The 72,089-nt window shown below is 36.1% G+C and overlaps 4 protein-coding genes and 1 long non-coding RNA gene across 6 annotated transcripts; all 5 read right to left on the bottom strand.

The window, feature by feature from the left end:
* Positions 1-19,218: 19,218 nt before the first annotated feature.
* On the bottom strand, positions 19,219-47,510 carry LOC101248262 (nuclear pore complex protein NUP88). 2 transcript variants are annotated; one of them, XM_069291677.1, is made up of 11 exons: positions 46,995-47,510; positions 45,736-46,017; positions 45,113-45,264; positions 39,680-39,808; positions 32,837-32,981; positions 31,614-31,675; positions 30,955-31,171; positions 22,667-22,849; positions 21,941-22,363; positions 20,896-21,145; positions 19,219-19,656 (listed from the first exon to the last, which is right to left on the bottom strand). In XM_069291677.1, the coding sequence occupies exons 2-11, from the start codon at positions 46,000-46,002 to the stop codon at positions 19,391-19,393; spliced, it is 2,094 nt and encodes a 697-aa protein (XP_069147778.1). In that variant the 5' UTR covers positions 46,003-46,017; positions 46,995-47,510; the 3' UTR covers positions 19,219-19,390. The 2 variants fall into 2 exon arrangements, with proteins under 2 accessions (XP_069147778.1, XP_069147777.1); XM_069291676.1 differs by having other exon boundaries at positions 21,941-22,849.
* An 11,275-nt stretch (positions 47,511-58,785) lies between these two features.
* LOC138339214 (uncharacterized) lies at positions 58,786-61,284 on the bottom strand. Its single transcript, XM_069290796.1, has 2 exons — positions 59,740-61,284; positions 58,786-58,839 (listed from the first exon to the last, which is right to left on the bottom strand). Exons 1-2 carry the CDS (start codon positions 61,282-61,284, stop codon positions 58,786-58,788), a joined length of 1,599 nt encoding a protein of 532 aa, XP_069146897.1.
* A 117-nt stretch (positions 61,285-61,401) lies between these two features.
* LOC138339213 (uncharacterized) lies at positions 61,402-63,195 on the bottom strand. The gene is made up of 4 exons (XM_069290795.1): positions 63,023-63,195; positions 62,717-62,913; positions 62,274-62,588; positions 61,402-62,150 (listed from the first exon to the last, which is right to left on the bottom strand). The coding sequence occupies exons 1-4, from the start codon at positions 63,193-63,195 to the stop codon at positions 61,402-61,404; spliced, it is 1,434 nt and encodes a 477-aa protein (XP_069146896.1).
* Positions 63,196-67,085: 3,890 nt separating this feature from the next.
* On the bottom strand, positions 67,086-69,003 carry LOC101245841 (ABC transporter G family member 31-like). Its single transcript, XM_069291340.1, has 5 exons — positions 68,966-69,003; positions 68,413-68,546; positions 68,080-68,307; positions 67,480-67,651; positions 67,086-67,309 (listed from the first exon to the last, which is right to left on the bottom strand). Exons 1-5 carry the CDS (start codon positions 68,981-68,983, stop codon positions 67,202-67,204), a joined length of 660 nt encoding a protein of 219 aa, XP_069147441.1. The 5' UTR covers positions 68,984-69,003; the 3' UTR covers positions 67,086-67,201.
* Positions 69,004-70,542: 1,539 nt separating this feature from the next.
* LOC138339548 (uncharacterized) lies at positions 70,543-71,588 on the bottom strand. The gene is made up of 3 exons (XR_011212381.1): positions 71,484-71,588; positions 71,009-71,272; positions 70,543-70,663 (listed from the first exon to the last, which is right to left on the bottom strand). It is a non-coding gene; the product is annotated as an uncharacterized lncRNA (long non-coding RNA).
* Between the last annotated feature and the right edge of the window lie 501 nt (positions 71,589-72,089).

Genomic DNA, 72,089 nt, shown 5'->3' with positions numbered 1-72,089 from the left:
ATAAGACCTCTGAGAGGTCAAGTACGCCATGTTAGGGGGTGCTCCCCGGTTGTGACAAACGTGGTACTAGAGTATAAGGTTATAAAAGTGGTTTTAGGGTCCAAAGTCTCATATTACCATGTCTAGTAGAATCTCATTAATCGGTGGGTGAGTCGTGACACATCTATGAGCGAGAGGCTATAGGACGATAAAGTTTCCCTTCTTCACTATTCTCATGTCGTGCCATAGAACTTAACTCTATAAGATCTTTCTCTTTTGTTTTCTTGTCAGGTGGTCTTTTAGATGTCACTGCTTGGATAAAATGATATCTCTATGCTTGAGGGAGAAACGGTGAGTTTTGATGCTTGTCTTGGTTTTATGGTTTAATGAGTATGTGCGAAGGTGAATTTTGACATGCTTTGTTGTGATGTCATTTATGGATATAGTCACATCCCGAGAATACACCCAAGAAGATATGTCACTTTCGGAGTGTAACATGGCGTACTTGACCTCTCGGAAGTCTTGTAAAAGCCCTTGACACCATTCATTGCATACATGTATGAAAAGTAGTGCGGAATCAAAACTTTTCACTTGAAATATCTTAACACATCTTTCATATTAAAATCATAGAAAACACTATGTCTCAACATATCCCAATCTTAGACTCAAGAATATTTGGGACACGACCCATACAATATGAAATATAGAAACTTAGTCTATTACAATACTTGAATAAAAGAAATCTAAAGATGATTATGCCCTCGAATCAAGGACATACTTCAACTTTGCTTGAACATCCAAGCTTGCTCCAAGATACCTCACACCTGTTTATCACACCTTTAGAGATAGACAAAAGTATGGAATTAGTACCAACACATGTACTAAGTATGGCTTAATGCATAAAATCATGAAAACCGGACATTTATGAGAAAGGTTCTCTTTTTGATTAAAACATCATATAAAAAGGTATAAGAACCACATTTAAACACCAAACAACACAATTAGAAGACATTACAAATTATACTCAATTTATATGCACATTACAGTATGGTCACAATGAGCTTACAGTGACTTCATTGTAACTTCACCAATAATTCACATTTCACAATGTAGCATCAAGGACACACCAACACCACATAAACATGAGATCCTCCTACCAAAGGTAATTCTAAGGCTCACTTGAGTGAGTTATGAAACGACCGCTCATACAATCCGTTCACACACACCTAAGATATCCTTTAGAGTACCTAGGATAAGATCATTCTCATTGCACAACATAACACGCACACACACACACACACACATATATATATATGTGTGTGTGTGTGTGTGTGTGTGACATTCTCTTCCCAAAGGTTATCAAAAGACTTATTTAAGTAATTCTAGAAGAGAACCCCCATACACCCTCTCCAAGATTACCTAAATAAGCATTAAGACTACCTAAGTTTAGATGATGTCTACTTTATCAATATATTTCCCTATCTAGAGTCATTCTTAATACTTCCCTAGGTAAGACATGAAGAGACCATCCTTTATGCCCCTTCACACCTTAACTAGGAAACCCTTAAACTACTCTAGGTAAGTATTGTAATACTCTGAAAGTCTAAGACATGTTCTAGAGCCTAACATGAGTGTATAAAAGTTGGGTCACTGTTTTTAGGTCCAAAATAGTGTATATAAGTCATTTAGGAAGTTTGAAAAATCAAAACATCAAAGAACATCCATGATGTCCGGAAACTAGTTCAATGAGATAGTATGCCTTAGCCTATTTGACTAAGTTTTAAGAGTCGGAAGATGATGAAATTTGGTGGAAAGGTGTATAACACATATTAGAGTTAGTTTATAGCCAAAACTTCCGGGTACGACTCCCCAAGGACCAACCAAGGGCCCTTGAGGAGGACCCTTGCAAATGTGGCCAAAAGATGTCAAGAGACAGTGTCACCAACGTGGGCCATCGACAAGGCGTGGTCCAATTGATGGGGCGTCGATGGACACCGTCCATGGATAAGTATCCAAATTCTATAAGGGCTTGTTTTGGACAGTCTCTAACCAAGATGACAGACCAACAGGATGGTTGGTCCCTTGGCCGTCGTTTGACAAATAGGGCGTCAATCGTGGTCTCGTTTATGAAGACTGTCTTTTGTTGCTTGTTTTTAAGTTAGACAAATTAATTGATTATGTGGTTAGTTAATTATTTAGGGGTTAAGTGAGGTCTAATTAAGTTGGTTAATGACCTATATAAACACCCTAACCAAATTAAACTAACCTAAGCCCTCATAATTTCCTAAACCCAAATTACTCCTCCTTCTCTCTTCTTTCTCTCTCCCAAGTAGAAGAACACCATCGAGTCAAGAGGATTATAGGGATGCTAAAGGTCAAGTTTCTCCATTTAACTTCATAAATCCACAAGGAATGGGATCTCTTTCCCCAAAAGGTCTTACCAAATTGAATTTAAAAAGATGAAATTCAAGTGGGTTTTCTTCCGATACGAAATTGATCTTGTGAATTGATTTTTTATTATGATTTATTTTGAATATTATGAGTATATTAACATGTATTATAACTCAATTATGTTATGTGTTGATGTATTGGTCTATATTGTAGAAAATGACCTATTCCCCTTAACCCTAGGTTATGATCTTGAATTGAATTGAGTAGTATTGATAAAATTGAGTTGGTTAATGTGTGAATTACTATCCTATGTTGGTATTATGTAAATCTATGAATAAATTTATATGAATTGTTATCCAATTATTTTATTTCTTAAGTAATTGACCTAGGTTGTAAAGTAGATTATAAACTTGACCTAAGTCTCTTATCTTAAGCTATGAACTAGTGATGGATTGTGATGTAGTGATTCGATTGACTTCATTATCATGTTGATTACTATTATGTGATGGTATTATACCCATTGTTGGATTGAGTTGAAAATGTTTGACGGTAAGACCTTAATGATGGTTATGTGAAGAAGATTGTGGTAAGTCCTATGATCTCAACTCTCTACTTCAATTATGGTTACTTGTGATTAAGTGATGATGTTGTATTAAAGTATACCTTATATTAAAATTTATAGGGTTGGTATGATGTTGATTTGAATTATCTTGACTATGAGTTGTGAGGTGTTGACTAAGATGCAAATTTGTAAGGATGGTGATAACTTACCAATGTGCGTTATCGTGAATGATTATGTAAATGTGATAACCTCACATGTATGAAATATTGCCTTATCATGAATGATTATATCAATGTGCTAACCTCACATGTATGAATTATAGTGAATGAAAAATACTCATGCAATTCTTATTGAGCTATGATGATGATGATTATATAAGGGATAGACCCTATGACCTATATTAAGCTATGATTATTAATAAAGGCATTAAAGACATTTCAAAAGGGACTAGCTTAGCACCGAGTGAACTAGAGTGAGGAGTGTCCCTTCCCACACAGGGGAGGTAGGATCACTAACGTACTCTTGAGATTGGAGACTATAATGCATATAGCATAAAGAGGGTCCCAACTATATCTCCTAGTTCTTGAACTATGTTGCCCCCATAGGAATACTAGCTAGTGGATCCAAAATAGAAGTTATGTTCATGTTTTGGTACTACCTTGGCAAGTACTCCGCCTTCTTTCAGTGTAGGGTTCTATGACACTAGATTCCATATTAGCTCATGTGGTCTATGTCTGTTAAGGCAAGATGTTCCTAAAAGGTAAAATGAATTGATGAATGAACTCTAACTAGGATGACCTAAGGGGTTTAGCTTAGTCTAGGTAGGGTTATGGGACTCTACCTATAAATTGCACTAGTTAGCGTTGGAGGAAATTTTAGGAGGATGTTCTTATGTACGTATATGCTTATAAATGTAAATGAGATGTATATTATGATCTTACATGTTGATGGTACGTTATGATGTTGAATTCACTCATGAACATATGTGAATTCGGACATTGGTTATGGTTCTTGTTGGGTTTACTTGATTGAGTAAGGTTATGCTTAGTTATTGTACTAGTGGACTTAATGAGGGTTCATGAGTAATGATCTTGTTTTGGTTATGTTGTAAGGAACTCTTATTCATGCTTGTTGAGGTTATACTTGATGATAGAGTTGTCTTGATTATATGTTCAAGTATGTTGGTATGCATGATTTACTTGGCTAGACTAGTATGGTTGGTTTTGAGATGAACATGGTCTTGACTTGATAAATATGCATTAACGACTTGTATTGGATCTTTAATGTGCATAATGTTTTTCAAATGTAAAATAGAATGTTTTAATGAAATGTTCCTTTCTAGCATGATTTTATGATGTGTGCATATGGTCTCATACTTAGTGCAAGTGGTGTACTAACCCCATTTTCTTGCTTTTCCCCAACATTTTAGGTTTCGATTGTTGAAGGGCTTCTGAGACGACTTTGAAGGAAGACTTGGAATTCTTACTCATCCAAGTTGGGTAGGTCCTCACTTTCAGAGGGCAATGCCACTATCAAGCTTTTGAATGTTGTTCTAGTTATAAGACTTCTAGTTTTTTCCTTTTCATTTGAGTACTTAAGATTGTGTAGCTAATATATGGCTTTAATAAAATGTATGGGATATACGCCCAATTGATATACTCTTGTTTGGATGATTATGAGATTAGACACTCTTTTACGACTATGTTAAGCATCTTATATATCTATGTGCAATAAATGTAGAAGACTTTGTAATCTTCATATATGAAGGGTCTATGTATGCTCGATATTAATATATTACGTGAATGCGAGAGGTCTATGTAAACCTCAAGATAGATATAGAAAAGTTTTATATTTTCCGCATTTTTAACCTATAAATGCAATGATGTAAGCCAAGAAGATAGTCTTAGTCCTCTCCGAGGATGACGACGCTGGTTACATCGAGGGGGTGCTCCTCGAATGTGACAAGTACTTATTCATTAACATGCTTTCTAACTTAAGTCATTATCTTCATTAGTTCACTTAAGATTCAATCAACATATAAGGACATTCAAGTAATGGTCTAGGAGAAGACTTAGGGACTCACTCACTAACATCTTCAAAGACTAATTGTGCAATGTCTAGATTGCGTCCCATACCACCACCTAAACTTCATAGAACTTCTCCAACACTAGTAGGTATTCCATATGATGAGAATAGGAAATAATCAACATAGACCATACTAGCTATGCATGGAATCCGGAGTCACGAACCTACTCTGATGGAGGTTTGTTATATGGGCCAATGTTAGAACTAGGACACATCCCAATGTAGGCATATGGTTAAGGAACATGAAGGCATTTTTGTGTTCTCTAGTGTCATCTTATTTAGAGCAACTCCCCTAGCCATACTCACTTGGTACTAGCCTTTGTTTTCATAGAGTAATTTACATAAAGGAGTACATGAAGAGGTTTCATATCTAGTTCACAACCTAATCACATTACACCTTACCAAAGAGGGTCCACTAGGGCTACATACAACTGTCAAGAGTATAGTTCAATGATTTTCCTAAGGATGATTTCATGCGTTTCCAACTGACCAACCTTAAGTCAACCATTCACACAAGAAGGAAACCATTACGACTTTCAACTTTAAGAATATCATAACCTTACATCTAGGATGAAGGTTTCACATAAAGGACCTTCTTAGCAATGTTCAAGGTCACATGTCAATCACACATACAAGACTAAGAGGCTTTCTCATACTAAGTCAAGAAGTCATATTCACATTATACATGTATCAAGTAAGGGACACAAGTCTACCTAAATAAGACATACACATACTTCACCATACCATACACATAGCGTACTGTTCTAGAGAACCTAGGGACAACCAAGTCAAATATTAGTCACCCTATACATTATTATAGAACCATCAATATAACCATCAAAAGACTTATATAACAAACTATAAAGAATTATGCATCAACCCTAAGACTACACACATAAGGACATAGTCATAATCTAACATGATCACCTAATGTCAATAGAGAAAAACATACGTTCACCTTACTCACATGTTGAAAGATATGATCATACTTCACATAAATTAACTACATAACCTATCACAATATATCAAGTAATGCCAACAAGGCCATGTTCATCATAATGCATAAAGTAACGCCTACAAGGACACATAATTCACAAGTAAAGCATATAGCACCGCCACCATAATTGGACCATTCCAATCATAAACATAATTCAAGACCTAAATTACAAAAAATAAATAGATTTAGGGCATCATACCACCAATACACTCTCACCACTTCAATCCATAGCTAAATCAACCAATACCCAAGGCCCTTACCCGTGGCCATGATCACCAACTCAATTCAATAATTACAATAGATCATGAATAAAAGATCATACAACATGGATTTATGTATTTAGGTCAGCATACTAACAATTCTAACATGATTTTATCATAATTCAATAGCCCTAATCAAACTACATAAGAATTTGATAGCATAAAGACATAATCAAGTCACCCACAAAGTAGTCAAAAACTAGGGTTCATGAATTGCATGGGTTCATACAGTAATTAGGTTAAAATCATCTAACTAAAATCAATTCAATCAATACATACTGATTCAAAAAATTTTATGCAAGAACCCATTGATAGATATCAAAATTGGACAAGTTCATCTTTGAAAGACTTTTGAAATCACTTTGAAGTTTGGATCCTTCAAGAAAAGATATTCAAGGATGAAGAACCATACCTCAATTGATGATAGACCACTAATTTGATGAAGAATAACCAACCAATCTTCAATCCAAGCTCTATCTTGAGTTTTGACTTTAATGGAGTTCTAGAGAGTTTCTTAGATATTTTGGGTTTTGAATTGGAATAATGAATTCATCTAGGTGTTTATGACTTATAAACCCACTTGAAATACCCAAAACACCCCTAGGAAACCGCCTAAACATTTATTTTGATGTGGGGTGAATTTACCAATTCACCCCTTCACTTTACAGTGACTAGCAAACAGTTGCAGGCCACCATCAACAGTTGCACATCGATGGGGCGTAGGTCCCTTGACGGGCCATCCTGTCTGACCGTCGATGGGATCAGAGACTTGCCTTTGGGATATTATGATCCCTAGACTAAGTCCTGACCCACACCTCCTACCTACGGGGCATCACTCCACCTATGAGGCGTAGGTTGTCCCTCGTAGGTGAGACTGCTTTTTGGCAGTTTTGGCTCAAATGATAGGTCCTTCCTCAAAGACCCTTGGTTGGTCCTTGGGGATGTTTGGCCAAACGTTTCCAACCCGAATATGTTTGTATACAAGTTTAGGACCTCTCACATCAATTTCATCAAAAACTAACACGTAAAACTCAATGAAATACATTAAAGACATACAAGGTCATTTCAAGGTAAACCTTTCGAACGTCATGGACGTTCTTGAATGTTTGACTTCCAAACTTCATGAAACTTTAATCACTGTCTCCTAACCTCATTATAACCCGTTTTAGGACCTTAAAACATTAATACACAGTTGTTAGGCTTTAGTTATACCTAAGTCAACATTCGTCCTCGAATGACACTTGCTTCCTTTTAGTCACTTTCAAGAGACAAAAAACTCAATACTAGCAATATATAACCATACCACGTCATAAACAATACACAATTATGAAGAACACCAATTTCACATACTGATAGAGACTCAAAACACAACAAGAGGATAGAAACAACTCTACGACTCATTATGCAATAAGACTCACATTCTTCATTTCAAATAGCAAGAAATCCTTCGACATTCATTATCATGCTTATATACATCAATTATAAACACCATACATCCATTTTCAACAAAAGAACAATTTAATCAAAATTTGAAAATCTTCACAGTAAGCTGCCAGGAAACACAGTGAACTAGACCAAAATTTCCAAAAATGCAACTTTTAGGCAATTGATGATAAAAGCATGACAATATGAAAGATAAAACAATATGAACTCAATTTACAACATAACTATAACTTCATGACATGCACAATGCAAGATATCAATAAAATCCACTTTTAACAAGACTCCTAAACACAATGCAACATGCTACTATGACATTCTAACTCTCAATCTTGAGTTGAATAAAAGAGATGAGACAATCAATCAAAACTCTACTACTAACCATACTCCCCCACTTAGAAGGAACTCATAACAAATAAAATAGAGAAGTTATAACTTACCAACATCATCATCCTCATCATCTGGCTTTGATCCCCTAGACCGGAGTGCATAGAACTGATTCCTCTTTGGAGCATCATCACCCGGAACACTTGGAGGAACTTGCTTACCTTCCTTTCCTCTAGCCGCAATAGTAGGACAATCCCTCACTTTGTGTTCATCCTTACCACAACCAAAGCAATTTTCGGTACCCATTAGGCATTGCCCATAGTGCTTCTTCCCACAAGTAGCACAAGTAGGCTTTCCACCTTGAGAACCACTACCCTTCTCAAGTTTGACCTTAGGACCCCTAGGTTCATCTTGAATTGGAGCCTTCTTTTTTGAACCTAGGTTGGTTTTGTTCACTTGGCCCACTCCTCTTTAAGTTTCTAGAAATCCTACTAAGCTTAGACTCCTTAATGGATTGAGCATACACCATTAGTCTAGAAAAATTCATATCACCATGGAGCATGGTCGTACGACACTCTTCTTTCACAAGGTTGGCGACACCAGTCACAAATCTACTCATCTGATCCCTAGGGTTAGACACTAAGGATGGAGAATACCTAGAAAACGTAGTGAACTTCAATTAATACTCCTCAACACTCATATTTCCTTGATTGATATTGATAAACTCCTCAACATTCACCTCCCTCTTCTCACAGGGAAAGTGTTTTCCTAAGAAATCCTCCTTAAACTCGTCCCACTCTATAAGACCGGACTCGACCGTCTTATTATCTTTCCATTGAGTTTACCACACTTGAGCAACCTCCATCAATTGGTACGAAGCTAAATCCTTCTTCTCCCTAGAAGTCACCCCCATGGCACTCAACATCTTATACACACCATCTAGAAACTCTTGGGAATCCTCTCCCACCTAAGAGCCAATAAATATAGGAGGATTCATCCTCACAAAGTCTCTCAATATAGAGGTCATAGTGCTCTCCATAGCATTCACCCTAGGCTCAACACCCCTATTCACATGAGTAGTCATGGCTCGGGCTAAAGCAAGTAAAGCCTCTATAATCTCCCCATTAGTCATTTCCGGGGGAACCACCGGAACCTCATTAGCTTCATCTCCCATAGGGACTTGAGCACCTTGAGCACCTTAAGGAACTTTCTCAACTTTCTGAACTTGAGGAGGAATCTCCTCATCCACCCTTCCCTCTTTCAACCTTCTAGAGGCCATCCTTATTGTAGTCATCTTCCTAAAAACACAAAGAAAATCATTAAGAAAGATACTCATAACTTTTTACTCTACGGCACGACACAAGAGTAGAGAAAGAATGGAAACTATATCTTCTTATAGTCTCTCGCCCACAGATGTGTCGCGACTCACAAGGATGATTGAGACTCTACTAATAGAGACTTTGTGAGACTTTTTGATTACTAAGACCACTTTCATAACCTATACTCTAATACCAACTTTGCATAATGAGCTATTAATGAAATGAGGTGTAAAGACCATGCTATGATTAGGAAAAGGATTTTTGTCCTATGAACATGACAAGATCCTATGTGTTTGATGCATTAAGAAGTGAGTGAATGAAGTTTTGTTTTCTTGTGTTCGAGTGCAATCCATATGAAAGTTAGTGTTCCTTGTAAGTTTGTTCATTGACTTCTATGTGATAATATGTTGATTGTTGTGAGCTTCAATATGGGTCATTCAAGTCCTTAAAGTGTTTGAAATGTTCCAACTGTAATTCGAGGATGAATGTTCCCAAGTGGGGGATATTGTAAAGACCCTCAAAATTAATTAAGGTGCCTAGAGAATCACATGTGCCTAAAAATGTTTTAAATAAGTTAAATAAGTGTTTTACAGTATATATACTTGATTCGAAATCATTTGGAGGTCAAACGTCGAAAAACATAAGAGACGTTCAAAAGTTGGCCTTGGGGCGTGCATCAGTGTCTTGGTGTGCCTTGGCATGTTTTATATGTTGTTTGGTGCTAAAATTGATAGTATAGGACCTTAACATATAAGAGTGTATTTATGGCCAAAACTTCCGGGCACGACTCCCCAAAGACCGCCTAGGGGTCCTTGAGGAGGACCCAACCTTGGGCCAATAAGCTGCCCAAGGCAGCAACGTTTTGTTCATGAACGGAATGGGTCCGCATCGCGTACTAGGGTGTCCTTGGTCCAAAATTTTGGTCCGCGTTGCGTACACAATGTGGACTCTACTGTTCTACGAATTAATTCCAAAAATCATGTGGGAACATCTCCACATCGCGAACTAGCTCCCCGATGAAGATTTCGAATATGAAAGTAAGTTTGACATGTCTAAAAGTCCATATAAGTGTGGGGGTGTTTTGGTAATATTTGGAGACGGTTATAAGAAGTTTTTAAGACTTAATTAACCCCTTTCCCAAGTCAAAACCCCAACACCCAGTAAGAAAATTAAAAATCTTAAAACTGTCTTCTCCTCCAAATTCTCTAAACCTCCATTGGAGGGAAAACTGAAGTTGAAGCTAGGAGCTAGACTTTGATGTTTTCTTCTCAAATTTCTCATGGGTCGTCAATCAATAAGGTATGGTGATCCTTCATCTTTAGTTATCCATTCATCTAAGGAGTTGAATCAAGGATTTTCAGAAGTGATTCAAAGACCGAAAATTCCCAATTTTCAATCTAGCCATAGGTCCATTGTCAAATTGATTTCAAAAGAATTATAATGATGAATTTATGATTAATAAATGATTTTGAGATGAATTTCAATCCAATTCCATGAAGAACCCATGATCTCTCTAATTTCTCAAATTATGATATAATGTGGTTCTTTTGATATTGATTAGATGATGATTGAATTATGTTTAGAATGTAATCAGTTGCTTAGTTATATATTCCTTAATGTTAGTTGATGATGAATCATTGGTAATTGATCAATGATGATCAAAGCTTGGAGTATTGGTAAGATTTCCCTATTTTCCTCTACTTTATATAGAATTGGTAGTTGAATTGGCCTTGTATGGCATTGTGTGGTATGGTCCACTTATGGTGGCGTTGTTTACTTTCTTGTCATTATATATATGATGTGATCATGGCCTTGAAGGCAATTGTATCTTGAAAGTTTGGTTGTGATACTCACACAATGTGAAGTATTATGCCTAGTCTTCAATGCTATTTCATGATCTAGGTTATATTGATGATGCTTTCTATATGTGAATGAAGATTTTAAGGTTAGGGGTCTATACATTTGACATGGTCGAGGTCTATTGATGATTGGTTACTCTTGTGTAGCATGAACCCTACCTATGAACCTCTACATCAATGTGTGGTCTTAAGCATGATTAGAAGTCTTAGATTCAAGTAATGAAGATGTCTTGTATCCTACATTAGGATGTTGTTGTGTGTGGTCTATAGTTCCTATTACTCAATATGTGAATTGTCTATCATTTAGGGGACTTGAATGTGTATTGTGACCTTTGTAAGGTGGCTTCCTCAATGTTAGGATTGTTTCCATTATGTGATCATGTTGTCCAATGTACACACACACCTCATGCATGCTTACAAATAGTATAGGTTCATGGTGTCTAATGAAAGGGTATTATGATATGCACTTGTGTCTACTACTATGCATGTAGAGTATATATCCATGAAGTATGTTATGTATCCCTTAACTAGGATGACTTGATAGGTGTACTAGTATGACAAGGGTAATGGGACCTTGTCTATGTATTGCACATGTGTGCCTTGATAGGACAGTTCCTAGGTTTGTTATCTATGTACATGAATATGAATGCATGAGTATGTTATGAATATGTATAGTGTCTAAATGTGTTTATATGAAAGGATTGCTCATATAGTTACACATATACAACACTTATGAATGAATTAAATGAAGTATGAACATGTGTGGTCTAAGGGTGTTTATGTGAAAGTTTTGCTCACATATATGTATACACATACGTAAAAACATGTTCATTAGGCATGTATGATGATCTAGTCAATAGAGGGGCTCTTGAAAGGTATTCTCAAGGGTATCCTAAACTAGATGGTGCTTGAATATGTTATGTCCATGTGAAAGGTTTTCTCATATGATTTAGGTTGATAAATTGTCATATATGACCTATGAGCTAAGCATATGAGGGGTTAACTCTCCTAAAGCCTGTTTTATAAAGTAATGGTAATAAAGGCTTTTCAATAAAGGAACTTAGCTTAGCACCGAGTGAACTTGAAGTTGAGGGGTGTCCCTTCCCAATGTGGGAAGGTAAGTACACCATAATTCTCACGAGGTGGATAAATGCAATGCCCTATTTGGCATAAAGAGGGTTTCCATATACGCCTCCAAGTTTCATAAACTATGATTGCCCCATAGGATCTAGCAAGTGATATCACCTAATATTCTAGCATTATGTTAGTGTTCTACTTTGGCAAGGTAGAGCACCTTCCTTTGGTGTAAGGTTATATAACTCCAAATTCCATTGTTTAGCACCCATGGTCTTCGTGTCCGTTAAGGACATAGTTTCCCTAAAGTAAAATGGACAATGAAAGTAAAGTAAGGACCCTAGATAGGATAACCTAAGGGAAGTTTCTTAATGTAGGTGAGGTATGGGACTTTATCTATGCATTGTACAAGTAGCTCCTGAAGGGAGTTCTAGGAAGATTTTCTAATGCATATGACTATGTTTATATTCCTTATGCATGACATTATAGTGTTCTCTTCTTTTTGTGATGATATGCATGGTATGAGTCCTAATGAGTCTATATGATGTGGTCTTACCTTATATGCATAATATTAGACTTATTGATTATATGATGAAGGTCTCTCTTGTTATGCATGTAGTTGACTAAAGTTGTCATGTTGATGTATGAAGTAAATGATGATGCTTGTGGTTTCTTTGTAGGTTTACTTAGTATGTGTTAGGTTATGGGCTTCACATGTACATTGCACTAGTAGGCATAGATTGGGATTTTGGATAGAGTTCTTATGATGTCTTTATGAAGTGAAGTCCAAGTGTGCTATTATTGACTACTACCTCCTAGGATGTCATTGGTAGTGTTGACATGTATGTTATCTTTGAATGAGTCTTCTATGTGGTCCATAAAGTATGTTTAGTCAAATGTGAAATATGAGTCTTATGATATGTTATGTTTCCATGAATGTGTATGTTGTAAGTAATGAAAGTTGTGTGAATGTTCACCTTGGTGGCCTTAAGGTGATGCTTGAGTGTGGATGGTGGATGGGACATTATTCCTGCATTGCACCAAGTATCACTAGACAGTTACTTGGTAGTTAAGGTAAAAGCAAGGTAATGTTATGAAATGGTAAATGTGCACTAATTGTAATATGTATCTTTATATGATGTTGTGACTATTGTACATGTCTATATGATATTTATGAGCTATGTTATACTTATTGTACTAATGTTTCAAGAAGTTTTACTAAAAGGCACGATGCATGGTTTCTAAAAAAATGTCATCTTTAAATTCATGTTTTTGCATGGTTGTAATACTTAGTGCATTCTTGTACTAACACCATTCTTCTTCACCTTTTTACAAAAAAGTGTAGGTTATGGATGCTTAAAGGATGTCTCTGTAATATCCTAAAACGAACTAAGGTGAACTAGAGCTTCGTAAATGTGTCATGAGTTAATTTTGTGTTAAAATGGTTTAAAATGATGTTCTTAGGCAGTGTGTGAATTTTGGTGACGTTTCGAGGTCAAACGTCCAAGAATGTTCATGACGTTCAGAAGATGTGCCTTAGAAAGTGTTTGTGTGTCTTCATGTGTTTTAGTGAGTTTTACGTGTTTGTTTTAATCAACATTGATGTGGGATATTCCTAAGACCTAGAAGAATATGTATAGGGGTTCAACATCTAGGTACGACTTCACCTAGGACCCACAAGGGGTCCTAGAAGAGGATCCAAGACTTGGCAACCAAGCTGCCAAAACTAGGCAGTCGACGCCCTAACAGTTTACTGGCCGTAGTCTAGACGATGCCCCATCGTCTAGGGGCGTAGGTCAAGACTTAAACTAGGATATAAACCCTCCCCTTTCCATCTACAGACTCAAACGACGCCCATGCAGCACGGGCCATCGTTCAGTCGTTGCCCCGTTGCTTGGGTCTGTCGATGGATCCCTACAAAAGTTGTCACGTTTCACTACTTTGGCTTGGGGTGTTTTGTAAATTCACCCCAAGTCTTTTATGAACCTAGGAGGATATTTTTAGGGTTTTTTAGGTATATTAAATTAGTTTTAAGTCCTAGACCTAGACAAGACCCCTCACTTCAAATATTTAAACTCTCTCTCTAAAGAAAGACTCTCCCAAAACCCATAGAAGCTTGGACTCAAGGAAAGGCTTGGAGGGCTGTTGGTGGACGTGTTCTTCATCAAAAATAGTGGGTTTCCTTCTATTTGAGGTATGGTAGCCATCCTTGAGCTCTCTTCCATTCAATGAGTCATTTCTAAAAGATCTCAAAAAAGGGTTTCCAAACTCTATCTTCTTCTATCTTTGACTCTAAGCATGGGTCTTCATATAAAAATGTTTTAATGATTAAAATGTGTTGTTATTAGTGTTAGTTGGTTATTTTAACCTCAAAACCCTAATAAACCCATGCTTATGCATATTTCCAACTTCTAGCTTGAGAAACGGGTTATATGAATATGATTGTGTAGTATTTGAAATATGGTTTCTTCATGTTGATATTGTGGTTTAGCTACTACCCTAAGAGCTATTTTATGATTAATTTTTTAGTGAATTATGAATAGTTGTTGAAAGCTTGGATGAATGGTAAGTTGGTCTTATTGTCTAACTCTTATTATGAAATGCTCTTGAGTGGTATGGTCCACATTTGGTGGCGGTGTTTACTTGAATATATGAATATGAATCTACTTGTGTATTGTGAATAAGGACATTAGGTCATATTATGTGAAGTATGATATTAATGATGTGGTTCTTGTTTATGTGCTTTATGAAGCTTGTTATGTGAAGTATGCTAGAGATAATGTCTAAAGGAACTATATGATTATGTGAAGTATGTTTAAGTGTGAAATATGATGAATGAAGGTTTAAGCATGCTTAGAATTCAATGTTAATGAAATGGTGATTAGATGAAAGGTGTGCTCACATTTACACTCATATACTCACACTTTAATGAATGAATGAAATTAGTAAATGTGATTAAGGGGAGTTTTGGGGTGAACACTCTTCGTGAGTTGAGATGAAGTGTTTAGTAGCAACCTCACTACCTTCCAAGAGGTTTTGAAGATAGGTAGGAGCATGGATGCCCTTCGTGAGTTCAGATGTGGTGTCCACTAGTAATCCTTAACCTATGGTATAAAATGTTGAGAATATGTGGGGAGTTAGACCTAGCACCAAGAGGATATGAAGAAGGGCGGTTACACTTCGTGAGTTGAGATGTTGTATTTCCAATGTACCTCTTGAGATGAGTACTCCTCGTTAGTAGAGAATGAGTTGCTTAGTAGCAATCTCCTTATCCCTTAACTATGTGCCCGCATAGGTGTAGCTATTGGAAAAGCCATATAAAAGCTAAGATAATGACCCTACCCTAGGCAAGTGGGGATCCCTCATCCGTTAGGGGTAGTATCAAAATTCTACGTCTAGCTCTCATGGTCTATGTCGGTTAAGCTAGCCCCCACAAAAGAATGAATGAACTAAGTCTCCTAAAAGAACTTACTACTTAGGGTAGGTGGTGGTATGGGACGCTATCTATCCATTGAACTAAGTAGACCTTCCGAATGGGGAGTCTTGGTGTGTTTTATATGAAGTTTACGAACTAAGTCTACTAAAAGAATGACTACTTAAGGTAGGTGGTGGTACGGGAAGCTATCTATCCATTGCACTAAGTAGACCTTTCGAAAGGGGAGTCTTGGTGTGTTTTATATGAAGTATATGAATGAGTTATCATGTGTTGTAACTGAAGTTAGATGACTTAAGGTCTAATGTTAAAGAAGCAAGTTAAAGTTAAGTTTTATGTAATGAAGTTATGAATGACTAATGTAGAGTGCTTAATCCAAGGGAATCCTCAAGGATCACTAAGTGGAGTAATAGTATGGGATGCTACTCTCACATTGCACTTAGTGTAACTTATAATTCCTATTGGAGAAGGTTACTTACATGAAGTCCTTAATGTATGATTGTCCTTCAAATGTCTTGCCAAGAGTGTGGACTTGTTTTCCCGTGCGAGGTAAGCCTATGGTTTGTAGTCTTAAAGATCACTTTGGTGTGTATTGAAGAGGGTGTATGGGTGGTCCCTTCATGTCTTACCTTAGTGAGTCTTAGGATAACTTGGTTAGGAAAACCTCAAAGGAAATAAGTTCACTATGCTTGGGATGAATTGTTCACTGTAATGTTTCATTGTAAAGTTGTTTGAGTTTACTGTAAAGTGATCTTTTGGTTCTAAAAGTATGAGAGTTCTATTTTATGTGATTAATGATGATTCTTATATTATTTCAACTCTAAAATAACGAAGGTTATACTTATTTGTCATGAAAGCTTATTTTACTAAAATGTTCCTTTTTGCATGTTTTTTCATATGCCATACTTAGTACATTGTCTTCTACTAACCCCATACTTTTCTATACTTAGTAAGTATAAGTTGGAGGCAAGTTGAAGACTAGAAGGCAAAGCTTGAGAAATATACTCTCTCAAGACTCAGTATGTCCTCATATATTCGAGGGCATAGTTCTATTTCTTAGTTCCTATCATTAAGACTTATTGTGTATTTTCATTTAATGTAAAGGACCGTGTCCCTAAGATATTTATGTCGTGTCTTTAAGTTGGCTTGTGAAGACGAGATCACTCCTTAGCTTTTATGAAAGATGTTTTCTTTTTATTAATTTATTCGTGAAAAGTTTTAATTTCGCACTACTTTTCATGTCTTATGTAATGAATGAGAGCTAAGGCTAGTACAAGATCTCCAAAAGGTCAAGTACGCAATTGTTCCGACCTAAAGGTGCTCCCTTCTTCTAGGGGGGGGGGGGGTTGGTTCATTACAGTCTCTAAGGTGAAGAGCTTGATATGTGTTTCTCAAGCTCAAGGAAAGGGACCTTAAGTTCAAGGATTTCCTATGTTATGTTTATTCAATGTCATGCAACAGTTTAGTTATTATTTTATGTTGTAAAGGTCGTGTTCCTAATATACTCTAATGATGTTGAGTCTAAGATGGCAAAGAGACTTAGAGTTTAACTATGTATTATGTCTTATGTTTTATATACATAATGGAAGTGATGTTCTAGCATATGATGTGCTATGAAAGTTTTAAATTTTCCGCTAAATTTACCATGACAATGCAATAAATGATTACTATGGGCTTGTATAAGACCTCCGAGAGGTCAAGTACGTCATGTTACTTCTATGGTTCTCCCCGGTCGTGACAGTTATGATGAAGCAAGGTTACTTCAAAAGGTATCATAGGTATGTCTTGAGATGGTATTCACTTGTATTGGTCATGGTTTACAATTGACGTTATTTAGCTCTTATGCTTATGTTGATGTTAATGCAAGCTATCATATTTAGTACATGTTTGTACTAAAGCATACTCTTACCTATATTTCTTATTCAAATGTAGGGCCTGATGATCGCGACTCTCATCCCCGTGGTTAGGATCTTAGTAGAGACAAGACTTGAAGATTGGTGAGTCCTCATAGCATCCGAGGCTATAGCCGCCATTTCCTTTTGATCTTTCATATTATATTTTAAACATTGTTGTATGGGTTGTGTCCCGAGATATTCATGTTTTAGATGGTTTTAAGAACAAATATAATAGACTTGTGCTTTTGTTATGAAATTTTGATGTTTTAAAAATGTTTTAAATTTCCGCTCATTTCTATTATTTATGATATGAAATCTAAGTGGCTTATGTGAGGTCTCTTGGGATCTCTTATGTCATGTTACATCCAGGGCGTATTCATGGGTCGTGACAGATTTGGTACAATTGTTGATATTATGTTATTTTAAATAGTGATATGTATTAAGGAATATACGTTGATGGCTGATCTGGTACAACAACTGGTGATTTTTTTGTTTTTAAGTATGATATATTTTAAGAAAAAAGGTTCGAAATATATCCGAATTTTTTATTTTTTATTTTTTGGTAAAATTTATTGTTATGTTGGTGAAAAGTCAAACTATTATTATATAGAAGTAATTTATGTACTTACATTGTATACTTAACTTCCTTCATTTTTTCTTGATTATGTGATATATTAAAAGGAACTAAATAGCACTCATTTAACCCTCTTAATTATATTCAATATGCAATTTTAAGAATTAAAAAGTCATTTCTTCAAATTTCATGTATAATTTAATGATTTTTATTTTTATTATTTCCACAACTTTTTATCATCCTAACCCCCTAAAGTAATTAATAGTTATGTTCATGTTCATATTGTAGTCCTATAAAAACAGTAGACATGAATGAGTATATCACCTTTTAAGTTATTATGTATTCGGTGCTTATTATATTCATATTTTGGTTGACTTGAAGAAGAAGATAAAGGCTATTAAATTGTAATTATTTTATGGAAGTGGAGTCAACAAGAGCTTGAAAGATTGTTCATTGATTTCATATATTTTTTCTTTTGTTTTTAATGATTATGATCCAAAAATGATGTCGCATTATTATCTTTCTTCCTATGTTCTTTCTATATTTCTTCTTTATTTTATATTTTATATTTTATATGAGGTTCTGATTGTCATAAATCTATTCTTTGTGTTAGGTTCTAAGATATCAACTGATAATTTTGCTAAAAGTTCTCATAGAGAGATAGAGATGGGGAGAAAGAGATGGTAATACCTAAGTTAAAAATTGTTATGTTATTATCTTTTTGACAAATTCACTAGTTTGTGCCTAATGACGAAGGCACGTATATCAAAAAAAAGTGTAAGAAAAAGAAAAATATAATTATTTTCTAAGAATACAAGGACAAATATTACCCTTTTCAATTATTTTTTGTACAAAACTTGGTTTTACTGTGGTTGATGATTTAAGACTAGTTCATTGAGGTTTTTGTAGTTAAAATTTTCCAAAACTGTATAAAATGTATGAGTCGCGTGAATAAATCAACCTAAAACGCTGTGCTTAGCATTCGGATGAAAAACGAATGGCCAGTATAATCTGTGGAGGAAATTAATAAAAAGCCTAAAGCTACTTCCAATGCTCATATCACTTTAAAGTATCCCATCTTATACCTAACACACTTACTAGTCACAAAGGCAATCAAGCTGGGTATCAACACACTAACCAACAACTTTAGACTTGTGCATCACAAACAAAAATCAACATACAATCCTGCATATCATCAAGTGCCTATTTCACGGCCTTTCAGCGCCGATTCAACTACTTTAACCTTCTTTGCATTTTCACTGTTCATGACTGACAGCTTTTCAAGTGATGCTTTCAGCAGTGACATTTCATTTTCCTGGACACGCACTTTTCTCCTCACTGATACTTGTCGCTCTTCATTTGACTGGCTGGGCTGTAGAGAATTTGTGCATCTTTTCAACCTGGCATTTACTGCTTCAATAGAAGAGCGTAGAGCATCCAACTCCACTCCCCTAAATCTGTCTGCATGACGTAAAAACATAATGTTCAGTTCCATACTCAAAAGGTTAAAGCCAGAACAAAAATACATACTTTTCCACCCAAGCTTACACCTATTTCTTGTTTACACCGTAAAAAAACTAAGATCCCTTTAACTAGCCTAAAAAACAAAATTATTCTCAGGATGGGTATTACACGCCACTTATACAGGGAGAAACTATTTGACCATCATTACGGACCGCCCGCTCCATTTGTTTCAACATAGGATCACTCGCTTCCTTTCAGACCTCACCCACAAGAAAAGAAAAACACCGGTCCCAATTTCTGTACACCCTCAATTCTAGCAAAACATCCCATTCAGCCATCCAAAAAATCTATACAGCTGCTCACACGACCACTGATTTTCAACTTTAACCACCCCCCCCCTCCCCACCCCCCTTAATCCACCCCCATCTCCCACAAACTCAATGTTCTCTTCTCTCACTCAACTCACATTTTCTCTCAACGCACCAATCTGGCATCAGCTCGACCCAAAAGAAAAAAGACATGACCACCATAAATGCTGCCAAACATCTCTGACCCCAGCAACTCCACTAGACTGGTTTGAGGTGGGATTGCTGAGGTCTTGAAAGCAGTGCAGTGGTGGAGAACAAAGGATGTTGCCAGTGGCGGTGGTGGTTTTGATGGAGGTGGAGAAGGAGGAGGTGCTGGGAAAGAAAAAACTCAATAAAGGAGAATGAAAAAAATCATAGAATAAGAATGATAGACTGTTGGATCATTTGAATTGATCTGGACAGTTGATTCTGCCTCACTTTATTTTTAAAATTTGAGGCTCTAAAAACAATCAAAGAGTTGGAAACTCAAGCCGACATGCTCGCTTCCGCTTCGTCCATACGTCTCCCATGTTTCCAAATCATTGGGTATTAGCCAGGGAATTTTCAAATTAAGGTGGGTAAAGGGAACCCCCACCCTGAAGCCCCTCGTAAGGTGTGTAAACAAGAAATTTGGTGGAACTATCAGAGACATTATGAATTAAGCCCGACAAATAACTCATTGGCCATTGTTAGGGCTTACAGGCCAGTATCCATTAGGGGTTGGCTTCTAGAGCATCCAGAGAGGTGGTAGAAATAGTCTGTCGGCCAAATGCAAAAGACTAGACATATATACGTGCATTATATCAGTTTCTACACCATGATGAGCTAGCGTTCACAACAAACCAAAAATAAAATTACATTAAGCATTGGCATTCGATGAGCATATTACCAAGTTCAGACTTAAACTCTCGTTCAGCTTTAGATAGAGATGTCTTATGTGCTGCCGGCAGGTGTCTAAGGCTTTGCAAGCGCTCTTCTAGCTCACCGTGAAACCGAACTGCATGCTCAACACGATCCTCGATCTTTTCCTGTTTCCTTTCAACTTCCAAAATCTTTTGCTGTGCTTTGCATAATCGAGAATACTGATCATCAATGATCTTTTTTACATGAGGTGCATGATGTTGAAGCTCAAAGTACACCTGATAACAGAACAAAATTACCGTTAGTCATAACATGAAGAGACCCTCTACTGTCAAAAGAACTGATAAAAGACAGAAAAATAAAGATTTTCTTTTAATTCTGACCCAAGTGAGAAATGAGAAGGAAGAGTGCACAGAACCAAAGGATTAAATTCCTCTTCCGTGCAAAGCAATGCACAGTTGAAATTTGAAATACATCCTCAGATAGTAGGGGAACTAACAACACCATCATTACAAGAAAACTGCTAACAGTTTATATAAAAATGTCTTCCACTCAATCTTTTCTAACAAGTAAATTGCTTATTATGGAATGGAGGGGTAGGAGCTCCATTTACAAAGTATATAGAAATATTTCAGCAATATATGCTCCACAGAAACAAAGTAGCATCCAACAGATGCATCTGATCATCTAAGTAAAGAACCCCATCCTGGCCACATTTCTATATTAAGTAACAATTCAACTTTAAAATGTATATTTTACCCTAAATGAAATGATTTATAGCCATAAATTTCTATCATTCATTTTAGACCACAAGTTTTAAAAGTCTTCCTTTTTTTTCTTAAACTCTGTGCCAAGTCAAACTACCTTATATTAAATGGGACACAGGGAGTAAAAGAATATTGCCACCAAAACTTTCACTAGCAGATAAAATAAGGCACACCCCTTGTCCCCTCCGAGGGGTAAATATGAAGACTTACAGATGATAAGACGATATCCAACAAAAAAAAGAGAGCTCAACAGGAAAAAGTCACATCTCAAATCAGAACTATAGCGTACGAACAGCAAAATGTTACCTTGTGGGCATATTCCACATAGTTTTCATGAAAAAGCTTGAAATATTGATGAAGGGTTGATCGGCCTTCAATTGAATCCGCAGAAACTGAGCGCAAATGAGGTGATGAAGGAGGCAAAAGAACTACCCTGGGCCCAGTTAGGAGCTCTTTGCTTATGATAGTAGAATCTGTATCTTTTGGCACTTCTGCACCTATGAGTTTGTCAACCTTATCAATAATTGGGGGAAGAAGTGTATTCCAAGTCTCCATCTCAACCACTATACACTCATTAGAAGGGGTAAGACCCACAATCCATGAATCTCCAAAAGAATCTGATAGAGCCAAGAAACCAGAAAGTGGGCTGGCTGAGGATGCTTCTCCTTGGGAAGTGCTAAGAACAGGATGCACAGAGGGACTTCTCATCATGTCTTCTTTGCCACGAGTCTGATTAGTGAAAGGCAAAAAGTGCAACACTACTGAATCAATTCCTCCTTCATGAAGGCAATATATTCTTTCTGAAATAATGGGATCAACAAACATTGATAAAACAGAACTGCTTCTTCTGGGCAGAGCTAAATCCACAATAGCCAACCTCAGAAGAGGAGGTGGATGCCCCAACCATAAAGTATGATCTGGTGGCACATCAAGCTTCAAAATGGAGGTGTCACTTGACAATGACTCGCAAATCATTGCAAGCCCAACTATACTATCAGTTGAATCCAGACATACCCGAGGTGGACTACTAACCTTCCAGACAGGCTGCACTTCATCAGCTAAAGCATCTATCTGCAACTGCCCCCTACTCCAAGCAGTTACTAGGATAGAATCTTTGCTAACTAAATCATAAAGAAAACTGACAGCACGCCCTTCATAAACTGGAGGATGAACTGAGTCATCTTCAACACCATGACTTACTTTACTTAAAGGTCCCTGCAAGTGAAGCCAGTGTTACAACATAAGGTGTTACATAGTTGGAAAGAGAATCAAGCAAGCCATCTCTTCCAGAAAACAGTTCCATTATATAACCAAAATATAAGCCAGCACACAAAAGTGTTTTGCACTGACTGAAAATAACCTCTTTTCCTTCATAAAGAGAAACAAGAATAGCTGTGCAGCTTAACTTAGATGTCACCGTGTAAAATTGCAATTTCACGTACACTTTCTCCACTTCAAGAAACAGAAAAAAGGAGAATGCAGTGCTCATCTAATCAAAGCTTGTAGTGGTATTTGTTTCAGCATAAAAAGGATAAGAAAGAAAACTGGAATGAGGCCCCTCTGCACACAGAAATGGAAGTTCAGCGGATTTCTATCTGAGGAGATGCATGGAAGAGAAAATAGAGTTATTTATGTTGAAATAAGTCTCAATTGGTTTCACCATGTTTTCCACCACAACTTATAGTCTAAAATTTGTTCAAGTCTGGACTCCTTCACCAATACACAAGTTTTTTTTTTGAGAAGGCAACAGTCTTGTATTATATTCCACGAAATCAAACCTGCCACAACCTGTTACAAGTAACCAAGACAGAATAAGAGTTTCTCATCCAACAAGACAAGAAGTTGGGCAAAAAATTCAATGCACTAGGTAATAAGGACAGACGGGAAAGACTTTCTACTGTATCTTTCTTCTTCCTAGTGCGATCCAGTCGAAAATCAAATGTCAATATATTTGTCATCCGTGTACGTTCAATTGAAGGGTAGATAACTATTTTGTTATCTTCTCTTACATGCATCAATACAATAGATCTTCTGATTTTTAAAAATATTACAACTTGCAACATTTTATACTACCATGTTACTATCATTGTTTATCCCAAATTTAGAAAGGGGGCAGGCACATAGAAGACTTCTTCCTTCATATTTTGAAACTCAAATTAATGTTGGTTTCTGAAGAAGTTCAAGGTAAATGGTGCCGATGAAGCCCATCTAGTGACTGCTATATCTATCTAACATGCATGGTAAACACAACAATAATATTGAAAAAAAAATTAGGTTTGATTGTGTTAATTAATTAGCACAACTTTAGGAAACTTTATTTTTCCTTTTCCTGGCGTAAGTATAGGAATAGAATATTTTCTTTTATTGAATTTGACTTCTTTCCTTAATTAGTTAGGATTCATTTACGTAAAACCCTTCTCATACAACAATATGATATACTGAAATACAAAGAAGCCTTTTCTTCTTACTCAAATTCAACATGGTATCAAAGTCCTTGCTGCCTTTTGAGGTGTGTTTCTCCCTCCCAGCAAAAAACAAAAAACAAAAAAAGGGAGGGGGTGTCACCAATGACTACTCCCTAATGTTTTAGAGATTACTTGCTTCTTGTTAATTTCATGCTTACCACCAAGTTTCAGATTTTTCTGATAACCAGAGTTAGATTCCATCAAAGCAGAGCTGGTTTTCCGACGAGACTGATCTATGCAATGGTTTTCTTTGGTTTTTCTTCTTCTGTGGGGGACACAAAGCAATAGATAATAATTCTCTTACAAAAACCAATACTATGAAATTATATGAGGCGTATCGTGATTAGTCAAGGTCTTGTTTGTTCTATATTAAATTTAGAAAATTGCTTTGGTTATATTAATGGCGAGCAGAACCAACCTACTGCATTTGATAATGGTTTATGGGATTCCAATAATTCACTTGTTAGGACAGAACTTTCAAATACTATACACCTACAAATCTCTAAGCAACATTCATTGGGACAGGGAGTAATAGATTTTTAGGAAATTACGGTATATAAAGAATGGGTGGTAATGTAATATCAGCCTATTAGGTGTACAGACAATCGAATACGTTCCAAAGGCAGTGGTTAGAAAGCCATTAGCTATTCCGACATAAATCCCTTTGTGACTAGAAGAGTAGTTTTGTAAGACTTTAGAAGAGCCTGTCATGTGTCAATAAGCACCAAACTCAACGATTGAAGAACCGAGGTGAGCAGTACAAGGAACTAGTTACATATATTAGATGTGGCACACTTTGAATACTATGCACCCCCAAATCGCTAAGCAATTTATGCCGTACACTTTTGATACTTGCTTTCAGTCATTTCATAAGATGATGATTAGTACTTAATTTGAGGCTAAGAAAAAAATCTTGCAAACTAGCAATGGCATAGATACATGGAAAAAGATTTGGTGCTTATTTAGAGTTTAATGGGATAATCCGTCAAATTTAGTCCCTATTCTAGTGCACAAAATATGACTGAAGAAAATTAGGCATGTATTAGAAGTGACAAGATCTCTTATGTTTACCATGACTTTACCAAAAAACCTACTAGGGGATGTCTTTCTAGTTGTCAACAGAATGCAACTTAATACCCTTAGGGGTCGTTCGGTAGGGAGTAGTAAGAGAAGCAATCTACGTATTATGTATGGTATTATTTAGTACTATGTTTGGTAGGCACTGTGGGCCCATGTATAACTAATGCATGCACCCTACATGGTATTATATGATATATTACTAATACCTTCCATTTGGTGGTATGAGTAATACATATGATTTAATACCATGGGATTACCATAGTAAAGACAAAAGTATCCTCAAATCATTTTAATCATTTTGTTTATTTTCTTGATTTTATATTTTATATTTGTACTACTAAATTTATTTAAATAAATTATCTTGCAAATTTCATTAATTAAAGAGTTGTTTGTTGCTAAATAAATCCAAAATGAATCAATATAATATTTGAAATGTGAGTTGTTTATCATTTACTAATAATAAAGTAAAATATATCACCACATGACGTTTGTGACTTGAATGTATTTTTGTTGATATATATATATGTGGTTTTCTAATTATTTGTATTTTGAACAATTTATAAAATTGCATACTTATTAAAACTACAACTTGCATTATTTTATCTGTAAATGTAGATGATTTATTCGATTTCACTATTGTTTACCGTCTTTTTGATTTTAAAAGTAGATGGTCTATCTTTTATATATTGAAAATTAACGCTGATTGATAAATTTGTTAAGATGACAATCATTTACCCTCAAATAATTTAACTAAGAAAATAGCAAACACTGCAATACAATTGTTCTTCTCCTAGCTAGTTAGAAGGCCATAAAAAATAATATTGGCAAACAATTATCTATCTTGCCCCAATTACATGAAATAAAAATCCCATAATAATTCTAAGGATATAATTGAAAAGAAAACTTTTTGTCAAATTTTAATCCTGAACACAAGATGGGGTGGGAAGCAATACCAAACATTTGGTAAAAAATAACCCCTACACTACTTAGGGGTCGTTTGGTAGAGTGTATAAGAATAATGCTTAATATAGTGTATTAGTAATGCTTGTATTAGCAATGCATGTTTTAGTTATGCTTGCATTAATTATATAGATTATTTATATGCATTGTTTGGTTTGATGTATTAAATAAATCATGCATTGCATAAAAAAATTAATTTACAAAGATGTCCTCCACTATTATGATGGAAAAGATATAAAAAGAGATTTAAGGGGCAAATGGGTCTTCAAGGGGTCGTTTGGTAGAGTGTAATGCATGCATTAGGTGTGTAGTAGTAGTACCTTGCTTGGCGCACATTTTCTTGCCATGTATAACTAATGCTTACATTAGTTATACACTCTATTGTGTATTACTAATACCAAGTAATTCTAGGTATTAGTAATACATAGCATTTCACACTTGCATTAGAATAAATAATTACAAAATTACCCTCAAAGCTTTTCAAAACATTTCCTAACAGTTTCTCAGCTTTTCATTTTCTTTCTTGTCATATGTTTTTGTTTTTATTTTATTTGGTTTTCAATGTTTTAATTTGTTGGTGTTTTAATAGACTTTATGGCCTCTTAAGTATCTTTGTTTTAAAAAAATTATTCAGTAGGAAGTGCATGTAGAACAACATACCCATGAAAGGAATCTGGAAGAGTGGCTCCAACCAACGTGAAAAGATTCACTTGGCTGGTAGCTAAAAGAGCCTGTCTGACTCATGAGGCACTGTATAGGAGGGGCACCAACATAGCCTCAAGGTGTTTTCTGTGCAAAGAGGCTCTGGAGACCAACAAGCACCTGTTTCTCCACTGCACTATAGACGAGGTGTTCTCCGTGCAAAGAGGATCTGAAGACCAACAAACACCTGTTTCTCCACTGCAAGAGAACAGCACAGGTCTAAACTTTATTTACCGGCATAGCCAGTGTAAACTGGACTGCTGAACTATGCCCAGACACTCGGGAGATTTATTAAGCCGTTGGATTAGAAAAGGGAGGTAGCAAGAGTCAGAAGAGGTGGGGAGAATAGTTTCAGCATGCATCTGGTGGAATATGGTGGAATATTTGGAAAGAAAGAAATCAAAAAAATTTGAGGAAGTTGAGAAATGCCTCCCTAACCTATTATCGGATTCTCAACATCACACTTATACTTTGTAGGGGATCCTATTACCCCACTGGATTCTTTAAATACTAATATTTACCACCCTAAAACTAGACAATCACATTCTCAACGTCTAGTGATGCACACTCGCTGCCAGCTGTCATTTTTTGTTATTAATATTTATTTTTATCTCTTTATCCCCATTTTGATTAATTACAAAAAGATCATTGTTCTTTTTATTCCTTCTTCTTCTTCTCTTTTGTTTTTCATTCCCTTCTTCCAAATCTGTCACCCACGATTAAAAAAAAACTATTTTATTATCATTTTTCCATCACCTTATACCATCCTTCAGCACCTTGACGAGCTTGATTATTCATCACTTTTGAATTTTTTTATTGTGTTATTTCTTTGTCTCCATGACACCAAATTTGTAATCAATTTTATTACGAGCTGTCGATGGTCAAATTCTTGAGTCTTCACCAAACAACAATAGAGCTTGAAGATAAGATCTGATAATTGATGCATGTTACTGACCCAAAACCAGTGAGAAGGTAGATTAATAGTGTTGATATTTTGAACTAATTTGAGATTATAAGACCACGAAAGATATAATTCAATTATTACTATTATGTGGCTTGGGTAGTAGAGGCGGATTAGAAACAAGATTGTAATTAGAGAAGTCGGCCACTGGAGGTGATGTAGGCAAGGACAAGGTCGACGATGAAGGACAAGACTCACTAGGAGGGATGATGGGTACATTTGTTTGGTGGGGACCGTGACTAGGTACTATAATGTGGTGACGAAGAATGAGGAGTGTCACGAGGTGCGGGTGTGAAATAAACTAGGAGGTGTGGGCGGTTGTGGAGGACTAGAATTTGGAGCAATAGCAACAAGGAGAGAAATCAAAGGGTGTGACGAAGTTGGTTGGGATGGGGGAGGGCCAAGGACAGAAGGTTCGGCAAATAGGAATTTGCTCTCATCAAATTTGATGTGTCGGGCAATATAAACTCGTCAAGTGGAGCGATCAAGGCATCTATAACCCAAGTGGCTGGGACTATATACCCAGATCAAACACCAAAAACTCATGTTTAGATTTACTTTATGAAATTCATGATCGAAGAAAATTATTTTACAATCATAAATGTTTTAATTGAATGGATTTCTCCGTTTATCAAAAAAGAAATTTAGTAATAAAATGGACACTTCAATGATGGAAGGTGTTAAATAATTCTATTTTCTTTTCTCTTTTTTGTCTTGATTCCAATCTTTCTTCTTCTGTTTTTTTTTTTTTGAGAATGATAATTTTTTTTCCTATTTATCCACGGGTATACTACGTCAAAGTAGCCCCCCTCCAAAAGTATTACAAACTAGATTGACTCCATCTGTGCTTTTTGTCACAAATAGTCTATAACATCAAAAAGTTCTTCTACTTGTACTAAAACTTTCTGTTTACACCAAAAATAATAAAGAGCTATACAATTCATCTTAAAATTCTGCAAATTGTTCTTCTTGCCCTCAAAACATCTTTGATTCCTTTCTTTCCACACTGTCCACCATATACAAGCTGGGACAATCCTCCATCTCTCCTCCTTAATTGTAGTATTGCCTATATTGATCCAACAATTTAGGAGTTGTGCTATGTTTCTTGGTTTCACCCAAATGATATTCTTAAGGTTGCTGAATATTCTCCATAATCGATCTGTCCATTTGCAATGCAGGAAGAGATCGTTGACCGTCTCTACCTGTCCCTCACACAAAAAGCATCTTGCGCATAGTTGGAACTTCCCCTTCTTTATATTCTCTTGTGTCAGCACTGCTTCCTTTGCTAGTAACCATGTGAAACAAATTACCTTGTATGGGATTTTAGGTTTCCATATCAACTGCCATGGCCAGAGCTCCTTCCTGTCATTTGAATTTGAATGATTGAGATCTTTGTAAGCTGACTTGACACTGAAAACCCCTTTGCTGCCAATCTTCCACACAACCTTGTCTTCTTCCCTAGTCATATTACTAAATTGTGCCATTGTATCATGGAAGGCCACTATGTTCCCCAACTCCCAATCATTTAGATTCCTCCTAAGATGTAAGTTCCACCCCTGTCCTATCCAGATTTCAGCCACAGTTGCATTTTGTTGATAGCTCAGTGTATATAAGTCCGGAAATAATTGTTTTAGGGTTCTTTGGGCTATCCATCTGTCCTCCCAAAATGACACCTTCATTCCATTACCCACCTGGAATCTGATTCTAGAACGAAACAGAGACCAAAGATTACTTACTGATCTCCAGATACCACATCCATATAGTGTAGTCACCATCTTTGTCATTCACCGATTCTCCATTTCATATTATGCCCTGATCATCTCTCTCCAAAGCATATTCTCTCCTGTGATAAACTTCCAACGCCATTTCAGCATTAGGCTTTTGTATTGTTTCTTCATGTTCCTAATCCCCAGTCCCCCGTCTTTCTTGTTTTTTATGACCTCTTCCCACTTGACTAGATGAAACTTCTTTTTGTCTTCATTTCCCCGCCAAAAGAAATTTCTTCTCAAAGCATCTATCCTCTGTATGACCTTATCTGGTGCTGGGAACACAGACATCATATAAGCAGGTATTGCATCTACCACACTATTAACCATGGTTAATTATATTGGTCTTTACTCCGTGAAGCAAATTGTAAAGAAAATATTAGAAGATGGATAAAAAGATGTCGTTAGTATAGTGATGGTGGTTCAAGGTGGAGGAAATGGTGGTGAGGTTAATGTTGAGTAACGAGAAAGAGAGGGGAAAAAAGAAAAAGAAAAAAAAAGTTAAAGAGAAAAGTGAAAATATATATTTAATAAAAAGGCAAATTAAAATGTTACTAAAATATTTTTTATTAATTCTTTTGACTTACACATGCCTCCACGAGAGTGAGGACACTCTTTGTGCTAAGTCAGCATCTAAGGGTGTAATTATTCCGTTTTAAAATAGTCTAAGGATTAATAATACTCCCGTAAAGCATAAGTGTGTAGCTGAATAACAGGTTGAGGGGGCATTTGACTATTTTCTCAAGATTTTTTTAAGGGAAAGAATGTGTTATACAATTAAGTGAAAAGCAATCACTTCTTTATTGCTGTAAAGAACAGGAGATCCAGCTAGTGAATTTTATAGGATCTTTATAAGTATTTGTGTTCTCTTTTCTCTTGTAACAACTTTTTCGAGGTGGGCAGCATAGACATTAATACGTAAGTTTCTAAGTTCAAACGTGTGACATCTTTGCTCCATCATAGGAGGTGTTGATTGTGTTAATGAATTAACATGATTTTAGGAGACTTAATTTTTCCTTTTCCCAGTGTAATTAAAAGAACAATGTTTTTCTTTTGTAGTAATTGATTGTCTTTTCTTAATTAAGTCAGAATCACTTGTATAAATACCCCTTCTCATGGAACATAAAAATATATTGAAAGACATAAAAGTCTTCACTTCTTTCTCAAAATCTACAAATAAAATTCAATCCGTGAACATAAAGTGAAAATCAAATAGTTTGTTTCCCCTGTAAGAAAGGACATTGTGCTGCACAGTATTTCAATTTTCAACAATCTGACAGTTCACATTCATGAATATTCAAATGCAACATCGACTAACAAGAGAATGAAGAAAAGAATTAATGAAAACAAAATCAAGAAAAGAAGCACCGTAAGTTAAAAGTGTACCTGTAATGAGATTGATGCATCAAATAAAGCATAAGGTTGAGCTCTAAGAACAGCAACATTTTCTGCATGAACTTCTTCCCGAGTTAGTTCAGGAAATGTTGCTCCCAACCAAGAGATTGCCAAATTTGAGTTTTTCACAGCTTTTGAATTCGCTGATTTCAGACCAAACATGTGAGCATCACTATATAACTCCAGTACAGATTCCCATTTGTACACACTGTTCCAATAGAAAGCAGCTACTTTGGTGAGATTAAGTGAAGTATTACGACCTGCTACTTGCACGGGCCAAAAATAGCAACACGGGGCATAAGGAGAAACATATGCAAATTAGAAGTCTTGATGAGAACATGAAAATGAGACACATGGGAGGAGGAATAATTGCTCTAAGGGAAAGGTAATAGTCTATTAGACCTCTTATACAGACACACGAGTATCAAAATATTAGGAAATTAACCTATAAGTTGATCAAGTTTACAAGTGAGCAAATATAAGAAAATGACAGAAGCATTATGGAAAAAGATATTTTGTCTTTTGTCAACTAATAGAAGGACCTCACAAAAATTAATATCACTTCACGACCATCATATTTAAATTTCTGTTCATAAGCATCTCCTAACAAAACCTCAAGATTAGCAGCATTATGATCTCTGGCAAATTACCTTCCAAATGGAACAACAGGACATAAGATGTAAACTGAGCCATCACTAAACAAGATGAAAACCTGCATAAAATAATATAATTACTCAACTTTCACATACAAAGCTAATGATGGTAAAACCACTTGATCATAACCACCACTGCCAGAAGATGGATTTTATAAAATAGACAGTAAATCTGCTACTATATAGTGATACACTAGTTCCATATATTGTTATCACCAAACATATCAATGCAGCTACGATTCATAAACTATTACCATGCCATTTCTTTTAATTTTTATCATCCCACATATTCACATAGTGAAAAGATCATGATTCACTGATGAAGTATATTCTTTTAAGTCCCCAAAGTTTGTCAACAGGGCATCACCACAGTATACCTGAGCTTATAACTCTTATAAGCACTATGTCTATAATATAACGGGAAGGTGGTAAAAAATTAAACTAAGAATGGCTCAATTTTGCACAGTTGAAGTAGTTAGTGGGCTTCAGATAGGAGGAGATGTGTCATGGCGGCTGTGCAGTAACAATGGTTCCTTCCAAGTTAGTGCAGCTTACAGAATGATGAACCTTTTTTTTTAACTTGGAAACGTTCCATAATGATGAATCATTCCTATCAACTACTGGCTTTGGAAGCTCTTGGAAAACTAAAATAAGACATAAAGTAGCTTGTTTTGTGAGGTTTAGGCGAAGGAAACCGTCCTTAGACAGGACAATTTGATGGAAGAGGGAACCATTTTCCAGATGTTTCTTCTGTGGGGAAAAGGCAGAGACAGTAAATCCTCTATTTCTACAATGCAAGGTTACAGGACAGATTTGGAGAATATTTTTGCATATCTTAGACTATGCCTGGTAAGGTTTCAGAGGCACTGTTGGCAGGAAGTAGGTGCAAGCAAAAGACAAAAGTTGATGGAGAATTGTCCCTGCTTGCATCTGGTGGACATTTAATCTGGAAGGAGAGACTCTAGATGTTTGAGAATGTGGAGAATAATATGCAGAAAATCAAGCTGATTCTGTATTCATCCAATGTTTTTGGTGTAATTAGATATCCTAAAATGGAACTGCTTCAATGATTGATGTTTTAGATTCAATTTAATCATAGCACAGTAGAATTTGTAAGCTCTCTTGATTATATGATTTTAGTACAACCCATGTACTGTTTTGATCATGATTTATATATACATATACACTGTTACCAGTTGCAAAATAAGAATAGAACTTACACTGAACCTGTCCCACATATGATCGCCCCCAAAAGAAAAATCGACAGGGCAGATTGCTGTAGCATTGTGCGAACTGCCAGGCTCCACGGGCTGTAGATAATACTCCTGCTCTGGCTGGCCAAGGGCCGAAGACAAATCGAAAACCCTGAACACAAAGTAATACATAAGTAAATATAGCACAATGTAATTTGTCAATAAGTAGAAATAACACAATTCTCCAATCAGCAAGTGATTTAACATGCAACTGATATATTAAGAAAGTCGTAGAGAACAAATGGAAAAAACTGTCTCACTTGTGGAAAACAAACAAAATGCTACACAGCTATTCAACAAGCTTTGAGCCTCTGACAACTACAAGCCCCAAAAATATTGCCCCAAAAATATTGATCACTTGTACATGAACACTCTGAGAAAATGGGAGGGGAAAAGAAGCTACAGTGTAGATAAACCTCAGTGAGAAGTCAAGAGTTTGAGAGTGAACTCAGCTTGATTATTCCCACAGGCTATTGTTGTTTAAATAGCTAACTATACATGTCCTAAAAAGGAAATCAATATCAAATCAAGCTAGAGCGAATCTAGGAGTAAATCAAGCTACCCACTATATTTAAACATAGGCTATAGAATATTCCTAGGATTCTAACATTCCTCAAGCTGGTGCATACAAATTAAATGTATCAAGCTTGTTATATACATAACTTGTTCTGGGACCAGCTAGGGACTTGGTGAATATGCACGCAAATTGATAAATTGACCGCACGAACCTTGTGTCAATATCTCCGGAAAGTACCTTTTCTCTAACAAAATGACAATCAATATTTGTGTTTGGTCCTTTCGTGAAATATTGGACTCGATGCGATGTGAAATGCAGCTTGATTATCGCACACAGGTTCCATTCCTTTGGTATCTCCAAATTTCAATTCCTTCGGTAGTTGCTTGATCCATATGAGTTCACAGGTTGCCACCTGCAATAGCCTATAGCCTGATATTCTACTTCTTCACTAGATCTAGCAACCATATTTTGTATCTTACTTTTTACAAGACACCAAATTTTGCCCAACTAGAACACAATATCCATAAGTGGATCGTCCGTCAAAGGATGACCCTACCCAGTCTGCATCTGAATATCCAACAATTTTCTCATGTCATCGATCTTCATTAAGAAGTCCTTTCCCTGAAGCAGATTTTATGTATCGAATAATGTGAATAACTGCATCCAATGACTCACAAGGAGAATTCAAGAACGGACTGACGACACCAACCGGGAAGGTAACATCAGGGGTTGAGTCACTATGAGATATTCAACTTTCCTACCATATCTTCCTCGATCGCTAAGAGGCCCCCCCTACCTGGTAGAAGTTTAACATTTGAATCCATTGGAGAATCAATAGGCCTACAATCCGTCATCCCTATCTCTTCAAGAATATCAAGTGCGTACTTCCCTGGTGAAATGGCAATTCCTGATTTGGATTGAGCAACTTCAATGCCCAAGAAGTACTTCTATCGACCAAGATCCTTAATCTGAAAGAGCTGGAAAAGATGATGATTCAATTTGGTAATTCACTCATCATTACTTGTGATAACTATGTCATCAACATACACTACCAAATACATGCACAAACCTGGACTAGAATGACAATAAAACACAGTATGATGTGTCACTTCATACCATGTCAAACTCTTGAATAATCATGCTAAACTTCCTAAACCATGCTCGAGGACACTGCTTCAGGCCATAAAGTGCTCATCGTAGACTTCACACATGCTGCTAGACTCCCCCGAGCAACAAAACCAAGTGGTTGCTCGACATATACCTCATCTTCGAGATCTCCATGAAGAAACCGCAACCATGGATAAAAAGAGAAAACTGAAGCAATCTTGGCCAAGGGAAAGAAAATATCACCGTAGTCAAGACCAAAAATGAGCTTTTAGGCAATCAATCTATCCATCGGGGCAAACCTCCACAGTATATACCCACCGTATATACCCACCGATAACCAACTGTAGATTTATCTAGAGGTAGAGAAACAAGCTCCCAAGTACCAGTGGAGTGTAAGGCAGACATCTCTTCCATCATGGCTTAGATGAGAAAGAACTACACATGTAGTCTTACAAATGGACACATATGATAGTGATGATACAAAGGGAGAATGAGTTGGTGACAAAAAATGATAGCTTAAAAAGTATAGATAGGATTAGGGTTACGAGTTGAGCGATTACCTTTTCGCGTGGCGATGGAAGGACTATGTAAACAAGTGGTGATTACCTTTGGGGTGGCCCAGTGGTTTGAGCTTGGGACTTCCATGTTGGAGGTCTCAAGTTCGAAACCCCTAGCCAGCGAAAGCAAGGGGTTTGGCTTCAAGGTCGAGCTCGTCGCACCAGGCTTGCCTGGTGCGAGTTAACTCTCCTATGTGATTTGCAAGCTACTGCATAGGAGCGAGGGTTTTACCCTGTGCACACCCAAAGGGTTGAAGCTGCAGGTTTTCCCTTGTCATCAAAAAAAAAGTCCTCAGCAGACAATGATTATGGCAGAGGGCGTGAATCATCTGGGCGCGAACAACGATGATAGGTTAATAGTGGAAGGACAAACTATGGTGGATCACCAAAAGATGGAACTGGTAGAATGTCAGAAATGTCTAATTGTTGAGTAGAAGAGGATGCAAAGTAGGTTTGACCTTCAAAAAAAAAAAGTAACATCAGCTAACATAAGGAAGGTATCGCTGGAGTTCAGATGAGAAGCATCGATATCCCTTATGTACCATTTAATTGAGAAAGACATTTAAGAGCACGGGGAGCGAATTTTTCTTTTTATGGAGTGCCTATATGGACAAAGCACGTGCTCCCAAAGACATGTGGTGGAAGAGTGAATAAGGTTGACTTGGAAACAAAATAGAGTGTGGTACCTTATTATGAATAGCATAGTAAGGCATACAGTTAATCAGATAACAAGAGGTGAGCATTATGTCCCCACAAAATCGCAATGGAACATTTGCTTGTATGAGAAGAGTGTCTGCAGTCTCAACAATATGCCTATTTTTTCTCCCTGCAATCCAATTTGTTGTGCAGTGTATGGACAGTCTGATGAAAATATCCATGGAAATACATAAATAGTTTAAATTGAGATGATAAATATTCGCGTGCATTATCACTACAAAAAATGCAAATAGAAACACCAAACTAGTTTTTATTTCAGCACACAAAGTTTGAAATATGGAAAATAGTTCAAAATGCTCTTTCATTAAGTACATCCAAGTGAACCTTGAGCAATCATCAATGGAAGTAACAAAACCTTCAAAATCCAATGTAGAATTGAGTCTAATAGGACCCCAAATATCACAATAACTAAATGAAAAGAGACTACGCACGATTATTAGGACTATGTGGAAAAGTAGCTTGGGTGTGCTTCCCCAATAGACATGACTCACAATCTAACTTAGACAATTTGGACAAGCTAAGTACCATCTTTTGAAGTTTGGATAAACTAGGGTGTGCCAATCATCTATGGGTTAAATCAAGAGAGTCTGAGATTGACAAACTATAGTGGATTTGTGAGAATTGAGATAATAAAGTTCATCTTACTCATGCCCTTCGCCAATCATTCTTCCCGTACTAAGGTCTTGTATGACAAAGAAGTCACCAAAAAAGAGGCAAAACAATATAAAGCCTAAGCCAAACAACTTATTGGAAGAGGCTAAACGACAACCAAGGACAAAACGAGCATTATTTAGAGCCAAGAACGGTAAAGATTGGCTTGACCGACTCCGACTGCCATGGTCTGAGAAGTGTGGTGGATTGTGAGATACAAGCAACATGATTAATAAGATTGCCAACTTGGGCAACAAAAGTTATTGATGCAGATGTCTGCTTACTCGCCTGATACGGAAGAAAGTCATTGTATTCTACCTCGGGCAGAGAGAACAATTGATTGGTGGGATTACCAATGTATTAAGTTTGAGCAACATGAGCATTCTTTGGTTTACCATGTAGAGAGTAGCACACATCACGGGTATAACCCAATTTGTTATAATAACCACATCTTGGTCGTTTCCCATGCCAGCCTCCATTTCGATTTATGGTCAGTAATGCAGTTTGAGATGCTAGGACAAAGGAATGTGCAGGTGGTACTAGATGACTAGATGACATAGGTGGTGCTACTAGTCGTAACAATAGAGCAAGTAGGTCAATCCACAATGGGAACAATAAAGTTGGCGAAAATTTGATCTCGCAATAAATCAAGATCAAATGGAAGTCCAACAAGTGTAACAGCTAGAAACATCTTCTGACACTGCTCTAATTGCTTCTCAATATTTGGAGTAGCGAGCATTAACTCATTAATTCTCAATAACCACTTAACCTGTCCAAGATAAATTGACATATCCGAGTCCTGCTTTTTAAGGTTAGTCAACAGAGAAATCACATTATAAAAGCTGGATATGTCATTTGTATATTGCCCACGAGCCTTTTCCCAAACTAAGAAGCAAGTTCGGAATGGTCGAAACAAAGGCATCAACTTTGAATCAATAGATTCCCATAACAGACTACACAATTGAGCATCAATTTTCTCCCATTCGCCCCTACATTTTCCAGTAATATTCTTGGCCTGTTTAACCAAATGATCTTGAGCACCTTGTCCCTTGCACCATAAGTGAACAGAGGAGGACAAAGATAAATAGTTTGCAGTACTTTATAAAGGTTTTGTGGTGATACCATGGTTTGGGTTGGTGGAACTCACAGATTTAGTGCTAAGCAATCAGATCCGAGAGACATGAAAAATTGATCTTTAAGTGTTCAAAAATAAAGTAAATTCTGGGGGAAAACCTGAAAAACAGATCTGGAAAACTAGAGAACTGCTTGCTGTCTTGCCGGAAAAAGTTGCTGGACAAAAAACCTGCCAGAAAAGTGGCTGAAAAACACCACAAACTGTGAGAATTCCGATCGTAATAGTGGTACTGGTATATGCACAATACCCCTGGAGAGTGTCGGAGTTGCAAAACAGTGGAGGTTTTGTTTGGAAAAAAAAATTCTCAGCAATTTAGTTCTCTTATATTCTTGTTTTCTCACTAAAGAAAGCTCTGATACCATGTGAGAAGACAAGAATTTGAGAGAGAACTCAGCTTGATTATTCCCACAAGCTATTGGGGTTTAAATAGCCAAGTATACATGTCCTAAAAGGAAAGGAAATCAATACAAATCAATGTCAAATCAAGCAAGAGTAAATCTGCAGTAAACCAAGCTACCTACTATATTTACACATATTTTATGGAAAATTTGTATGATTTTAACAGTGTCGTTCTATGCAATGGAATGGTTCTACTAAACCCAACATTTGGACTCCACATTTAAATGGATCCAAGTTGTCCGAGTTCTAACCTCTATCAACATGCATTACTGCAAATGAAAAGAGCTTCGTCAATTTGTCCAAATGAGCAACAAGACAGGCCAAATTACTGACAGCTCACTTCCAGATATAAGGTTCTGTCCTCTTTGCTATTTGTTGATACTCCTAATATTTTTCGGCTCATCAAGTCTGAAAGGATTAGCTTCTTGAAAGAAATATATTGAAGTATTGCATCTCACTTAGAAATTTTAGAGAGCTTTCAGATGGCCACAAATAGACTCATGTAACAGACCAAAAGCAGCATGCTGTTCCCATAAGTCTTTTGTTTTAGAAAACCTACCTGTACAACTTAGGGAACTATTTATTTAGAGATATATCATTGTCATTTGAGGGTTTGAGCTAACAGAAAGAGGTTTCAGTTCGTTCTATCGTTTCCATTTGGGTTCACGTTAAAATGTTTGCCAAAAGAAGCAGATCATGGACAATTAATCTAGTTTAATAAGCCAAATTGAATGACATGTTTGCCGTGAAGAGTTCCACGCCACAATTATTTTCCCATGTGGAAGTGGCATATATATTGAGAGCTCAACAACCATAAAGCACTATGCACCAAACAAAACCTTCCACTAGAACACCATGTCCCGGTGATATAAAACACCATATCTCTTTTCTGTTATTGCTTATAAATTCCTTTTCATGTGTACTGCAAGATGCACTTTCTTTTGTACTAATTGCCTCTGGAAAAAGATTAAAGAAATGCACATAGTATTTTCTGAAAGAGAAAGGCATGGGTTTTTTTTCTTGTTTAGTATCCAACAATTTAAACAAGCAAATCTTCATTTAGTTTAGAATTCCATCTACTCCTATAAATTTCAAGTTTGTGAAATCCTTCTATTCTCTAATAACAAAATTATATCTACCGCAACATGCTTTCTCACATGGTCAACTTTATGTTGAACTTCCAAGAGGGATTTCAATGTCGATAACAAGAGTTTTGTTATGAACAGAGCAACCGAAACAAGTGAAACGAACATACACCTGGAATATCATCTAGAAGAAAGCATTAGGTGAGATACGGTTAATTACATGAGTGTACCCCATAAAAGCTAAATAAGTAAAAGCAACTACATGTTCTAATTGAACTTTGATTTGTATCTTTATAGGTTCACACTATATGTAATTATCTTGACATCGACAAACAAGACAGCATTCAACGATCAACACTGATCATTCCAGAAACTGCATACTTCATTCGTTTGTGTATAATTTCCAACTTAATAATATTGATATAATTTAACAAAAACTCTATACTCCAATGTCAGGCAATATACTATCAACTTGACTACATGACTCCGAAACCAAGTGCAACACACATGTCGAGAGACTAGTCTTATTAAAATGTCTAAAAAACACAGATTGAGCAACTCTTTTCAGGTTTTCAACATACACCACTTGAGAACTGTATCATCAAAAATCCTTAATTAAATTTTCAACGAAGAAATAAGTACCTGAAAACCGAATCAGAAGAGAGAATTCCAAGATGGGTGTCACTGTAAGGGTGCCAACAAACCTTCAACGTGCGTATTGCATTGTTTCTGTCAAAGTAGATCTCTGAACCAACTAGAACTGTCCTGTAACTGGCAACAGGAAATGAACACATTTAATGTGACTTCAAATGCACCACAACTGATTATCAGAAAACAACATAATTACCCTCAAATATTGGTACTGAAGAAGTAGCTATCATGTCTATTTTGTTTTAATCTCCTAATACATTTGAGAGGATAATCTGACTGGTTTACTCAAGGATGACAGTAATAAATATTCTTGAACCATAGAAAGAGACTCTTGACATAACCTGATACTGCCCTTTACAGAACAGAATGTAAGTTAGGAGGTGCAAATGAAACCTGCAGTTAATGACTATAAAAGTCCTCTATTTGATATTAAAATACAATCTAATTAAACCAAACCAGAGATACTTTGAAAAATATATATTTAACATTTTTTTAATAAGGTACATAATATCATCAACGTGAGTTAACTCCTATATATAAGCAGTGTATCAAAAGGAGAAGAACCTACACGAGTATAATTCTCTAAAAATGACAGTTTTATACAAAAGGAACCTCCTAGGTGCACGAGAGACCAACTAAAAACAATTGGCAAATTCTTAAATACCAAAATTATTTCATACCCCCTCAACAGTTCATATTTCTCTCTTTCCACTACTCCCACGTGATGACCAAGGCGGCAACATTCTATAATCTCCGACTTTTCTTCTTTCTAATAAAAACCCAAATATGTAATATGTCCTTTACGGAACCAAGCATCGCCGGTTGCACTCCAAGCCAATTTGATATAAACCATTTCAAACATGCGGACACCAGGGCAAGCTAGCCTACTGCACAAAGAAACCAACAAGGGGTGTGATGAACAGCACAACTTTAATGCAAGTATTAGTTGATCTACATCGTCGCCTATGTAACCATCAATAATCACCGGCTAACACATGTAATAATTTTCTTCCTTATGTAACACGTGTTCTCAATTGACAGAATTACTCCATTGATGCTAACAAGGCTACCTTTCTAGGCATCATAAGAATACTAAATCATCCTTTAACAAAAGCTTGTGGTGGCATAACTTTACAAAGAACGCACCATCACTTCTTAGCTCTTACCCTCCCTCTCCGCGGTAGCTCATGAACGAATTCTCTATTTTTAGGGTATGTACTCCAATGTTTGAAATCCATCAACCTCTTATTCTAATAAATTCCTCTTAAACCTCAAGTTTCAGTGAACCATCCTATCTTGTGTCATTCAAATCCGTTGCGCTATCATCTCATTTTGGCTCAAGAAACTGTGAGTTGGGGAGGCTTCTTGACATGTTCAGTCCAACCACAACCCTAGTGACCTTAAAGCTAACTTTGCTACCACCCTTACCCTATATGTAACGACGCCACTGAAGTCTTCTCATTCCTTTATGTTGTTCCACCAAGGATAGCATCCATACGACAATTTCATGTTTCCAGTCCTCCATCCCCTTCCACAATAACATATTTCCTTCTGATTACCTCCTTCTATAATATCTGGTCCTCAAAAATAACCCTATACTTTTATGAGACTGTCTTGTTGGAAACTGAAGTCAGTCACTGCAAGGATGTCCTTACTCTCTTAAAGATGTTATGGTCTCCCAACAAACTAGATAACACGATGAGTACCTTCTATTGAGTCCCATTGGAAATTCTTTTGAAGCCATTACAACTTCCCTATACTAAATGGAGCCTGGAAAAAAAATATGCAATGTGTGGGTATTCTTGATATTGTGCTCTTGACTAGTGCTTCCTTCACCCTTTTGATGAATGTCTCTTTTGTCACCCTGCTAGTCACCTTTCAAATCTTTTAGTTACTGAATCTCACACAACTAGCCCTAATTTGAAACACCCAATGGCAATCCTATGTAAATGGTAAGGAGAGTTTTATACGTACAATTGCACTTGTGGTAGGTGTTCAACATTGTCCACCTCATCCATGAACTCACTTTTTAAGTGTTGATCTTGAGCTTTAACACTACTTGGAATTCTAAGAAGGTCTATTTCAAGGAACTCAACTAGAAAATATCTTAACATATATCCCCATTAGATATACACTGGTATGTCGTCAGCAAATAATAGGTATGTGATCATCACGCAACTATGTTCACTAATCAAGGCTGAGAAACTCTAACCTCCCGTTACAACTTCATCTATCATCCTACTTAAGACTTCCATCATCAAATTGTACAAAATAGAAAATAATGGACTCCTTACCCCAAGCCTCACGAGCTTGTCCACCTGCAATTCAACACTTGTATAAGGTGGTCACCGTGTCCACCTCGTCCACTTAAATGATCTTAATTTTTAGCGTTAATCTTCTTCTATGACACTACTTTGAATTAAATGAAGGTCTAATTCAAAGAAAACAACAAGAAAATATCTTCATCACGTACACACTAGTATGTTAGACTAATAATCTTCGGGGTGGCCCAGTGGTTTGGATTTGGGACTTCCATGTTGGAGGTCTCAAGTTCGAAACCCCTTGCAAGCAAAAGCAAAGGGTTTACCTACTTCGAGCTTGTCGCACCGAGCTTGCCTAGTGCGGAGTACCTCTATTATGTTGTGCGCACCCAAAAGGGTAGCGGCTGCGAGTTTCCTTGTCATGAAAAAAAAAATCAACCCATTTCATTAAGCCTCTAACCAAGCTTTTTTACATACTAGCTAGGTTCTTCACCAACCTTCAATCTTCTAAAACTTCTTCTACGTCAAGTGTTGGCCAAGTCAAGGCTTCCTTGTAAATTTGACTTAAATTTATGGACTTCTAGAGAGTAGTATGAGTCACTCTCGCCCAGTGTTTAGAAAGGCGAGCACCTCATGGCCAATGGCGAAAGGCGAGGCGACGGGTTTTTCGCCTATTTCAAGAGACGCGTGTCGAGATTAAAAAGCGAGTGAAGGCGAGGGCTGAGTGATGCAATAGGTGTTGCCTTTTTTTGTTTTTTTTTTAAGCCAAAATGTTAATAATTAAAAAGCCAAACAATCAAATTAGGGTTTTTGGGTATTTTTTCAACTTATGTCGCGACTGCTCCTTCTCAACTGGAGACTTGAAATTGACTGGAATTAAAGTTGTTGCTACTACGATTGGAAACTTGAAGTCTACTGTCGCGACTGCTCCTCTTCCCCTCGCGTCTCTTTCCTCTTTCACCGCACCACTTGAAATCAATCCCTCGAAGGTAACTGCTCATCGCACGATTGTGGCGACTGCTCCTCTCTTTTTTTGCTTCTTTTCAGTTTTTCTTCTTGAGTTCTCTTCTTCTTCAAGAGTTCTTCTTCTCTTCTTTTTTCGTTTGTTCTCATCATAGTAGCTTGTTGCATTCTCTGACAATTTTTTTCACTGCTTACTTCCTTCACTACTTGTTGTCTTTAATTTATTTTTTTTTAATATAATGATGTAGAGGATGTTGATCTTCAAGAGTTGCATAGTTTTGAAGAAGAATTGAGTTTTAGAGTTCTAGTGTTGTCTTTTGAACTATTGGGTCTTTATAGTTCTAGATTTTTAGTATCTACTATTCATTTTTGAATTGAAATATTTGTTAATATATTACTGCTATTGTCCTTCTCAAAATATATTATTGCTATTGAGATTTTGGATATTTATATATGCAATTAAATATTTATAATTTTTTGTATTAATTGGTGCCTTGATTCAAAAACGCGAGTGCCTCGCCGCTTGGCGAGGCAGGCCCTTGTCGCCTTTTGTCGCCTCTCCCGTCCAAAACGCTGCCCTCGCCTTCCCTTCATTCAACCAAGGGATCATGAGAAATTCAAGAAAAGGACAGTTAGAAAGTGTGTACAAAATGTGTACAGATATAAAAGGATAACCTAGGTGGCTCCCTAACTGGGTTGTTGGATATCATTGGAATATCCCTCATGAATGTGTAAAGTTGACTCGTCGAACATTTTCACCTTCTTGGCACATGTCTCCTCTAGCGAAGTCTTGACTTCTTGGGCAATTTGGTCATGCTCACCCAAATGTTTTGAGTTCAGAGATGTAGTCGATGATCAAAAAGGCTTGTCAACGTTGTTCTTTTCTCTCTCCTCCATCTACCTAGCTAACAACTAGTGACTTCTTCCTTTTTTTGTCAAGTTCTTGAAAAAAAATTGATAAAGTAATTAAATGATATTAGAAAGCATCAAGAAGATGCAAAGTCACAAAGCACAATGTGCAAGAAAGCTGCTCCAAACAACTAACAACTAGTGACTTCTTCCATTTTTTGTCAAGTTCTTGAAAATTGTAGCTTTTCCAAGGTAAAAGAAGAAAGACAATCCAAAAATCATAGAGAACAGTATGTCTTCTGAATATGCAAACAGATCGAAGGCATAAGGAAAAGGATCATAGAAGGGTAACAAATTGAGACTGGAGTAGTAAGACAAATTGGTATCACCATTATTGTAATTGAATATGCTACTTGAGATTTCCGGTCATAAAGAGTAGAAATGGCTTGTGCAAAATGCATCATACCGTTTAATTGAAAAATGGCTTGCTCATTAGCACAGATCTCATTACCGCTCATTTATGGCATATCAGGATAACTATACCATCATTTTATATATTCAAACACTTCGATTTAAAATCAAGGAGAATAAGCCTATTGTCTACCGAAAACCTCGAAAAGCCAAATTTTGCAATTACTTGCCATTTTTGAGCTTCTAACACACCCAAAGTGCTTCTCAAATATAATATTTCTTCCAAAGAATCCCAAAAACAATTTTTTACAAAGATTTAGGAGCCATTTAGGTGTGACCTCATATCAATATCATCATTGATAAGCAATAGCTAGAAAAAAAAGATAACCTAACAGATGGTATTACCCATTGCAGACACGTATAAATCTGACCTGCCTCTTGCCCTTAAATTAACAAAGATATCAGCATGTACTTACAGATTCACAAGTCTCTTGATGAATGAGAAATCCCAAAAACATTAATAGCAAAGAAAACAAAGTTCTCATAAAAAGCCAATAATCGTAAACAACACTCAACAAGCTGGGTATCCTAGAATACGTAGCATACGAAGCCATTCCAAGAGGAAACTACATATGCTGAGATGCAAGATCAAGAACAGTTCTCAAAAACAAATGCTACATCCAAAATTAATTTTTTAAAAAAAAGGGAAAGATGGTTTCAGGTAGCTATACCAGAAAATTCATAATTTCCTCCAGCCAACCAGGAATAGAGTGCATATGACTGGTTAAATACATACGGTGCTTCCGAACTCCGAAGATAAAGGAGAATGTACATTTCAAAGGACACATAGTAACAAATTACAATTAACACTATTGTTTTTGAAACACACTGGAATGCAAAGAAAACATAACCATACAAAACCAAAATGAGGAAGTTATACCGGCAAATAATTGTACTTTCTTTTGTCGAAGTCCTCCCATAGAGATACATGACGTATAAACCATCCAAGCCAACTAGGAACAGTGCTGATCCATTTCTGTTAATGGAAATTCGTTGAACCTCAGAATTCAATTGCACATCAGCTTGCAGTACCTAAGCAACAACCAGCACCATCAAATACGTAGCTAGAACAATTAGTAGCTTGATATCAGGTAGAAGTGGTACCAATGCACTTAAATTATTGGTGATGAATTCTTTTCTCCCTCTTTTGGTTTTTTTTTTTTTTGGAAACTGGTAAGATTCTTTTGGGTTTTTAAAATAAGAGAGGAACGAGAAAGAATGAAAGAAGTGGATTGAACATTGGGGCTGAATTGAATATTTGTTAATCAGATAGGAATGGCGGTGTGGGGCTATGCAAGTTAAAGGTGCAATATAAGTTGAAAATCAGTCAAACCAGTATAGGTCAACTATTGTTGTCAGCTTTCAATCAACTAATTAATCCCTATATGTTACAAGTAGATTGTTGAAAATGTTATAACCCTCCTCTATTCGAACAGTCAACTTCAGTTTGCTAAGAAAAGTAAAACATAAACATGGAATGGAGATTTGTACATAAGAAGTTACCTTAGAGGGAGAAGCTGCAAGGAGAGAAGTAGGATCGGGTTCGCCCAATCGAACAGAGAGTCGATGCAGACATGTTTTGTAAGAGTCCCAAAAGTAGAGACGAGAAGCTCCGTCCCAAGCTAAAAGATTTTTGGGTATTGTCAAGGCCCTGTCTCCATCCCTATCCCTATCCGGCGGAGTAGAAAAGACAGGGTGGTGCTGTAAGGGTAGCCATTCCACATCTTTAGATTGACGGCCACCATCCTCCTCCTCGAAATTGTATCTCATACTCCTTGGATTCTCCTGCAAAACCAAATGTAAATTGTTTATTGTCTTTTCAAAAATATGTGAGGGGTTCCTGCGTTGAGCATAGGCCCAATCTGGAGCAAACAATGGGAAACAGAAATCAAATATATAAAAAGAGGCTGACAAAGAGGATCACCAACCGAGTGTAATGAGAAAATTTGATGACTTGAAGAAAAAATATCTATTTGTGTGATTGATAGACACTGCAAGTTTGACATTTCCCAGACAAATCAATCCAAAGTTAGTTGGGGGGTTAATGTATTTAGAGGCCTAAATGATGTCACTGTTAACAACAAAGATCAAGGTATATATTCTTCTTACTATCTTATTGACATAATCCATTTTATTATCTTATATATAAAGGAGTGACTCTCACAAGTCACATATAACCAGAAATTTGCAAAGATCTGTCACTGAAGTTATAGCAGAAGAATTCAGGAACAAGAGGTTAATTCTGTACTTGAGCAAGAGGAGAAGTCGATCTTGATGACCCAAAAACTATTGATGGAGCAGTCTATCTTAAGGACTGGCTTTCTTTCATGACCGCGTACATACTTTATAAAGTAGCAATAAACGCTTAGTTGAGGATCATGACAAAGAAGCACCTACTTATAATGATCATTTGAAATACAAAATGATCAAATCAAGAACCAAAAAAATGGATTTTTTATATGCAGAGTACTACAATCGAAACTTGTTAATATCAAACTCACACAAAAAAAGCTCCAATAAACAAAGCAGACAAAGACAAGAAAGTAGAGACTCCGAATACAGTAGCCTTAAAACTCCAATAAACAACTCAGTGACTAATCCTGAATTCTTCGGAGAGGATCTTTGCAGAACCTGCATTAGTATCCGAACTGTAATGTTGGGCCAAACCATGCTTAAATTAAATTCAAAACTTTAAGATCTAATCAGTAAGTTCTCATGCTTAAAGGTGACATAAATAGCCATTTAAATGAAGAAATTCGTACCTGAGATGAACCTTAGCAGACCTATTTAATAAACCAAGATCACAAAGCTCTAAACTGACTAAACCGATTTGTAGGTGTTGCTCGGCGTCCCTGCGTCGCTGGTCGGAGCTGCTGCCTCGCTGGACGCCGTCCAGCTCTTGCTGACAGTTGTTGGTTGCCTGAAACTCGCCGGGAGAAGGGAGGGGACGAGCGGGCTGTCGGCTGGCGTGCTCCTCGCCGGCGCTGCTGTTTGCTGCTGCTCCTAGCAGGACTTCTGTGGAGAAGAGTCGGGAGGGGGAGAGAGGAAGAAAGAAGAGAGGAGGGAGGAAGAGGGTGGCGCCGGAGCTGCTGCTTCTCGCCGGAAAAATGGAGAGGACGAAGGTAAAGGGGAAGGGGAGAAGAAGAGGGGGCGGTTGGAGAGAGGAGAGGATGAGGGGAGAGAATGGCGGCTGCCAAGGAGCGGGGAGGAAGAAGAATTGAGTCTTTTCGCAATCGAAGTGGAAGGCTTAATCAAGACCCTTGAATTAATTTAGGATTCAATCAAAATGTAAGGCTAAGATTCAATTTTGGATTTAATGAATCAATGGATATAACTAGTACTAGTTGTATCTTATACATAATAAAAAAATTTGATGGATAAGATTAAAAGATGGAGTCTTAAAATTAAATTCGATTGGATATGAAAAGACTAAAAGATTATAATAAAATTGACTAGAATTGAAATGAAAGACCGGTTACTATTGAAATAAGATTTGAATTAGATTTGGCTAGAGTTGAAAGGAATTAGAATAAAATGGCTACAATTTAAATGATTTTGAGAAAAATTTAGAAATGTTATCCAATTAAAATACTATAAATTTTATAATATATTTCATATAATTAAAATCACTTAAATTTTGAAACATTTGAATAAAATAACTATTTAGAAATTTATTAACAATTTTTAATAATATTTACAGTAATTTTATAAAGTAAACATACTAAAATATCTAATTATTTATGCAAAATCGACTAAAATTTTAAATTTAAAATACATATTTAATCGAATAGCATCCCTAAAAATATTTAAAGGTCGGTCGAATTTGGATATCAACACCTGTCTGCATCGAATCTCTGTTCGATTGGGCGAACCCGATCCTACTTCCCTCCTCGCAGCTTCTCCCACTAAGGTAACTTCTTATGTACAAATCTCCATTCCATGTTTATGTTTTACTTTTGGGAAAATACACAAGTACCCCCTCAATCTATGTCTGAAATCCCAGAGACACACTTATACTATACTAAGGTCCTATTACCCCCCTAAACTTATTTTATAAGTAATTTTCTATCCCTTTTCGACCTACATGGCACTAGGTTGAAAAAAAAAGTCAATCAGCGTTGGCCTCACAAAATAGTGTCACGTAGGCCAAAAAGGGATAGGAAATTACTTATAAAATAAGTTCAGGGGGGGTAATAAGATCTTAGTATAGTATAAGTATGTCTCTGGGATTTAGGGCATAGGTTGAGGGGGTACTTGGGCATTATCCCTTTACATTTCTTAGCAAACTGAAGTTGACTGCATGAATAAAGGAGGGTTATAACATTTTCAACAATCTGCTTGTTACATATAGGGATTAGTTGATTCAAAGGTGACAACAATAGCTAACATATACTGGTTTGACTGATTTTCAACTTATATTGCACCTTTAACTTGCATAGCCCCACACTCCCATTCCTCTATTAGCTCCAATGTTCAATCCACTTCTTTCATTCTTTCTCGTTCCTTCCTTATTAATAAATATCTGGTGGACTGCCTTAACACTTGACAGATAATGTTTATGTCCATTTAAATAGTAATGGAGAATTTCATTGGATATTGGCAGTTGTTGCATTGAAGGAATGCTGCATAAAAGTGTATGATTCAATGTCCTTATCTAAGACTAACAGAAAATTGTGGTCGGAAATTCAAAAGTTGTCTATAATTTTGTCAAAGTACCTTGAATTCAGCGCATTTTTTAGCAAAAAAATCAACTTGTCAGTTCTTGAATTTTACCAAGGAAAGAACAAATCTCACCCATTCGAAATCAGACATGTTACTGGATTTTCCAACAAGAAAAAAGTAGTCTAGAAGTATCACACTATTTTTTGTCTTACGACTATCAAAATGTGATGTTATTATATTTTTCAATTGATGATATACCACTACACCATTTTAGGCCTACGGCCACACCAGTAAAGTGTAGCCTAAATTAGCAAAAAGTGTGATCTTTGACAAAAGAAAAACCAAAGTTCAAACGATATTTCGAATTCAACAAACAGGCAAAATTAACAATTCAAATCAGCAAACAAAACATTGAATAATGCATAAACCAAGCAAATGAAGACAAAAAGATGCATGTCCACTAAGGGTTTTTTGGGAAAACATCCAATCGAAAAAAAACCCAAGAATTTAGTGAACGGGGAATAGGAAACACAGAAAATAAATGAGGCAGAGAAAAGAGGTGTACATTTTTGTTCATAGGATAAACTGGAACTTTGTCTCCCAATGTAGGACACAAATTGAATCTCTGTTGTTTTCCATGGAACATAAAGAAAAGTTCTTCAAAATAACAAATGTAGAAATCAAAGATGCAAGCGTGGAACATTCTCCATCGATTTGAGAACACGCGTCAAAGAAAGAAAGGAAGGGAGAATATGAGGACACACGTTATGAAAGAAGGAACGGAGAAGATGAATTATGGATTTACCATCCGAATGTTCGACGAATCCTTCTCTTATCAAGAATGAAAATGATAACTAAGCATATTTTTCTTAGAAAAATCAGATGAAGTTTACACTAATGTATTCCTCAATTGGTACCCCAAAAAAGATTTTCTCATTGTTCAACTCAATTATGCATAAATCAGATTTTTGTGATATTTCAGTTCTACTCATTTCCAGTAACATAACACAATCTAACCTTGTTAAATTATATACTTTATTGATAGTCTCATAAGTTTTTAAGGTTATAAATATTCTGGGGGAAGATATACGGGTAATAAATGCATTATGTATTTGTTCAACTAAAGTCGGAACTTCTGATAATCTAGTAACTTAGACAATGCACAATCCATATGTTGTCTAAAAAAAAGAACAAGAATCGTTCCATTTTTTATTCTGCGGTTCAAGAAAATAAAACTATAAGTTCATCTCGATTTATTTGACAGAACTCTTACTTTTATCCATTCAATTGAATGACTTCATCAAATAAGAAATTTGAGGACCACAACTAATACCTGCAGGAGGGTCGTGTTGTAACCTCTTGAAATCACACATCACTCTATTCCTTGAAGGAGTTGACATTTTAACTGCTGGCACATTATCATGGCAGAATCAAAACAAGCAAACAGTTGTAAAAAGCATCACTTTCTTCATTTGTTATAATAAAAGAGGCGCATAACTCAAAGTAAAAAATCAACCAAAAGAACGACACTAATGAGTTAATTAATTTGATCCTAAATTTGTCAGCTCAAAATTTAGCATACTACACTATGAAAACAGAGATGGACTAATTATGGCGATATTCACTAACAAAGTGAAAGGTAAAAACCCTTTCAAAGAGTAACGAACACTAATTCATCCTTATTTTGTGTAACGACCTGTTTAGTCGTTTTAAGCAGCAGATTTTATTTTTGGAAAAACTGTCTGAGTCGACGGAATCCACGATGGACCGTCATGGGCACGACGGGCCCTCGAGGGGTTCTCGTTCCAAAACACTTAGAATTCTGAAATTTGGGTACTGAAATCAACTCTCTGAACTTCGTGACGACATGGCAGGACGGACCGTCGTGGGCACGACGGACCGTCACAGACCCTTTAGTGGAATTGAGTCTCTGAACTCTGTGACGGAATAGCAGGACGGACCGTCGCAGGCACGACAGGCCGTCACAGGCTGCGTAATCCCAGGCTGGGTCGGATTTCTGTTAAGTAATTTAAGGGGCGTTCTGGACTATTCCTACTTTAATTATAAAGTTAGTGGGTTAATGTTAATAAGTCTAATTACTTGGGGGTTAAAAGAGGTAACCTTGAGTTAATTAGTGGGTTATTATTGTCATCTTTCATACTTAATTATATGCTAATTAGGGTAAAAGAAAGAGGGTTTGAATAAGAAAAATAGAAAGAACAAAGAGAGAGAGAGAGGATCGAACGAGAAGGAGGAGAAACGAAGAGGAAACAAAGTCTTGGGAAATTGCTTGCTTGATCAAAATTCTTCGGTGGAGGTAGGTTATGGTTTTTATGCTATTCGTAGTAAACTCTTAATAGCGAATGATATGTATTGGGTAGTATTGTAAACCCTTCTATATGCTTAATTGTATGCTTGTATGAATGTGATTATATAATTGTGATAAAATAAGCATGATGAAGCTATTGAATCCCAAATCTTGAAAACCCCTTGTTAATGATGATGCCTTGGTATAAAAGAAGGCTTGATGAACTAAAGTAATGAGATTGATGATGCCTTGGTATAAAAGAAGGCTTGATGAACTAAAGTAATGGGGTTGATGATGTCTTGGTATAAATGAAGGATTGATGAATTAATAGAATGAGATTAGTGGAGCGGGTGTCACGAACCGACACGTAGTATTAGGGGGACCGAGTGTCACGAACCGACACGTAGTATTAGGGGGACCGGGTGTCACGAACCGACACGTAGAATTAGGGGATCGGGTGTCACGAACCGACACGTAGAATTAGGAGATCGGGTGTCACGAACCGACACGTAGAATTAGGGGATCGTGTGTCACGAACTGACACGTAGAATTAGGGGATCGGAGTGTCACGTACCGACACATAGTAGTAGGGGAGCGGAGTATCACGTACCGACACAAGAGGAATAAAGATAATGAATCTTGAAAGATGTTAATATGCTCAATCTAATGAACCTAATTCCCAAATGAGTATGGTATTGAGGCTTGAGTCCTCATGTGTGAACTTGGCGGTACTTATTAATGATTATAGTACTTGTTGTTGTTACATGTTGAATATTGTAGTTGATTTATGATATTATCTGATATATACTGTTTTCTATTTTGAGTTGGCCGATGATACCTACTCAGTACCCGTGTTTTGTACTGACCCCTACTTGTATTTGTTTTCTTTGTTATTTGTGGAGTGCAGCAAACGTACCGTCGTCTTCAACTCAACCGCAACTCTAGCCAGTCTTCATTACACCGGATTTCAGGGTGAGCTAATGCTTCTAGCTTGGACTGGATCTTCTTCCTCATGTCTTGATGCCTTGAAGTTCCGGCATGGACTAGCTTTTGTTTATTTTAGTTTCTTAGAATACTCTTAGTTTAGTAATTTGATCATAGATGTTCTTGTGGTGATGACTTCCAGATTTTGGGGAATAATAGATGTTGAATTTTAGAAGTTATTGAATTGGTTTTTATTAATGAGTTTAAGTCTTCCGCATTACTTTCTGTTGATATTAAATTGAAATGTTAGGGTTTAGATTGGTTGGTTCGCTCACATAGGAGGGTAAGTGTGGGTGCCAGTCGCAGCTCGGTTTTGGGTCGTGACATTTTGCGATGAAGCTTTCAATGATGAACACGAACAGAATAAAGTGAAGTTCAAATGCTTTTTTAAAAAAAAATCGTAATATCAAATGATAATTTCACAAACACATCTAGGGCTGGGCATAATATGGTTCAAACCGATCGAACCAATTTATTTTTAATTTCGATTTTGGTTTTTCGGTTATTTCAGTCAGTTTCGATTTTGAATTTTTACATTTCATTAATTTGGTTCGATTTTCAGTTTTTAGATTTGAAAATTTGGTTAACTGAAAAACCGAAATTTTATATATATATATATATATATATATATATATATATATATATATATATATATATATATATAATTGTTACCCCATAAGTCCATAACCCATTCCTAATCCTCCCATGCGGCCCATACTATTATTCTCAGCAGTCAGCCCAAGCCTAACTACATTAATTCCTATTACTCAACAGTCAGCCCAAGCCCAACTATTCAAATTCCTAATCCAAATACCCAATTACCTAAGCCAATTTCCTATCAATTGATAAATGATAAATCCCTAAATTAACATCATACAAAATTACAAACACACCGACCACTATCAGTCGAGAGTCGACCACGTCTATTTCGTAACGCTGCCAGCCGGCCACGCCGTCCGTAAGTCCAAACGCCGCCACGCCGTCTGTAATGCCGCCACGCTAGTCAGTACGCGGACGCAATCAGCCAGTCACGAGACTCACGACTCACGCTGTCAGCCTGTCACGCATATACACAGGCCGCAGCAGCAGCACACGCTAACATCGCAGCTGGTCAACGATATCCCGAGACGCCGCCACATCGGTCGCCGGCTTACCGCAGCCCGCCAGCCGCCACTTCCGTCTTATCATCAGTTCTTCACTCTCACTCATCTCTCAACTCTCAGCTCTCGTTTGTCGTCACTCGTAATTGTAAGTTAGTCAAATCGTCTTAAACTCTCATCATCAGTCATCTCTCAACTCTCATGTATTGATTTTGTAGTTGTTCCTACTTCCTTGTGCTCTTGCGTTTGATTTTATTGTTTGTTTCCTTGTAAGTTGTAACAAAGCAGAGGGTCGAGGGCTATTGTGACTTTGTGAGGCCTGATTCTTGTAACTTTGTTGATTGTTGTTCTTGTTATTTGTTTGACACAAACTGAAAGTAAGGGAAGTGAAAGTGGAGCTTCAAATGAGAGCATACCTTACACCTCATCTCCCAGTGAGGTTGAAGTTGATGTTGATACTTCAAAGAAAAGAAAAACTATGGAACCTAGAGCTAATTGTTGGAAGCATTTTGAAAAGTTCAACGATGAAAATGGAGCTAGTAAAGCCAAATGCAAGTATTGTGCAAAAGCTTATGCAGCTTCTAGATCATCTAATGGTACGTCATCAATGAATACTCATATGAGAACATGTCCTAAATTTCCTCGTGACACCGTAGATAAAGGTCAAAATCTAATTAATTTTCTACCATCTTCAACGGGAGCAAAGGAAGGGGTCATTAGCACTTGGAAATTTGACCAAGCACAAAGTATGAAAGCTTTAGCCAAAATGATAATTGTTGACGAGCTACCATTTAGTTTTGTTGAGAAAGAGGGTTTTAAAAACTTCATGAGAGTTACAATGTCGCAATTTCATATTCCTTCTCGTAGAACTATGATGAGAGATTGTTATGAACTATACCTTGAAGAAAAAAAACTTTTGAAGAAGGTTTTCAAAGAAGCACGTCCAAGAGTTTGTCTTACAACAGATACTTGGACCTCTATACAAAAAATAAACTACATGTGTTTGACAACCCACTTTATAGATAGAAATTGGATTTTGCATAAAAGAATAATAAATTTTTGTCCTATTTCTAGTCACAAGGGCGTGGATATGGCGGCTTGCATTACTAATTGTTTGCTTGAATGGGGTTTGAATAATATGCTTACTATTACAGCTGATAATGCTAGTTCTAATGATATTAGTGTGAAAGAAATGTCTAAAAAATTGAGCAATTGGGGAACTAACATTATGGATGGTGACCATCTTCATGTGAGTTGTATGTCACATATCCTTAATCTTATTGTTCAAGATGGGTTGAAGGAAATTGGTAAGTCTATCAAGCTAGTGAGACAAGCCGTGAAATACATTAAACAATCTCCCGCAAGACTTAGAAAGTTTAAAGAATATTGTGAATCTAAATTGATAACTTGTAAGAAATCATTATGTTTAGATGTTCCTACTAGGTGGAACTCTACATATTCGATGCTTGATATAGCACAACATTTTGAGCTTGCATTTGAAAGATATAGTTTTTATGATATTGGATACTTGAATCATCTTCGTACCTTTGGTTCTGATTCTTATGAAAACAAAAATGGAACCAGTGTTGAAGATGGAACTAGTGTTGAAGATGAAACTAGTGTTGAAAGATGGAACTACTGCAAATATTCTTGTCAATCAAATATGGTACTTTGGTCCACATATGCACTTTAGAATAAAATAAAAAAGGTAGATTATGACGCCACAACAATTCAACATTAAACCTAAATTACTCGAAAAGAAAAGTATACCCAAAACTTCCTTGAGACGTTCAATCTTTTCTGCAGATGGTACAACACCAGGACCACAATTAGCAAAGGTTTCTTTGCAAGTTTCATAAAGTCTTTCAATCGGGGAAATCATCCTCTGTCTTCTCCGATTCTTCTTCGAATCGCTATACTCCCTTCCTCTTGGTTCACTCACATTTTTCTCAATCCTCATCCTTAGGATCAACAACAACTGCAAATTGAAATCACCTTTTTCTCTTTCAACTGGAAAAAACTATGATCTGGTGCTTAAATATCTAGACTATGTTAATGTTTGATGATGTTGGAGTTGAGGGGGTTAGTTAAATTGTATGTTATTACTGAGTATAAATGAAGAAACACAGCGGAAAAAACTAAAACCAGGGGCTATTCCCTGGATTTCCTATGGGCTCTGCCACTAGACTTTTTTTTTTTTAATTTAAATTTATTCTTTCCCAAACCCACTTTACTTACTTTTGAAATTGTCTTCCACCCCCTAATCTTTTTCTTTTAATTTAATCTTTTACCCATTTCTTTTCTTTTTTACCGCTAAACAACGTGTTTCTTTTGTATTTTTAATCAACAATTTTGAGAATTTTTTTTTATTAAAAAGATGCTTAATTTTTACGGACAGTACATGATATAACCCTGCAAAAAACGAATGGATATACGGAAATGAAAATGGATACATTGAACTTCCTGAAACTGAAAAGCCAAGCTTCAACATAAAGTTTTTGACAAAATCCAAAAGAAGTAGAGGTCAAATTGTTTTTTTGGTAGTGCAAGAATTGGCAACTTTGCAGTCATGGTGGTTAATAATAAATCAATCTGCACGCGACAAGCAAATGGGCAGTTGACAGAGCAAAAGTGATCCAAGTTGAATGTCTAGTACATCGCTAATTCAGTCCTTCTCCATTTTGTTCTTTTAAGACTACAGCTTTAAGTTGAATACTCAGACACATGCATGAAATTGGAATACTTTTTCTTACGTAACTTTAAAGAAGACACTTTATGAATCGAGCCATGAGAGTTCTTGACAATTCGAAAACGAAGCAAATGGCTTGAATTTAGTATGAGAAAATTACAAGGTGAAAGTTTCAAAATACTTCTATCTTTTAATCACAAAATTGTTGTAGATAAGCAAGTATTTTCTATTTGTAGTCTACAGGATACACATTCATCTTGTCTTTCAGAGGCATCTAAACCAATTTCTCCTTAACCGTAAAAAAATAAAAAAAGGTGTGAAAATACAAAAAATGAACAGAGAAAATATAATAATTGGTGACTACATAAAAATTATAAATACATTTCAAAGCAAAAAGAACGACGACAGATTGTTACATACGCAAAAAATTACATCATGAAAATAATAATATATTTTTCAATTACTTTTTTATAATTTATAATAAAAGTGAAACTAATCATCATAAATTTTGTTGTTGTTAAAATGAAATAATTATATTTATTATTTTTCATAACAAAGAGAAAATAGAATACTAAAGGATCAAATGATTAGTATTGACAATATAATACATTTAGCTAAATTATTTACATAAATTTAAACTTTAAAAACTCTAGCAAAAGTAATTAAGTTGCTAATAAATTTTAAAGTGAAAAAATAATCTCATAAATAGGAGTAACAGAAACCGAAAGAGCAAGAAACTATAAGAGTATCTTCTTACCGCACAGATGACAGATTTTACAAGAGAAGCACATCTAGAATCAGAAATGTTCATAGCATTAAACTGAGTTTGAAGTTGTTTATCATCAGTGGAGTTGCAGCATGAGGTTCCATTGTAAGAACAGAATGCTAGAGGAGTCTTTTGCTGAAAAGGAGCCCCTGTAACACACGAAGTAGCACCAATAAAATTAAAAAAAAAAACAGAATAGACAAGAGTTAATGGTCAAAAACACATATTAAGTATTCCTTTTTCCGAGCTCCCAACCTGAACTATCACCAAATGTTTATCGAAACATACCTCAACTATCAGTTGTTCCCTTTCCCAACCTAGAATATCACCAATATTCAGGTAGGAAATGAGAACAACTGATAGTTGAGGTGTGTGTGTCGATATACATTTAGTGATAGTTCAGATATAAAATTTGAAAAACCGGATACACTCACTCAATAGATTAACTGCAAATAAGAAGTTCTTCAAGATAGAACTTCTAATGGACTGAATGAAACTTACTTGAATCAATACACAAGGGAAGTGAAAAAGAAGGATCAAGAAGCTGCAGTTGCTTCAAACTTTTGAACACACCTACCAACTTGTGTGTTATTGGTCCATATCTTACCATCAATCCATTTGCAAATTTTAAAATATTTATTTCTCTTCCATATCAATCTGTCATTTTCTCTTAACCACAAGGGTCATTTGACAAAATGTGCACATAGAGATGAGAGGCCCCATTACCAAGTAGTTGACTTTACAAGCTATAGCATTTGTTAAAAATAGAAGCAGAATTAAATATTGGATGGTAGACCTGAAAACACTGAATTTGTTTGACAAAAGACAGGCTGGATGGATCTTGGTTGGTTTCTTGTCCCCACTGATTGCACAAAATTGGTTCTATAGTCTAGCTATAGTTCATAACTATATATAATTATGAGGGTAATTGAACGGAGTAAGAGTTTTTATTAGGAGTCTCCCGATACTTTGTGAAGTTCACCAAGCATTGATGCCAACAAAGAAGACTTTCCTGATCCAACCATTCCAACAATTGCAGCAAGTTCCCCCTTTCGAATCTGAAGATATATGTGTTTCAGAACAATTTTATCACCATCATCTTCCCATGAAAAAATATTAATCTCATTAATTTTCCCTTCTTAAACTAAGAAATATGTATCTCTTTATTTTCATAATTTATATTTTCATAATCTCTATAACTCTTTATAACCCCAAAATTTAAATGTGTTTACTTATAATTATTTATTTGGTTTCTTATATATATATATATATATATATATATATATATATATATATATCTTAAATTAAAAATTATGGATGAAGAATATCAGAGAATTCTTAATTAAGCGGCTTCAGAGACATACTAAATGACGAGAAAGATTAAATGAATAACTGTATTGACCGACAGATGCAGCAAGAACAATAATTTTCAACATTCAGCAAAGCAGAAATCGTCAACTGAAGATTCTTAGTCAACCTAGGGAGGTGGGGGACTATTGAATACAACAGAGGAGGAGGAAAAGAGGACACCCTGAATACCTTCAGAGAGCCAACTGTTGCAGTTTGAGGAACCTCTATGTAAAGCTCAGGCACCTTGAAAGACGTGATGCTAAATTTAACTGAAAGGATATATTGGACTCAAGTTAGAAGTTCTATAGAAGATAAAAATGCATGGTGTCAGAGGGAAAATTTAACAAACAGATGAAATCCAAAATCCCTTACCATTAGGGTCCTTCTTGTTGTGATTGTTAACTGAAGATAATGACTTCCATGTTTCAGGGAAACAACCTTTTTATAATTAAGAGAGCTGGACATAAAGCTTTCATTCATCTAACATCAAGCTTTAACTTAATAATTAGGTACCAAGTACCAACATGTTATTTTTCAATTTTCCTCAAACTATATAAGATAAAGTAGCAAAGGCGCCGAAAGAGAAAAGCATTGTTAGGGCAACAGAACAGAAAGCCACTAACAACAATCCAAGGGAAAATTTCACTCACGTGCCTCTGCCATTACCTTTGGGTAATCAACAACCAGTGGAGAATCAAAAATTGATCAATTCAGCTCCTACTATTGAAGTGCCATCAAGACGAGAGACCTGAGCAAGAGCAATTAAAAGCACCAGAAATTGACATAGAGGAAGCTTACTTTATGAAGATCCAAATGAAATTCCTTGCCTTAACTGCAGAGTTCACAAATTGTCATTTCTTCACAGGGTTAGTTAAAATTTTTCTGTTTGTGGTACCATAAGCCAACTTAGAAAGGCACTAATAAGCGATTGTTAGCACAATTAGAAGTTATACACAAAAGGGATATTTGGGTAAAGTATGGAGGAACTTACCAAACAGTTCATGTCAACACGTCAATGTCGTCATTCCGGTACTGATTATCAATATGCAGCTCTATATATTCTCCTGTTACCATTATAATTTAAAGATAATCTACCAGCCGGGAAGAATAAACTCATGTACGTCCTCAAATACTCATATTATTCCCTTCTTTTCCTACAAATCTTAGTAAGATGCAGACACATATTTTTAATTTCTGCTACCAGTCATTACCACTTTAATTTATTGTCTCAGTTCCCCCAAGAGTTTCTGTGTCATCCTGGCTATGGGCGACATCCAGACATCAGAAGCCATTACTGAGTTGATTCATTTTGTGAAAGTCATTGATCATTAAGGTCCTGAGGAATGTTAAAATGGTTAATGTTGAACGATGATATTTTTTTACCTTAGCAACTAAAATAAATAAATCAAATAAAACACTTGTTTTGCGAAGGTGAGTACTCTAACTTCTGAGACGGACCAAATTTTTAAGAATCGCTGATAAAATCATGCTTAGTTACAACATTAATCTTCAAATATACCTATTTGTTCCAAAACAGAACACTGTTAGTTGAACAGTTATGAATTTGCATAATAAATTAAAAATATGGGATGAAATAAGGAAATACCTCATTTCTATTTCAGCTTTAAGGGCATATATTTTGAAATACTTCTGTGTAAATGATATTTTTAATGAACATAGGATCTTCCATGTCTTCGTCAACATTTAGAATAGTTAATCCTTGTCTTTTTGTTACTCGGGATAGTGCTACATATAATTGGCCATGAGTGAATACTTGTTTAGGAAGATATAATCCAACATGGTTGAGAGACTGTCCTTGACTTTTATTAATTGTCATAGCGAAACATGGTGTTACAGGAAGTTGACATCTGTTTAACTTGAATGGCCACTTTGAATCATTAGGAGACATAATAATTCTTGGTATTGTTACTTTCGAGCCAATGTTTTTTCCGGAGATGATATTTGCACTAATAGACCAGTTACCAAGATGTGTGACAATCAATCTTGTTCCGTTGCATAGTCCTTCACTTTGATTTAGATTCCTCAGAAGCATAACTGGAGTTCCTACTTTTAACTGTACTTCATGATTAGGAATTCCAGGAAATCTTAAGCTATTTAAAAATTCCGTTGGGTACAATAGATCTTCATCTTTAGAGTTCACACTTGCTTTACACACATTGTCAGAGCTAAAATATGTTCTTCCTTCACCTTGAATCATTTTCATAATTGTATCATTCAATTCATGGACCATTTCATTTTTAGGATTAAGTATTGCTCTTTCTTGCAAATATGTGGGGTCATTGTACTTCTGCAAGAGGGACGGGTAAACTGCGTCGACGATTGATCCGATTGGATCATTGGATGGCATTATACATATATCAGTAGGCACTTTAATAAGGTCATTGTCAACATCACTATAAAAGGATCCATCCCCAATTTGTAACAACCATTTGTCGAAAGTAGTAACTTCAGCGACTTCAGAATCAGATACTCTTCCACAACAAAGTCGCATATTTTGTTTCAGCTCATAAATTTTAAAGAATGGCCACAAATATGAAGAGTTGAGTGATGCATCTAAAATATCAGCTCGTGTTCCTTTTGGAATCACCGGTAGTATTTGACGAAAATCACCACCAAATACCATTGTAAGGCCTCCAAATGGTTTGTCTGCGCTGTTTTCATATTTTAATCGAAGGATATCTCGCAAGGTCCTATCTAAGGCTTCAAAACAAAATTTATTTGCCATTGGCACTTCATCCCAAATGATTAAAGATGTTTTCAAAAGTAGTTCGGCTAACTGGCTTCCTTGTCTTATTTCACAAGTTGATTCTGCACTAATGTCCAAAGGAATATGGAATCGTGAATGTGCTGTCCTGCCATTTGGTAATAACAAAGCGGCTATTCCAGAAGTAGCAATTGGAAGAACTATTTTTGATTCTGATCTCAGCCTGGAAATTATTGTATTCCATAAAAATGTCTTCCCGGTACCACCATGCCCATTTATAAAAAATAAGCGTCCTTCTTCATTAACAACTGATTTTATTACTGCTTCATAAGCTATGTTTTGACAATCATTTAAAAGAGCGAATGATTTATCATGTACTTCCTTTAAGAAACCTTTGTCATATTCTAGTTCCTCATTGATAAGGCGATTCCCTGTGTCATTCATCAAAGTGGAATCTGGAAGTGGCATTCCATGTATGTCTTTCAAACTTTTTCCTATCTTCAGAAGTATGGTTTCTATCTCAAACAACGTATATGATTCAAGTTGTTTTTCATTTAACTTTAAATCTTCCAATTGAAATCTCTTTCATTGTAATGATGTTATATCTTCTGATAAAATTTCATAGTTGCTCCTCCAAAGTTTGGACGAATCAGACACTTGACAGTGAATTAGTATCGTCACAAACAGATTTCTCAACTCATTTCCTGATGCCCAACATGCAGATTCAGCCAAGCAGTCATTCCATTCTTTATCATCCTCCAATAATCCCAATGCGTAGCATGCCTCCTTATAAGTATCATACCGGACTCCATTAATTGTTCTGATGCTTTCAAAAGAAGTGCTTCCTTTGACAAAATTAAGTAGCATTCTCATGTAAAATCGTTCCCCACTTGCAGGATGTGCGAAGTAAATTCTACCAACTGACTTCCCCTTTTTTCTTCTAGTCCATCTTTTGCATGTTGCATCCCAGACCCAACGTGTAGGAAAATTTGAATATGTTAGCTCTCGCGCATCCTCATATTCTTTGTTTGCCTCAAACCATTCCGTGAATTTTATTTTTACTATATCGGGTCTGTTTAGTATGCTTTCAGGACACCTTTCTTCTTGGAATACTATGGTGTTTTCTCCTTGTAAATGGAATGGCAAACGCTCAACTGCTGGCTGTCTATGATGTATGTCAAACGAAAAGATCCTCCAGCAAGCTTCTGTAACTGATATGTATCTACAATCTAGATTTCTTTTGATCTCATCACGTTCTGTGGGAGTATCTGAGCATTCTATACCAATTGTTGCTCTATCAGATCCCTTATTCACATATTTAAATAGGTACTTCACTGATCTCGAGTAATTGCACAACTAGACATTTATATGTGCATCAAATTTGACAATCAAATTCCTGTTATAAGGGAAGACATATCTGTTATCTAAAAAGACATTATTTTTATTGACTTCAGTACCTGTGTTTCTTCTCCTATAAATTGGGAACCCATCTGCATCAAAAGTTGTTTGATTATTGAACTTCTTTGGAAAATGCTTGGTGCATTTTCCTTGCTTCATACATGGGCATCCTGGATTGAGGTCTCCACAAGGTCCATGCATCATGTAGTTCTTTACAGCTTTATAACCATCCGGGTCTACTTCCATATTGGGTATTTCAGCTGTTATCATTGTGTTGATATGATCTATAGATGGACTTTTTAATGTAGGATGCAGGAAGAGTAGTATATGTGCATGAGGTAGTCCTCTTTTCTGAAACTCAATTGTATATAAACCTGCAGAGTTAAAGGTATAATGTGTTTGTTAGGTTGACGGTAAAGTAATCATTTGTTTTTTTAGCAAAATGTAAACGCTTGAATTAATAACTGGTGTATTCTGTTAGTATGTTGAATTTTGAACTTACATACAATTATTTTTCCAAAAGGTTGTTGCTTTTTCAGATCTTGCATTAATTGAAATAACTTGATTTGGAACACTCTGCATATAATGTCCACCCTGTTATCATCACCAGATTGTTCTATTAAGCGAAGCATTTCATTTATTTCGGGCCACTTTGGATTGCATGTGAAAGTGAGGAACAAATCTGGATATCCAGCCCACCTGCAAATTGCCATTGCATCTTGATAATTTTGAGCCCGATAGCGAGGTCCTCCGGTGTGAGATGAAGGTAAGATAACTGTTTTTCCTACCAAAGAACAATCTGAATCACCACGAAGAATGGCATCCATTAAGGTGAGATGAAGGTAAGATAACTGTTTTTCCTACCAAAGAACAATCTGAATCACCACAAAGAATGGCATCCATTAAGCCAGAGTAAAGATCAGCTCTGAGTTTTGGTTGATTATTCCGAATATAACGAAATCTTTCTTCCTCGATTGCCATGTAACCGTCAACAATGTATTGTTGTAATAGTCTACCGGCAAGCAAGAGAGTCTTACCCTCGTTAAGTCTTTGTTGTATTCTAAAGCAATAGAAGTCTCTCATTGTTAATTTTTGTCGCTTGTAAGTCTTGTTGATGACATCTCCCAAATTTATTCCAACTCTATATCCATCTTCACCATAAGGGTGTATTAGTGGATATGTCATAGACATAAAACTTGGGTGTAGATCAGATATTCTTTGAAGTCCATTTTTCCTATGCTCTACAATAATATCTCGCTGGTAGTTTTCTTCCGTAAGATCACCCACTATTAATCCAGCTACTTCAGAAGTTGTGGGTAAATTATATTATCGACCATCCGTTGTCCTATTAGATAGGAGACGTAGGCGAAATTCATGTTCAGGATGCTCTTTATATCTATCTCTAGCCATTCGAAATGTTTTAACCAATATATTATGCTCCTCCAACATTACTGATAAGCCCTGAACAATTTCAGGATCAATGTCTCCTTCTAGCAGACAATTCATTCTGTTGTTTATCTCATTTTCAATATCATATATATATAGCTGAGCAAACTGGGGTCTTTTACCAATTTCAGGCAATAAAGATCCTATATGATGATAATTCTGACCACACATCCTGAAAACGTATGGCCCCTTTGAGTGATTGATAGATCCATCAACTCGGCCACCCATGGATGTAAATGCAAACATTGAGTTATAAGCTCTAATATTTTTTCAAAAATTAATACCTAGTTGCCCTGATTCATTACCCAAAAGATACTTCAGATAAAGTGGTGGTTCCCTCAATAAAGGAAGTTGTACACGACCTCCTCCCATACAACAAAATGAGAATATCGGTCTTGTTGTTTGTTTTGTTTTTGTTGTTCGTTCTTCATACCATAAAAGAGCTCCACAATATTGGCATGTGTACTTTGGGGGGCCAAAATTCCAAGTTGTTGTGTAATGGCCTGTCAATTTGAACAATTAAATATAAACATAATCATATAGTTAGCTAATGATTTAGTCATTCAGTTTCTTATATGAACAATCAATCAAATTTTGACATTTAGATAATAGATAAATGAGGATGCATATTACCATACCATTTTGATGAATGGGAACATGTCTGCTTGAAAAGTTTGTCAACTTCGCCAACTTTGTGAATCTGTTAACAAAACGTATTAGCTGTACTATTAGTCTTTTTGGATGATTCTTGTATTGTTTTTCAATCAAAGCAACTTTTCGCTTCAATCTGGAATACTTCCATCTGCTGTTTTTGAGAGAGCCCAGTTCCTTATTCACTCGACTACACTCGCCTGTTGATGCATTTGTATTTTCTTTTTTCTTTAGCATCTGTTCGAGGGAAACTAATTCTGGTAGTAGCTATTGTAGGAGGTTAACTTCCATCGAAATATTCAATGATCCATTGTATTATTTAATGATAGCAGATAGCAATTCCATTGAACCTGTTATATTTGTTTTGATAGAATATAAAATGTTAGCGGTAGATATTTTTGGCTATATCGAAATACAATATACCCGAGTGATATGTATGTGAGAGTACTTGCTGGAATCGTAGCTTATCTGAAACGCAATATGTGTTCTAAATAGTGTTATTCAAGTAGAGTAGGAATGAGTATACCATTCTGCTATTTATTTTCATTCAACTGGTAATTTTTTTAACTCATTTATCATGATCACGAAGTTGTCTGTATTTGTGGGATGGAATATTTAAGCCATAGAAAGCAGATTGCAAGTATCCTGCAATATATTCAGTAGTTGACCATCATTAGTTGTAGTGCAGGCATGAATTTTCATGTATTCTAGTCCATGAATTTATCTTTTCCACCATTGACAAACCCAAGCCTCTTAGTCAGGTAAACTATAAGAGGGTACATATGCTTACAATACTTACTTGAAGCTCTGCTTAGTTTATTGCTTGCTCTTTGATTGTTTCTTTTTGTGTGTGTGTGAATTCTATCTGTATGCTGTTAGTGGAATAATGAAGGGAGAGATCACTTATACAAGGCTTTGTAGCATGTTAATTCTATTAACCAACTACTATATTAATATTTGATAGACCTGTGTAAGAAATTACAAAAGCAGGTCGAGTTACATAAAATTCTGTAAGACATTTTTGCTGGAATTCTCTTCTTGTTTTAATTCTCATCCATTATATGTGTATCCAGATTTATGGCTTTGTTGCAACAAACCTATTTTAGCTAATAATTGGAATTGAAGAATAATTGCAGGTTGGCCTTATCAAAAAATAAAACAAGTAGTTGTAGTTTGACCTTTATCGTCTGTCCATATGTATACAGGATGTTGAAGGCATTACAGGTCTCAAAATTCAAGTTGTTGAGGGCATTGCAAGTGTCGAGGTGATTCACATATATAATGCTTCTCTTACATTGACTTATTAGCCTATTCTGTTACAGGAAATTTCTTTGTAGAAAGTTTACAGCTCAATCAGCATAATGCACCTTAGAGATATATTAAAGAACTAAATTCTGAAGCATGCTTTAGGTTCCTTGTAGATTTCCTACATTCAATATGCACTATAGTGGACAACTTCCAGGTGGACTATCTTGTGCTGCCTTTTTGTGTTTGGAGCTTCTCTATAAATGATAGGAACAGTCTATCTAAATGAACGATATCCTTTAACTTTTCATGGTGAGGGAAAAATAAACTTTTAGTTCTTCAAAAGTAACCTGAAAAATTATTATTTGTGAAAAGAAGGCTGTTTAAGTAATTACATTTTAATCTTTAAAATATTCTGTAGAAAATCTAATGTGTTCTAAATAATGTTATTCAAGTAGAGTAGGAATGAATATACAAACCACTGTAAATCAAAACACTCGCCGAGATGATCTTTAAGAAATTGAATGGGATTGCAATGTGTGACTATGCTGCAGCGTAAAGTTTTCTCAAATATTAAAAAATTAAATAAATATCGCCCCTTCCTTGAATGTGCACCCTGTTTAATTTGAAGATAAAAATAAATGGATGATCGAATGGTTGTAGAATTTTAATTTGATGAATGAATGTTTGAATGGCTGCAAATTTTGAGTGTGATGAATTTGAATATGAATAGAGGGAAGATATGAGAATTGCCTACGCATTTAATAGGAAAGATTTGTATTGATTTTGTGGAGAAAATGCAACTGGATAAGATTGGGAGGATGATTTGGGACTTGGCTGGTCATTTAATAGCATAGATCTACTAAATCATTTGGATGGTAACTGATATTAGCTATAATGTTGCAGTTAATGCACACCTACGAATTTGATATGGAATGTCATGTGCTGGATTAAACAGATTGATATTATTAACTTTGTTGAAATTTGAGGAAAGCTGCAATCTTGATAGGATTTAGTCCGTGTTTGTTTTTATTGTATAAAGGTTCAAAGTTGTTTCGGATTCATGAGATTAAGCTTTGTGCCATGGTATTCATACTTAGATTGTTCCTTCCCTGTACTTTAAGTTAACCTTGTAGACTTTTAAGGAAAGTTCCAAGATTGAGAATGGTTTATCTTGTTCTTGGCTTAAACTATAATCTAGTATTGGAATTTGAGATCAGTTTTGATATTTGTGTTTGATTTTAATGTTCAATGGCCTACCATAGTTATTAAAAGTCGCTTATATGGTTATAGGCCTGCTATAAACAGAGAAAAGCTGCAAACTGCAAAACGAAAGGGGAGATGACATTTTGCCCACTGCTTTTGGAACTCTAAATATTTAGGCATATGAATCAACTACTGCTTTACATAAAAAGAGAATATGAATGTATAGTAAGTTCCTGCAAAACATTAGAAAACAATATATGCGACATTAGTCTTTGACATGTAACACAAATACACTTCCATAGTAAAGCAAATGTAATCCTTCAGGGTAACATTCAGCAGAACGGGTTCTAGAAAAAACAACCATAATGGCAGATGAACCCATTACTTGAAGAACTAAGGATAGGCAAAAGCAAAGAAAATATGGAGTTGATCATGAAAATTAATTCCTTAGGTTCATACCAGCTGTCCGTTCAAAGTTGATCATCAAATATGAAATGATTCCAAATAGTAATGTCTGCATGAAGATGTACGGAACTTCGACTAACCCCTGTTTGCCAAAAAAGAAAAAGAAGTTGGTATTAGTAAACAATCTCATCATCTCTTCTAAAAGAAGTTCATATACCATCTAATTCAGTAGTCCAAGAAATACCAACATATGATTATTATATCTGTTGCAACTCGAAGCAATTAAGATGTACTTGATGTGAATGCGCTAACCTGAGCTGCTGCATATGGTAGAGGAGAGTACATTCCAGCAGCCTTCTCCCTGTAGAAAACTGTTCTCTCAATGGCAACTATTGGCTGTATGGAAGAAGCATTATTGACCCCCAGGAACAAGCATGAAGAATAAAGTGCACCCATAACAACGAACAAATTTTGAGTGGAGTCCCTGTGAAATCATTTCAAGTGTACTGCCCCAATTAATAATTGGAGAATTGATCATAAAATTGATACAATCAAGGCTCTAATATTTAATCCAAGTTTGGAAACTGAAACCTTAGAATGGTTATAATTGCTAGTTTACTTGCTGGTTTTCTCCCACTATATTATTTTGCATAGTTCTGCTCTTTCAATCTGGCAATCCATCCATTTTGTCCATAGATGTTACTTCTATATCATTAAATAAAAAAGAAAAAAGAGCAGCAATCTTGTATTGTTCTCATTTATCCTTCTTGAAGAATCCCCAGCAAAGAGTATGTAGGGGAAGTTGTTGTATATTTACATTGGAAATAAAAAGCAACCAACTGTATCTGCTTTATAAGGAATGAAAGAATTATCCAATAGTTTGCTCTAGATATTTCATAAGAGAAAAGTTACCTTTTTGAACCGACATCCCAAAATATAGAACCGAGAATCAGAGCACTCAACGTTGTAAAGAACAACCTAACAGCATTATAAGTCGGACTTCTCCAATACACAAGATTTTGCTTCCAGAGACAGATCCTAAACTGAGAAAATGCACCTTGACTGTATATGCTGGTGAACTTTAGAGGTTCTGAGTTCTCAGGCGGGACGCTCAGTTGCTTAATTAAGGCCTCCACTCCCCTAATTGTAAAAAGAGATACAAGTTCTACAAATTGTTAATAAAGGAAAAACAAAGAGAGCAATAAATAGTATACTTCAGGTGATGAAGACATTTATTAAGATCACCTGAACTGCTCCGAATTTCTGTATATTACTGCAAAATCTTCTCCCATCCTTTCTTCAGCAGCAGGCGTACTTATCTTAAGCATCCAGGTTGCTGGATTGTAACCACTAGGAATTGGGGGTATCCCAGGAATACTCTACAAAATGTATTCACAAACACGTGCAACATGAACAATAGCTTTTGAAAAGTGAGTAACCAAAATATAGGAACTATTCCCCATATAATTGAACTCTTCAATAAGGAAAATGCTATCTGTTTCCTTATAAGTACAATCAGATTACAACTGCATCAACAGATGAACAATCTATATACAGAGACCACAATGGAAATATCTTGTGTAATTAAATTAGTAATAACTACTTCAAGATTAAAATCGACGGTGAAGCAATGGAATGTGGAGAAACATTAGTGAGGCATCCCAACACCTCTGCACCAAGAAAAGAGCTAGAAGAATCTCCCTCTTAATTTTAAAGTTGTAACACACACTTTGTATCTCTTGAAAATCGAGCACAGTTGAATTATACTAAGTGAATGGTGGAGGCACAAGCCCAGTACCTGAAAGTAGTCAACCATAGTTTGTGACTTCTCCCCAAGCTTCCTCCCATATATCACTTGTCCTCCACGTTTCATAAGAAGAAGCTACATATTGTAACATCACATGAGCGGAAGCCCTGGCGGTCATGTAACTTATCTATTATAGAAATGCATTGATAAAAGATATTCTGACAGCGTCTGATGGAAATAAAAAGGTACATAGCTTGTGCCATATGTAGAAAGTTGAGTGCCATCTGTTTTATTTTTGATTCATCATTTAATAAATAACACTCACAGAAACCGTATGTATCTTGACAAGACGCGTAAGGAATTAACATAATCATATAGCTAGATTTACCAGAATCCAAAATGAACCAACAGCCACAACCAAGGCGAACACTGATATGCAAAGGCAAGGCAAGAAATAGGGAAATCTGCAAAAAACATCAAAAGTTGGAGCCAACAAACACTTCAGTCTTCAACAAACCGAAGAAGATGTTATAATCCTGAAAAGCAAGAGAGCAAAGTACCTCCCAAATAATGAACCCTTTGAGAACAAGTCTGGATATTTCTCTGCAGGCTAACAAAAATACGAACATTTTGAGAACAAACATGCATGTTGTATTACAACTTATCATGTACTGATCATCCGTGCTCTGCTTTTCAGGTTTGTCACAACAGAATCTACAGCCATGGTAATACCCCGTCTAAGGTCCATTGCATTCATACCAGGTGCCACTGACTTGCATCCTTCAGCAAATATTGCTCGGGTGAGGACTGTTGCACAAGTGGTAGCTGAAAAAATAGAGAAGAGACAGAATGACCAATTATATTAGGCTGGAAAATCATAAATTCAGTCCAACAAAGAAAGAGACATCAAACTCCCACTGGAGGCTGGAATCGCAGTTGCAGTCTAATAGTGCAACTATACAAATTTGAACAAAACAACCTAAAATACCTTTAACTTTTAAAATCCTAAATTAGTTGCCTTCTTTTAAAGATTATATGAAAGCAACACCTTTCTCGCCATTGTTGCCATGGCGTCGTCTTTTGAAAATCGTCTTGCCTCAAAGCTAATAGGCGATGAAGGGTCACCTCGCCTTTCACAACACTCGTGCAGGGGTGCTAAAATGCTTACATAGAGAAGGGTTAAATGAGTGTGCAGACCAGTATAGGATTTGACGCAAAATTTTTTGCTTCTATTAATTTAAAGTGTCTAGATTCTGTATCAGCTAATGTTTGGAAAAAATAGAAGTGAGATCAAATTTGTCGGATTCATAGTCCACTGCAAGCTAAATTAGTATTGAACTGTTAGCAGAAGTTTTAGTGCATGTAAACACTGTAATGGTTGGTTATTTTTTTTGTTCATGTTAGTACCGTGAACTGAGCATATCATTTATAGAAAAGGCCTTTCTAGCAATGTGTTAAAACATGGATGTTTCCTTTCTAAACCTCACACTATTGACTACTTTAATTAGGCATAAAGGCTGAAAAACACAGACCTCATGGGGTAGGCCCCACAATCTTTGAGCATAAAGATCAGACTCAGATGCAACGATATCCGCTGGTAGCCTCTAAGCACCTCGAGGGTTTGATGAAAACTTGAACAGCCTCAGGTGGAACCCCATTTATGGTGATGGATCGTTGATGACCACATCGACCATGTGGTCTAGATTTTTTTAAACTCAACATGCTTTTAAATACTGCAGAATTCACACCCTGTTCACATAAATGGGATCAAATCTTAGTGTCTGTTTTGTATGGCGAAAAATCTTTTCTTTCATGATTTTACAGTGTTTGATTACCTTGAATTTCAACCAAGGAAAATGAATTAATGTTCTATAAATCTAACTCTTTGTTGAATATCACGAACAATTACACATTTGTTGTCTATAATAACCATAATCTTCTTCCTTAAACAACCATATTTCAGGATGAAATATTATTCATGAAAAACATTTTCTATTGTTATACCCTATCTTACACCTTAAACAATTATCACACGCCATGATAAAATAATTATCATACAAAATTTTTATGGAATAGATTGTGTAAAGAACGTACCAAAATACTAGCATGTGCGTAGAGGACGCCACCGTTATCTGTGTTAATGAAAACGTCAGCTCTGTAACCTTCATCAAAGAGGCAATCCCAAGTATTCTTTGTAGCAGTTGGCGTGCAGCAGTATTTTCTCAGTGCTGATTTCCTCGCTGCAAATGTTCTCTCTTGCCGGCTACTTATGAAAGCCACTGGCAATGGAGGCGGGTTTGGTGAGGCGCTCACCCGCGGAGATTCCTCATTTTTCTTGCTCATTCGCTTAACGATCCTCTACAGAATTTTAAAAAGGTAAATCACTATCAATAACGTGTCAAATTGGAAATTCAAGCTTTAATACATTTTAGGTTGTATCAATTTCAACGCAATATTATATCTCCTAATCAACAAAACCGATAATGTGATCATTTGTGTTTATTTGAATTCATGAAGAGTCGATAGAAACACAATGAATTATATTGAATCGATTCTGCCTGGGCATTACCTTGTTTATTCACCCAACAGAGAAACAAATTCTGGGAATTAGCTTCAATGTTCAAACAAACCCTTTGTTCTGTCCTTCCAAAACAAAATTAACAACAAAAAGAGACTTTTTTCAATCAATCAATCTGCCTCGAGGGTTTGATGGAACCCAAATCTGCAATATTTGTGCAAATAGCGTAAGTCTTGAAAGGAGGTATAAATTTCCAAGAGACTTGGTACAATCTTATCTCTATATAACGAAAGTTGACCCTCAGTATCTGAATGTAATAATAAAATGGAAACAATAAAATTGTAGCACCAAAGTTATATCACAGATTCATGAACACATCTAAAAAAAATAAAATGTGAGCCTATATATACTACATGGACTCAGCTAATGATCTGGTTAAGTTAAAGTGTGTGCAAGTATCCTAAAAAAAGGCGGTGTGCAAGTATCCGATACAGGTACATGCAATATTTGTGTGTAAGCTCCGATAAATGTGCATCCAATCTCTTGCTAATTTGCCTGTATTTTCAATATCATGCACAAAGTACCATCACCCATGTCACACCAGCGACAAGGCTACGCTAAGGCAACAAAAAAATCCATGTACCAGAAAGTGAGCCT

Source organism: Solanum lycopersicum, chromosome 11 (genome assembly GCF_036512215.1).
Source record: "Solanum lycopersicum chromosome 11, SLM_r2.1".
Classification (NCBI taxonomy): Eukaryota; Viridiplantae; Streptophyta; class Magnoliopsida; order Solanales; family Solanaceae; genus Solanum; species Solanum lycopersicum.
This window is presented reverse-complemented; position numbering and strand designations above follow the sequence as displayed.

Excerpts from the sequence above, each read along its gene's own strand:
- LOC101248262 (XM_069291676.1), bottom strand. The coding sequence starts at position 46,002 with ATGAGATACAATTTCGAGGAGGAGGATGGTGGCCGTCAATCTAAAGAT. Across the intron at positions 45,265-45,735 it reads TTGCAGCTTCTCCCTCTAAG|GTACTGCAAGCTGATGTGCA; the intron begins GTAACTTCTTAT and ends GTTGTTGCTTAG. Across the intron at positions 21,146-21,940 it reads ATGTGGAATATGCCCACAAG|GTGTACTTTGAGCTTCAACA; the intron begins GTAACATTTTGC and ends TTCTGTTATCAG.
- LOC101245841 (XM_069291340.1), bottom strand. Across the intron at positions 67,652-68,079 it reads TGGGATGTCGGTTCAAAAAG|GGACTCCACTCAAAATTTGT; the intron begins GTAACTTTTCTC and ends ATGATTTCACAG. Across the intron at positions 67,310-67,479 it reads TACCATATGCAGCAGCTCAG|GGGTTAGTCGAAGTTCCGTA; the intron begins GTTAGCGCATTC and ends TTTGGCAAACAG.
- LOC138339214 (XM_069290796.1), bottom strand. The coding sequence starts at position 61,284 with ATGCCACTTCCAGATTCCACTTTGATGAATGACACAGGGAATCGCCTT. Across the intron at positions 58,840-59,739 it reads AAAATATCATTTACACAGAA|GTCTCTCGTCTTGATGGCAC; the intron begins GTATTTCAAAAT and ends GCTCTTGCTCAG.
- LOC138339213 (XM_069290795.1), bottom strand. The coding sequence starts at position 63,195 with ATGGCAATCGAGGAAGAAAGATTTCGTTATATTCGGAATAATCAACCA. Across the intron at positions 62,914-63,022 it reads AATGGATGCCATTCTTCGTG|GTGGGCTGGATATCCAGATT; the intron begins GTGATTCAGATT and ends GGCAATTTGCAG. Across the intron at positions 62,151-62,273 it reads TTATAGGAGAAGAAACACAG|TGAAGTACCTATTTAAATAT; the intron begins GTACTGAAGTCA and ends ACTCGAGATCAG.